Genomic DNA, 72,089 nt, shown 5'->3' with positions numbered 1-72,089 from the left:
ACATTAAAATAAATCTATAATAAAAAAAAAAACAATGATCATGCCATCTGCAAAAAAGGACAAAGCGCACCACTATGTAGTTACAGTCAAAGAACAAGAGCAAACTCCAGTTAACACACCAATCTCACGTGCATGAGCTACATCACAGGAGGAGGTGAGGTACTGTCTAAGGAAATGAATAGATGCTGTGGCAGGGTTCGAATTACACACTGGCTTTCAGGGTAGCCCTCAGGGTAGCCAAGTCACATGCACGCACATTCATATACAGTAAATGCACCACAGCATGGTCAATACCAGACCGAAGAACATTCTACTATTAGGCTACTACTGCATATATGTGTGTGTGTGTGTGCATATATATATATATATATATATATATATATATATATATATATATATATATATATATATTCAAATTTTATTTGTCACATACACAGTCATACACAGTACGATATGCAGTGAAATGCTTGTTCGTTCCCCGGTGACCTTAAAAAGAAAATAAAAACTATATATAAGGTATTACTAAAAAATTACTATATATTTAGATATTACTAAAAAAAAATGAAATACAAAAGAAAATAAATGTAACTAGTAACATAAACAAACTGTACAAATAAGGGCATAATAAAAATTACAAATTATACAAATTTATAGAAATATAGGAATATAGGGGTATATATATATATATATATATATATATATATATATATATATATATATAATTTTAATATGTTTTAAAGTGGCAAAGTGTCATGTATTCAATAACATTTAATAACATTTTTGAAAACACAATAACAACAACATAAGAATCATAATAGTGATAATATCTCTTTAATGATTAATGACTTGCACTCTGATTAAATACAGTACACATCAGGTGATAATGAGTTTAAGTGGCTACGTACATTTAGTGATTTAAGTGCAGCTCTGCCACGCATGGAGGGCCAGAGCAGGAAAGTACAGAAAAATGTGTTAATTAGTGGAGATTGATGTCCAGAAAAAAAAATGCATTATTTAATTACAAACACAACAATGATGTATTTATAATAATTTCATTTCCTTAACTTAAAGAAAATAAAATATAACTTATAACACAAAAATGGCAATTATTTGCGATTTGATTAAAAGTCTGAGATAAGGATTTCAAGGGAGCTCGTGTCCTTTTCAGGGAAGCCAAATGCCCCTTGGATCCGCAGTAATTCCTACCCTCCATGCCATTTAGTAAAGCAAAAAGGATTCTTAAAAAATGCTAAGAAAATCTGAATATTTCAAGAATTCTACATTTCACATAGGTTCTCAACCAGTCAACATTTAGCATCCCCAGTATACTAATCACCGGCCTGATCATCTGTCATCATCTGCACCTGTTTCTCACTGGTTCATGCATTAAGTTAGATGGGATTTTATGCTTGAATGGTCGTAGGTTACTGTGTGGCTTAATAGCCTAAACAACATTCCTCTGAAGCTGCTGAAAATGAGAGACAAAAAAAAAAGTCCTTCAGGAAGTCAGGAGAACTATTCCTCACAAGAAAGTCTGATGCAAACTATAAAGAAATGTTGGTCATCTTGCAATTAGTAAGAGATACTGTAGCTTGCACGATATACTGTATGATCCTAACATTTAGGACACAAGTACATTTGTAGAAACCAACTAGGATGTCATTAATGAGAAATAGTGAGAATAAACATCAAACTGCTGGTATGATTAATTGAATGGAATGAAGATAAAGATACACACACACACACACACACACACACACACACACACACACACACACACTTTTCCTGAAGTGTGTACAAGAAACCGAAAAAGTGGCACCAGTTGAGTAATTAAACCTCTAAACATGATAGTACGTCTGACCTTCTCTACTTTTTTTTTTCTTTTTTTTTAATTAAGAAAATCAAATTACAACATACCAAGCCTCAGGTCTACACCGATTCGTGAGGGTTGTTGTGGTAAGCTTTGTCGTGTTGCTGTGGCAGCCGCATTGGAAAGCCCTGCCCTCTATGGTTTCAGCTGAAATCAAAAGACACACATTACTGAAGAAACGTGTTTAATCTTCAAACTGACATATTGTCAGATAATTGCAAATGATTAAGACCAGAGCTGTGCCCTTTGAGTGGGAAACTCTGCATGCACACAGTACACCGTAGAAGTACTTATTTAGTCTTGTGTTGGTTTTGGATAAGCACAACTTTCACAAGACCAGGCGAGTACAAGGTCTGATCGCCTGCAGTGTCTGGCTCTCAGATGTCACTCGGAAATGATATTTCGTTATTCAAGAGCACAACAAGATGGTAAAGAGCATTAAACAATGAAAAACAGCTCTCTGGCTGCCAGACGCACGACAAGCTGTGGCAGCTACCTCACTTGAGATGATGGACCTCACGTGAGATAAAGTGCAATAATGAACTACTGTATAAAAGTAATCAGCATTGAGGATGAATTCATTTATTGCATCTGAGAAACCTAATGCTATTTTGTAATAACTTGGCTTTAGCATTTTTTTCCCCCCAAAGTGAGGATTGGACACAAATCAGTAGTGGGGTTAAAATGTTTAATTATTATATTTGATATCTTAATTGACTTTTTTTTCTTATTATTATTTTACACGATTTCAATACATAGTGTGAACTTGTCTTTCATGTTCACTGGCAGTAATAATCTTAAAAAGAAAAAAAAGTATATAAAAAAAAAAAGCTCCATAATTTGTCTTTGATAATCTGACAAATATTGTACATATTTAAATACTGTTCATTTAATAAATCCGTATTGAGGAGGTCTAAAGAGCTGTTGAGATCCCTGGTTAGAAAATGCCTTAACACTTAATTTAAATGCATTTATTTTTTATTATAATTTTTTTTACTTATCCCAGTTTAGGAAGTTGGGACCAGAGCACAGCATGCGCCAGAATACATCACCCCTGGAGCAGAGTGGGTAAAGGGCCTTGAGCAAGGGCTCAACAGTGGCTTCATAGCAGTACTGAGGTGCGAATCTCCAACCATCCCATCAGCAACCCGGAGCCTTAACCGTTTACATCGGCTATATGTTTTTGTACAGTCCTCATATACAGGAATACATATCTCAGTAATGACTTGACATGTGATGTATAATAAATATTTTAGCTCTCCTTCTCCTTATAGGAAGGAATAAACATATTAATGCCCATACTCTTATAAATTTATGTCCATTATAGCTTAAAACAATACATCTATATGTCACTGATATTGAGATACAGTATTTAATGATATACAGATGTGTTTTTTTCTTAGAATTTCCTTTCTTTTTTTTATTATATATAAAATGAACTAAAAAATAATTACATGAGAGAATAAATCAACATTTTATCTATTAGGGGAAAAACGATACAGTATATTTATTTCTTGATTTAAGCTAGAAATCACATTTTATAGTTTTAGTTTATTAATTTATATTAGCCTTTTCTTTAAGTGTGCTCTCTTGCAGTAAAGGACTTTCTTAGAGTCACACAAAGTTTCTAGATTGATTAAGATTTCATTCTTATCAGTTTGATTAATATGGCAAATATTGTGATTCGACTGTAATAATGATTATGGACCTTGTGAACCTGATTATAATAATAAAACTTTGGACGTTCTCTCTCCTGCTGCCTCCAACCCTAATCATAAAAAATACCTTTGCCAGGCAGTGTGATATCCACCACTGACCACAATGCACACCAATTCAGAACTGATTACTTTTTAGATATTATGAATGTTATGGGGGTGCGAGTATAGCTTAGTGGACCACTGCTTATAAGGTCCGAGGTTCCAACTAACTACCAGCATCACCAAGGTCCCTTGAGTATCCACTATAAGACCCTTAACCCCCAACTGCTCAGACGCGAGTGTCACAAAGTGGAACGAAAATGGAAAAAACACAGATTGCAAGTGTCTCTTATTGCATTTAGAGATAGTTGACATCGTTTTTAGAAACCTGTAAAAGCTACAAAAATCAAACATGTCATAAGCCTCGCGTTTTATTTCATTCATTTAATGCAATACTTAATGATCCCCAAATTGTTTAGACAGCTCTAATGCAGTGTGTGAAAACTTTTTTCAGTTTTTTAGTAATAAGGTTTCTTCCACAAGGGCTCTTATTACATCTTCTGCATGTGATCCATCTATCTCCATTTGTATCTTTAGCTCTGCTGTTTTTAACCAGTCCATTTCTCTTTCTTTTCTGTTAAAGGTTATTAATATTATGAAGCCTGTAGGTTCTCCTTTTGGTCCTATTCCTCTACATCTTCTGTTACTCAGAAATTTTAAACATGCTGTTTGTGCAGCATTTGTTAAAAAACCTAATCTTCATCCGTCTGTGTTTTCTAATTACAGACCAATCTCTAAGCTACCATTTCTGTTTAAGATTCTGGAGAAAGTGGTATATAACCAACTAATAAGTTATCCTAATGAGCATGAAATTCTTGAGGTCTGGTTTTAAGGCTCTTCACAGTACTGAGAAAGCTCTGTTAAGAGTCTTAAATGACATTTATCGTATTCCTGATTCTGGTGATTCTGTGATTCTTCTGCTCCTTGACTTAACATCTGCCTTTGATACAGTAGACCATGACATCCTTCTGTCACGCTTAGAACACTGTGTGGGAATTAGAGGGACAGCTCGAGACTGGTTTAGGTCCTATTTTATTGATAGAAAATTTTCTGTTAGTCTTGGAGATCTTGAATCCTAATCAGCTCCTTTGACATATGGGGTCCCACAGGGGTCTATTCTTGGACCCCTTCTTTTCTCTTTGTATTTGTTGCCACTTGGCATAACATCTTTCACTGCTATGCAGATGATAGTCAGATTTATCTCCCGGTAAAACAGAGGAAAAAGCTACTCTGTCAAGCCTCTGTTAACATGTTTAGATGACATAAAGATATGGTTAGCCCAAAATTTTTTTAATTGTAATGATAAAAAGACAGAGGTTTTGGTATTTGGTCCTGGTGCCAGGGGTAGAGTTCCACCTCTAGATTTAGGAGCCTTGGAGCAGTATGTTAAACCCACAGTGTCAAATTTGGGTGTTATTTTTGACCATGGCCTTAAATTTGATAAATAGATTAGTGGTGTTTGGTCCAGTGTCTTTCAACTAAGACAATTGGCAAAACTTAAGCATGTTTTTTCCTTTAAACATTTTAAAATCGCGTTCCAAGCCTTTATCACCACTCCCTTTGATTACTGTAATACTTTGTATTTCAGGGTTTCCCAGGCTGCTCGACTCTTAATGTCTACCCATAAAAGAGAACATATCTCTCCAGTTCTGGCTTCCCTTCATTGGCTCCCGGTACAGTATCGAATTAATTTTAAAATTCTTTTAATCATGTTTAAATGTTTACATGACCTTGCCCCGCCCTACCTCTCGCATCTGCTTCGGCCCTATGCCCCACCCCGGTCACTCAGATCATCAGATTAACTTTTTCTGACTGTTCCTAAAACCCAATTCAAGCTTAGGGGTAATCAGGCATTCTCTGGAGTGGCGCCCAAATTGTGAAATGACCTACTCTTGACTACATTTACATTTACATTTAGGCATTTGGCAGACGCTCTTATCCAGAGCGACTTACATTTTTATCTCATTACACATCTGAGCAGTTGAGGGTTAAGGGCCTTGCTCAAGGGCCCAACAGTGGCAACTTGGTGGTTGTGGGGTTTGAACCTGGGATCTTCTGAACCGTAGTCCAATGCCTTAACCACTGAGCTACCCCTGGCCCTGGACTATTTGTAAGGCCACACCACTGAGGGTGTTTAAGTCCCATATTAAAACTCACATGTTTTCTCTGGTGTTTAAACCAACATGAGATGTTGATGTTATATACTCTATTTGATAAGATATGTGTGTGATGTTATTTTAATTATGTATTTTTATATTTTTATATTATTTTATTATTTGTCTTTTTATTATTTTATTATTTATGTAAATTACTTTGGTGCATACTTTTTGTTAACGTGCTATACAAATTAAGTTAAGTTGAGTATAATGAGATAAAAATGTAAGTCTGTCTGGATACGAGTGTCTGCTAAAATTCCTGAAATGTAAATCTGAGTTCCCGTTTCAGATTATAACATTAGATTAACATTACATATGATGCAAGTCCTTCATCTTATTCACATCCAATCATACCTAGAGGCAGTTTAGAATGTCCAATCAAATTATCTCCATATTTAGAAGGTGAGAAGAATTCAGAGAACCCAAGAGGAACCCAATAGATTAAGTACATGCAGAAACACCCCACATAGATGGTAATTCAAGCTCAGGGTTGAACATAGGAACTTAAAGCCATAAGTCAGCAATGCTTACCAGTTCACCATTTAGCCTGCTAGGAATCCAATATCTATCTAATCTGTATCTGTGTATCTGGATTAGAGTAGAGGGAGTGGGATCCCACAGAAAACAACACAAAAAATGTGCACAAGTGGGCGTTTGCTTAGTAAAAAAGATTATTATGTCTGTTGTTTCTACTAGACAACAACAAAATCAGAGGCATCTTCTTTCTCTTTCCTTTCAGTAAAGCTGTTCAAAAAGTGCCGCTCTGTACTCACACAGAAGATTTTAGTCAAATTCATTCAACCCAGCATATTACAATAATACTTATAGACAGTAGTAAGGACGTTTAAGTCAAACCGGGACTTTTGACTGTGCAGAATAACAGAACACCGTTATTAGAGTGAAATCTCACATTATTTTTATATACAGGGTGGGCGGAAATTAATTAGGCAATGTTAAATGTCTATGGAACTTGTAGTGTCACTTATTATAGACAATAATAAATAGGATTTAATATTTAGAACAGCATTTTCCAGGAAAATGCACAGACTTCACAAGTGGCCTTCAAGAAGTCCAGCTCTCACTTATTTATTTATTTATTTATTTTGTGGGGCTACACGAAGAAGGATGTGTACAGGACATACTGGAGGACTTGGGGGCACGGATTCCCAAACGACTTCCTTCAGACTTCCTTTATTCAATCCCCAGCCATTAATTTAAGCCAAAATTTGCCTATGTATTAAAGTACACGTACAATTTGTTTCAATAAATTTTTATTAGAAATATGGACTTTACTACCAATTCTTAATGCCTAGTTACTCTTCACGCACCCTACAGTATATAAACAGCGTCTGAAATGCTGGCCTCCCAGGAACTCCTTTAATGGTGCAAACATGTGAAAATAGCTTGGAGCAATGTCAGGACTGTACAACGGATGTGGCAGTAACTTCCAGTCGAGTTCCTGTGATGTGCAAGTGGTGTTGGTGAATGTGTGTACAGTTCCCACAGATCTTGCAAGCTAGCGACTAGTTGATTTTCAAGGATCAGGCATTCCACTTACTAAATGTTACAGAAAAGACTGATTAAAAAGGACTGATTACTGACACACCAAGGACTGATTACTGACACACTTGTTTGTAACCAAGAAATCACTTAAATAGGATCTGCCTGACAAAGTGAAGTAGAAGAAGATCCTTATAAGCTAGACATTATGCTAAGATGCAAAGAAATTCAAAAACAAATGAAAAAGAAAATATTTAGGATCTATCAGTCTGGATAAGGTTATAAAGCCATTTTTAAAGCTTTGGGACTGCAGCAAACAACAGTGAGAGCCATTATCTACAAATCGCAAAAACATGGAACAGTGGAGAACCTTCCCAGGAGTAGCCGGCTAACCAAAATTTCTCCAATAGTGCAAGACTTTGCAACTGGTACTTCTACTGATTTCAAACCTCCAACTCCTGATAATATTTCTGAGTTACTCAGTAAAACCAATCCTTCTTTCTGTCATCTTGATCCTGCCCCTACGTCTCTGCTCAAATACTCTGCACCTGTTATTTCACTGCCTATTTTACTTCTTATTTCTAAAATTCTGAGCACTGGTGGTGTTTCTCTTGAATTAAAAACTGCAGCTGTCACACTAGTCTTAAAGAAGCCCGGCCTTGACCCTACGGTTCGGAAGATCCCAGGTTCAAAGCCCAAAACCACCAAGTTGCCACTGTTGGGCCCTTGAGCAAGGCCCTTAACCCTCAACTGCTCAGATGTATAATAAGATAAAAAATTTAAAAAAAATCCGTTTTCAATCCGGTTTTCGCTCTCACCACAGCACCGAGACAGCACTTCTTAAGGTTGTTAATGACCTTCTTATGGCCACTGATGCTGTCTCTGTTAGAATTTTGATTCTTTTAGATTTTTTAGATCTCTCTTTGACACTATCTCTCACAGTATTCTCATTTCATGACTCACTGCTCTTGGTATTTCTGAAATTGCCTTAGCCTGGATCACTTCTTAACTGTCTGACCGTCAACATTATATTACTACCTGCCAGGCTAAATCCTCTACTGCTCCTGTTTCTTATGGTGTTCCTCAGGGTTCTGTTCTTGGCCCCCTACTCTTCATCATCTATATGTTTCCTAGGTAAAATCATCCGCCGTCATGATTTCAATTTCCACTGCTATGCAGACGACACTCAACTCTATATCAGCTTTCGACACTATAATCCCTTTCCCACTAACTCCATTTCAGCTTGTATTGACGACATAAATGCTTCGATGACCAGTAACTGTCCCAAACTCAATACTGTACTGACAAAACAGATGTTCTACTTGTTGGTTCACCAAAAAACATTGCTCTTTTCTGTTCCGACACTTTTAACTTTCTGGGACGTTAGACCTTCCACCACTGTTAAAAATCTGGGAATAACTTTTGACTCCTTTGTCTCTTTCCTACCTCACATTTCATCACTTACTAAATCTGCCTTCTATCACCTCCACAATATAGCTCGTTTACGTCCCTTTGTAAACATTGAGGATGCTAAAACACTGGTTCACGCTTTCATTACTTTTGACTTGACTACTGTAATTCTCTTTTTTTTTTCATGGCCTACCAAACACAAAATTAAATAAGCTCCAATACATCCAGAACTCTGCTGCTAGGGTCCACACTTATTCAAAGAAATCCTCACGCATTCCTACCATCCTTCCCAGACTTCATTGGCTACCTGTTCCCTCCCGCATCCAATGCAAGATTCTCCTCATCACCTTCAAAGCACTTCATGGTCTTGCCCCCCCCCCCCCCCACTATACTTCATGGTTTTGCCCCCCCCCGCCATATATTTCTGATCTTATTATTATTATTATTGTTATTATCATCATTTTTATTATTATTATTATTAATAATAATAATAATAATAATAATATTACGTGTATTATCTTTGACTGATATTTAAATTTGTTGCTGATCTGAAACATTAAAAGGTGAAAAACATGCAAAAAATAAATCAGTATGAGAGAAACACTTTTTCACACCACTGCTTACATGTTAAGAATATCCTTAATCAATGTTTGCATTTGGGGAAAACTTAGCTGCAAAAACAACTGCAGCTTTTCAGCCAAGACAAATAATCAGTGAACAGACTACAAAAAAATTCCTTTATGCATTTCCTAGGTAACGTAGTGGAGGTGTGTTTGTCTTGTGATTACGAAACAGTGTGGTAAAATTCTTTCTTGTTAAGAATGACCCTTTCCTCTCTTTTTTCTCCTTTCATCTCTGACAGCTCCTTTTTGTTTATGTTGATTTTTCTTAGGTATTTTGAAGGAGAACAATTCTGATGAAGTTTTCCACCTAAATGGACTGAAAGTGAAAATCCCCCTTAAATCTTTTGAGATAAGAAAGTTAAAACTTGAAGCAAATACATTGCTTTTTGACTTTCAAGTGGATGTGAGCAAGCTGCTAGATATGAAGCTTGTAAGACAAACAAAACCGCTTTTACATCAATTATAGCGGTTTGGTGGGACTTCATCTTGATTTAAGAGAAAACACTTCAATTCAATTGAATTTCTATTTTATTTCTATAGCGCTTTTAACATTGTCATTGTCGTAAACCAGCTTTACACAATCAAAAGAATTAATAAAGTTTGTATGTAATGTGAAAATGTATGAAACTAAATGATAAGATAGTCCCTGATGAGCAAGCTAAGGACGACAGCGACAGTGGCAAGGAAAAACTCCCTGAGATGGTAATCTGCATCATACTGTGTGAGACTGGAAGTTCAGTATAACAGGGGATGTATTTAAGTTAAAATTGAGTCCAGTTCATTATTGGAGGCTTGGGTAGACTGTGGGAAACTCCAGTACTGAACTATCGAGTGACTAAAGTCACAAGTACTCAGAGAATAGTTGTCTACATCAGCTGAGGACAGGACCGTCTTCGTGCAAAAGTGGAACCGCTTCTCAGTCACCACATGCATCCCAGGCAGACCACACAGGGCATCCATGCGATGAGATCTCCAAACAGAAGCAGGACACCAGGACATGTCAGACAGCTCCAGGGGGCAGAGGGGGTCTGGATCACTGGCAACTCAGGAGGGACAATGTATAAGGTGAATGTATATTTCGTGCAGAGTGCAAGCAGGGACTCCGGCAGGACTAACTATGACAGCATAACTAAAAGGGAGAGCCAGAAGGAAACACAGACATGAGGGCTCCCTGAGTTGTAAAGCGACCAATGACTTTATCGTCAACAAACCTAAGTGATCAGTGAGAGTGGGGAAGACAGCATCTAAACATACCAGTTCACCATAATACTCTACATCCATGAGTCTGCTCCTTTACCTAAGACAAATCTATTTATAAAAATGTTTAGCTAAATAAATAGGTTTTTAGCCTCAAACTAAGACTGTGTCTGAGTCCTGAACATTAATTGGAAGACTATTCCATAACTTTGGGGCTTTGTAAGAAAAAGCTCTGCCCCCTGCTGTAGTTTTCATAATACGCGGTACTGAAAAGCAGCCTGCATCCTTTGATCGAAGTAGGCGTGGCGGATCTTAAGACACAAGCAGTTCACCCAGATACTGCAGCATGAGACCATTTAATGCTTTATACATCAAGAGTAGTATTTTAAAATCAATGCAAAATTTCACAGGGAGCTAATGCAGTGTGGATAAGAGAGGTGTGATGTGCTCGTATCTTCTGGTTCCAGTGAGGACTCTTGCTGCTGCATTCTGGACTAGCTGAAGCTAGTTTATAAACCTAGTTGAACAACCAGACAGTAAGACATCACAATAGTCCAACCTAGAGGTGATAAAAGCATGAACTAGTTTTTCTGCATCGTTTAGTGACAATATATTTCTTATCTTGGCAATATGTCTGAGGTGAAAGAATGCTATCCTGGTAATATTATCTGCATGTGCTTCTACATGGGCTGGGATCTACAATCACACCAAGGTCTTTCACTGTTGCACTTGATAGAACAGAAAGGCCATTTAATGTTACAGTTTGATTAGAAAGCTTGCTTCTAGCTGCTTCTGGTGTGGTCCTATGACTAGAACTTCTGTCTTATGAGGATTAACCAGAAAGAAGTTAATTAACATCCAAACTCTTATGTCCTGCACACATTGCTCAACTTTAGTAAGCTGTTTTTTCTCATCTGCTTTTGCTGACACATATAAATGTGTATCATCAGCATAACAATGAAAATTAATACCATGCTTACAAATTATGTTGCCCAGAGAAAGCATGTAAAGAAAAAAAAGCAGTGGGCCTAAAACTGAACCCTGTGGAACACCAAACTCCACTTTAGAACATGCAGAATGGTCACCATTTAAATCTACAAACTGCTAAATATTCATCACTATTTATCATAGTTATTTACAATAATTATCTGTCTATCGTACAAAAACACAGACTCAAATTTAATGCAAATTTAAGTTCTATATAGTAACATAAAAAGTGTAGCTACAAATATAATGTCAGCTCAGTTGATCCCACTAATTCTCATTTACAGACCTCCATACTGGACTCAGTAGGAGTAAATCAGTGTGTAGTAGGACCTATTCATAAAGCAGGTCACACTTTAGATTCAATATGATTCTTCAGATTATGTATAAGAAATATAACCACAATCACACAGTCTGTTATCTCAGAAGTTATCTCAGATCACTGTCTTGTCTCAATTAAAGTGTGTCATAGTAATAATGTACGCACAGCGCCATGCTACCACATAAAACGTACATTTACATCAACTACCACACAGAGCTTTATCAATAATATCCGACCTCATCCACACTCTGTTTTTACACACAGGGCGGTTGACTTTTGTATTAATTTTTAACACAATGTAAAGGAAATTATTAAAGTAAATAAATAAAAGGAATGGCTGGAATAAACAGACTTTTAAAAATTATTTATTGGGATAGTTTGCCAGTTAAACCGTCTATGCATTAAAAAAAGAAATAAAATGAAATAAATAAAATGTCAAATCCATTTCCGTGGAAAATGAAAACTGAATTAACTGCAACAAAAACAAAACTGTTAAAATAACCAACAGCAACATATTTTTATATTCTATATTTTCCTCTCATGTTAGAAATTATACGCATTACCGATGTTTGTGGTCTGAGGATGTACCTGGTGCAAAACAACTTACTGAAGAGCATAAACAGAAGCGTTTGGATATCTGCAAACTAAACTTGAACGGATACTCTTGGGAAGTTTTTTTAAAGAGAATCATTACTGATGATGAGACACGGATTCATCATGAGTATAAACGGCAGCGTATGGAACGGAAACATCCTCAATGACTGAACGAGAAAAAGTTAAAAAGTCAACTATTAGCTGCGAAAATTCCTCAATTCTTACAGTTTTCTGGGATTCTCGAAGGCCAGTATTGGAACATTATCAGGGAAAAGGTTCAACAATTAACAGTGCTCGTTACAGTGAGACTTTTATTAAAAAGCTGAAGCCTAAACTTCAGATTAAATGCAGAGGACAGCTATCCGAGGGCGCTGTGATCTTGCATGACGATGCACATCTGGACACTTCTGCCCAGACTGTCGTCACTTTAAAACAGATGTTAAAGCATCTGCCCTATAGATCTTGTTCTATCAGACTTTCACCCGTTGCATCACTCGGTGATTTAAAAAAAAAAAAAAACATTTTTTATGGGGCGTACTAAAGCTTATTTTGAATCAAGTGTAATATATAAACAGAAATCTATATAGAAATATATAAATAAAATATATAAATACATAAACAGAAATCTTGATCCAAATTTGTTGAGCCAAATTTACAAAAATATAACACAAAAGAATACAAATATGACACAAAAGGACATATAAAGAATTCAGGTGAATAGTATGTTAAATAATAAGTACAAAAGTATGTACTAATTTTATTTTTTATTTGTTCTTGACTGGAATTCTATTCAATTCTATTCATATTCAATTCTACCTGGAAATTGATATCTTTTTCTCCTTAATAATGGACGCATGCTGAAAACCTATTAATTAGTCATGTTTGTCATACCTTTCAGAAATCTTCTGTACTGTATGAGCTACACCTTCTGTGACACTGAGGCATTTTCAGTGTTATTTTGACAGTATGTGATGTATCTCCTTTCTTGTCATGTCATCAACAGCTATTAATTTCCAGCGTAAACAGGTGGACCCAACGGTTTTCTCCTTGAAAAGAAACTATGGTGGGTATTGTGACTCACTGGGAGTTTCATGGTAATTCCCATTTCAACAACAGAACTCTTGAGTCATGTATCCTGATTGTAAGCCCTAATGTTTTTGTATTTTGTGCTTTTTTTTCCAATTGTCAGTTGGCTTAGATTACTTTCTCCAGGTGTGTACATATTTCTTTGCTAAAACACCTAGCACGGGCAGATCGTTTATAGTTTGGTTTGCTGAGACTGAGAGCTTATTGGTCCCAGCAGGACTGGTCTTGTGAATGTTGAACCCCTTTACATGTGGGGTAGTTAAGTGGTTAAGCCATTGGACTATGTCTTGGAAGGACCCAGGTTCAAACAACCACCCTGTTGGCCCTTAACCCTCAACTGCTCAGCTGTATACTAAGACAAAAATGTAAATGTAGAAAAAGAGGCTGATTTTGAAGGAATGGACCAGTTATAGTTGGCCTTACACCCACATGATCTGCAAATAAACCCTGGATTTCTTTGTCCATCATGGCACATCAGGTGACGAGTACTCCCCACCCTGGAGATATATCTGCCAGTTTTTCAAGGAGCAGTTTTTTCCAGCATGGTTAAGAGTGCTTTGATTAAGGACCTTGGTCAAGAGCCAATCAGTGGCAGCTCAGTGGTGCAGGGGCTAAAACCTAAGATCTCCTGATCATCTTATCCACTGAGCTATCCCTGCCCCAACAGGTGACAAGAAACATGTAGCAGTTTCATGAAAAAAATCATGATATCTTGAGTTTTTATCAGAATACCTGGTTTGTGAGGTATGCATGGAAACAACTGAAGGGGTTAAATTTGAAGAAAGGAATTTTAATCCTTAACCTGAGCAATGACATCTAATTAGACTCCTGTGCAATCCATCACTCTTTCTTTTCACTCAAGAAAGAGTGATTATTTTTGCAATTGTTGCATCAGACACAGAGGCAACTGTTTCCACTACTCTGGACCTGTCAACTGATTAACAGTTAAACCCAGGGAAGCCTTCCATATTGCTTAGTAGCATCTTATAGAAAGTTTGTTGAGAGATTAATTCAACTCCCACCCTCCAAAGGAATGCAAGATGTCATGGGGTAACCCTAGAATGCCTGAGTACTGTCACCATGGTGACAGTAGTTGGAGATTCTATGACTATAAGGACTTGGGAAACTGGTGTGTTGGGTGGGTTTGGTGAAGACCTAAAAGATTGTCAATGTTGTGCTACAAAAATAAAGTATGTGGGTAACTACTGTATGCAGTCCTTTATCTTTATGAGCATGGACATTGGTTTGACCATGTTTTTGGTCATAAATTGAAACCATTAAGGTTTCTATCAAGGGTGTGTGTTATCGCCACTCCTGCTTGTGGTTTACGTAGGAAGAAATTCAAGATGAAGTCATGGTTGGAGTGGTTTCCAAAATGGGAGTCAGAAGCAATGTCCCTGGTGTTTGCAGATTATGTTCTTTTGCCTTATGTTCTGACGTAACGCATTGTTAAAACCTTGTTTGCTGAGTGTGAAGCTGCTGGGATAAAAATAGGTACTCTTAAGTTTAAGCCTAAAGTTTACTTCCAGAAAATGAGTGAGATGTTCTTCTGAATTGAGGAGGACCAGAATATGTGGCTCTGGAATAATACAGGGAATTGAATATCTAGGGATCCCCTAAGAAGTGCAGGGATCTAAGGTTGAGTCAGGTCTCACCTCCTCGGCCTGCGGCCACTACGTACAGAAAACACCTAAAGTCAAGGGATTGCCTTTCCACACCTTCCACACCTGACGAATAGCAACACCTACACTCACCTGCATGTCATCACATGCATCATCACTGCTTTGCTGGTTTATATTACATAGCTGAACATTATACGTTCTATGCAGTTGAATATTAAAATACAAATTTGATAAATGCTTGTTATGGACTTCCATTTTGGCGCAATTCGGCCTTATTAATCTGACTATAGGAAGAATTAACACTCAGATGTATTTAAATCCATTTGTTCTAGTGTTCTAGACACAATATTTTGTATCGAATACCAAGAACATTACCTTCACGGAAAAGTAAAAAAAAAAAAAAAAGGACATATCAACAAAGACCAGTGTGATAGCTAAGTGTACAAGTAATAAAACTTTGAAAGTGAGACAGTGACTGCAATATTTTATAACAAGCATGCTTACACAGACTTTCTTTGTCTGGGTGTCTGGGCTTGTGCGTTCATTCGAGCAAGAAGTTAAAAGGTCATGCAAAGCAAAGAACAAATAAGACTCATGCTGAAAAATATATTGTGTATTCATGTGTTAAATTAGAAAGCAGTAACCTTACAACAATAACCCATGAAGAATGGTTTAACAACAAATGGACATACTGTATACTGTAGAGACTGATTAAAAATACAAGCATAAATCATAAATATATTCATCAAAAATATAAACAGACATCACAAATTAGACACAGAGGTGAAATATAAACCAACAGGAAGCAAGAGGGGCTCTACACCATGTTGTTCTCTCTGGAATAACAGGTGTGGCTATACTGGCAAGGGGTATAAGGACAAAGATCTGGGCTCGTATTCACAAACCTTCTTAAGCCTAAAAGTTGCTTCTAGTGATAAAATAAAAAATTCTTAGAATTTCGTCTTAAATTTAGGACTAAATCTTAGTAAAGATAAAAATGATCCAGGAAACATCCTAGCCCTAAAAATAGCTCCTAAGGTAAAAAAGTGTTAAGAGTAAGAGGCTTAAGAGTTTCTTTACTGTAGCAGAGGACAACATGGCGGAAAGAAGAAATATTCTCCAGACAGTGAACATAAAGCTAAAAGTAAAGACTGCTATTCTGCCCAATTTTTTTCCAATTTTTTTCCCTCCATTTCTCTTGGATTGTTGACTACATACCATCCAAAAGTGCAACCTACTGTAAATAAACTGTCCTGCAATCATGTAAATTGGTAAAAGCTGAGCTATTATGCTTCCATCAATCTGAAATGGATTACAAGTAATAAAATCAAAAAGGTAAATAAATGTAAGAACTTAAGTATAGTAACTACTGTTGTTTCAAAAGTTGACACATTTACAACATTTGGTTTGTTTTAATTAACTTTAAGATATTTAGCCTATAACGGAAACTTTGCATAAAGTAACCTGCATGCAACCTTCATGATTATACAATTTCTTTATACATACAAACATTATGATTCTATTATCATATATTTTATTTTCACAAAGAGCACATTTTAAGACTTTTACAGATATTTTTATCAACCAATCACAGTCCTTGAATTGCTGCGCCATCCCTAGCAAAGGGGTCAACCACACACTCCTCACTAAGATAAAGGTTTTTGTGCTTTCTCTGTTCAGAGTTGCTCTGAGAATTTTTCTAAATCACTTTTAGTCTAGGACTCCCAGCTAGGACTTTTTAGGCTTTTAGCTCTCGAAGATAATTCTAAGAAGCTTTGTGAATACGGGCCCTGATCTTTAACTGCATTCGGGAAATGTTGTGGTAGAGACAGTGTCGAGAGCCACAAAGAATTATAACTGCTTTGAAAGCTAGAGGTATTGGCTTTGTGATATGTGGACCTATGGTATGGCTTACTCTATTAATAGCCAAGCTATGGCATGTAAGGAGCATTTAGAAATACTTTATAGAGACATGGTTCCAAGCTCAGGACATACTAGACAGGAAATCTAACTAATTAGCACAAGTAGTTAGTGGGACTAGGAAAATTAGGACTGCAGAAAGAACAGAACCAATTAGGTACTGAAATCAATAAATCAGCCTTGGTTTAAAGCAGAACATGCAGACATCATCATGGTAGATGGGATTTGGAATCCAGTACATCTGACGAGAAAGACAAGCCATAACATAACAATTGCTGTTCTTAGAAAAAAATGGATCATGGAAAGCTCTCTCCAAAAGTGATGACCCTTAAACTGGAGTAGGAAGAAACTTTTTTGGTTTCCTTGAACTAAGAAGTTTCCAAGTATTCTATATATTGACTGAGGGATGATATAAGCACATTCCAGTCCACAAACCCATAAACTTTCAGTCTAAATTTAACTTTAAAGCTAAAATAAATATAAATTAATTACCTACAGTTCATACAAAGTAATAACAGTAAATGGGGGAAGGAGAAAGTGGCAAAGGTTGTGCCGCAACACGATAAGCCTAACAGGAAACTTTTAAGACAGGGTGAAAGCAGGAATGTTTCCAAAGTAAAATGATGTTTTAAATAGACATGGACATAGACGTGACATCAGGATAATCTGGAAATACCCAAACATATTGCTCAGGACAATGACAGTGATGATGAAATTGTATTGGTATGCGAAATTTTACGAGAATAAAAGAGGCTGACTGACGGGGTGAAAAAAAAAAACTAAGAAAATAGGTGAAATGATCATTAAAAAAAAAAAAAACTTTCGCATGTAGGAGCACAACCGCATTTGTAGAACCACATTTTGCTGAAATCACTGATGGACATCTTCTGGAAGATTAGGTAAAGCCCGTTGGTGAGCGACAACTTTCAAGTCCACAGCTTATTATTATTATTATTATTGCCATAAATTTGGCTTTTTCAATCCTGCCCTCAATCATAACTAATTTCCCGAAGCCTTCTGAGAAAAGGTATCCTCATCACCGTGTTACAGCTTGGCAGTGGTTTCTGTCAAAAATAGCACACCGTGCCAAGGTTTAAAAGTTCAGTCATGAATCATGATCTCAGCATACCATAACAACAACAACAAAAACATCAGTAATGGTTGAAAAATCACCACTCCTATGTATATAAAACCCAGCAATTTTATTTATTTTTTTTTTTTAAGTTGACCCTCTTGTCTCCTTGACCATTGCACCAAACCTGGTCAGTGATATTTGGTGGAAGCCACAGAGAGATAAGGCTGTGCAATGTTTTTTTAGTAATGGATTTTATGATGCTTTTGTGACATGTTTTATAACCAAACCACATACGATACCTTCCTAAAACTTTGTCCCAGACTTGTTTTGATAGCTCCTTGGACTTCACAATGTTGTTTGTTTAAGTATGTTCTTTAAAAAGCTCTTTGGCCTTCCAGGAAGGGGTGTAGTTATATTGAGATTACACTTTAACTGCACACAAATATGTGCAAAGCATTACAGGATATTAATGTTGTATATTTTACGACCAGTTTCATGAGAATATGAACGCTGACAGCTATTGCTCTTTTCACCTTCTACAACATCTTCCTTATATAATATTAAATGTATAATAAACATAATAATAAATTAAACTATCATTTTATGTTAGATTTCAAATCCATTACGTCAATGACTTCATGACATCTGGAACCCATAGACATCACAAGATGCCTGGTTTCTTCCTCTGTGATGCTCTGTCTCGCATTTCCTACAGGTGTCTTCAGTTCCTGCTTATTTTTGGGATGTTTGGCCTTTTGGATTCAAGTTTTTGCAAAAACATTCCACTTCTTTGCCTTAAAAAATATTTAGCTTGGTTTTAAAAAAAGATGTTTTAAAGCATTTCCCTGAATCTTAGCAGGTAATACAACCCTACAGGTACCCTTCAGGATCAATCCTGCTGCTTGTTAGCCGTGACATCATAAATAAATCCAAGGGAACTTCCATTTGTAGTCATAAATGCCAGTGGCATTAGATGAAGTGTTTTGCTTCAGAGGTATGCGGTGGTATGCGGTTCCTATTCTTTTACATGCCTTTGCCTTCCCATCATTGTGGTGGAAGTGGATTGTTGTCCCATCAGTCTCATTCAGCTGTCTAGAAATTAGAGATCCTTTTGTTTCATATTAAGAACTACAGCCAAAAGCAGCTAATCCAAATGCAAATGCCACAGTATATAAACTGATCAGCCAAAACAGCAAAAGTGCTGAGACATTAAGTGAATGCAGACTTTTAAAGGGCCACATTGTGATGGCTAGAAAGCTGGTTTGGAGCATCTCCAAAAAAGGCAGATCTTCCTGGGTGCTCCTGGTTTGCAGTACTCAGTACCTACCAAAATGACTTAGGACAACCGGTGAACTGGTGACAGAGTCATGGATGGGTGTCCAAGGCTCATTAATCTGAAGAGGAAGCAAAGGCTAGCCTGTTTAGGCCAATTCCAGAGAAGAGCTACTGTAGAACAATTCGCTGAAAAAAAAGTTATTTCTGGCTATGATAGGAATGCGTCAAAACTCACGGTCCATTATAGCTTGCTGTGTCTGTGGTATGTGGCTAATCAGAGTGTCCATGTTGACCCCTGGTCACTACTGTAAGATCCTACTGTACAATGGGCAAGTGAGCATCAGAACTAGGACAGGGAGCAATGGAAGAAAGTGGCACTATGGGAAGAAGGCATGCTGCGAAGTCTGTGTGATACCCTGGCCAATGTTCTACTGAAAAACCCTGAGTCCTGGCATTGATGTAGATCTAAGTTCGACCTACCAAAAATTGCATTCCCTGTAGGCAGATCATCAAATCATTTAGAAATTACTTAAGGAACGGGAGAAAGGGTTCAAGGTGTCGATTTACCCTGGCAATCTGATTGAGTATGTGTGGGATGTGATGGACCAACAAGTCTAATAGATAAAGGCAACCTACAGGACTTAAAGGATCTGCTGCTAACACCTTGGTTTCAGCACACCTTCTGAGGTCTTAAGGAGCCCAGGATGAGATAATGGGTCAGAGTAGTTTTGGTAACCCCCTAGGTCTGGAGGCAACATGAAAAATGGTTCACACACCCAGCTTGAGGCAAACCCCCAACCCTGAACGTAGGACAAATTCTAAACACATATGTCATGCATACTGTACAGTATGTCTGGTCAGGTCAAATGTCTTTTACTAGTCAGGGTCACCGTAAATCCAGTAAGTGAGCTTATCCCATTTAGACACTCTACCACACTAATTGATAGCATCGTAGGTTGACTAAACATTATATACTGTACAAATGTAAAGGTACACAGATCAGGATGCATTAAGTTGTTAGACTAATGGAGTATTAGTTAAGGCAAGAATAACCAGTGGTTTTCTGACAGCCACACAGCTGTTTAGTCCCACTCATGTGAGTTCTCATCACTCTGCATGTGTTACTGTTGTTATTTTATTTTTATTATTTACAATGCAACTTCATCAAGTGTTTAGGTGATCTCTATCCATGATTTTTTTTTTTTATGTTCTATATTCTATACTTCTTCCACAAAGTTTATGGTTCAAAGCGACCTTCCCAGGTTTTCACAATATGTTGAAGGGTTCTTAACCCGGTTCCAAAAAATTTAAATCTCCTTAGTTGTTGCTTGATGCAGCCCCATCATTTAACCCTTCTGCAGTGGTGGCCTTTTTTGGCCAGGCAGCGTATACCGCTTCTTATCTAATTAAAAATCCCATGTGTGCAAACAGGACATGGTTGAGATGACTGAAGACGTGAGTCAGAGGAGGGTGACCTCTGGCCACCAGGAGGCTAAATTTTGGGGCATGTAATCATGTTGGGTAGGAGAGCAGGCATGTCCCTCATTGTTGTTATGCACTTTTGGGTGGAGAGACTTTAGGCACTGAGCCTAGGGATCAGTCTGGATCTGTCTCTGCTTTCTATATCTGACAGTAAGGTGATAATTCAGCCAATTCATATTATTATTATATTACACAGCCTATAAATAGAGGACTGAAATCTGCCAGTCAGATATTTGGTTTGGCTTTGTTTGATGACATACTCGGTATTTATATTGGCGTGTTCTCGTCTGGGATCTTGATTTGTTTTAATAGAAGAATTAATTCAGGGTTCAGTTCACGGGTCTGCGATACTATAAAAATCTTTTAGCGCATGAAGAATTTCTGGATAGTGGAAATTAATCAAATTCTCCCTTGCATGAACATGTTGGATTTTTAAACACTTTAAACACTAAGAATTCTTCCTGCTGTATTTTTTTTTTGGATGCTTGTCCTGTCTAATGTACTTGTGGTGAACCTTATACTTTTTTATACAGCGTAGCTGGGCTACGCTACAAACAAAGTGCACAAGATCAGCATGGAATGGGTATGTCACTATAATACAATCTGAAGATTTTATGAAAGTTGAACACAGTCAAATATTTTAGTCAAATATTACGGAATCTGTAGGCGAAAAATTCCTGTTCTGTTCTGAGAACGACAATTTCTAACACTGGGAAAAAAAATCTGCCAATAAAACGGTACATTTTTGCTTAAAATTTTAGTAAGATTACATTTCAAATAAGCTTAATAATCGCAGATTAGTTTTGCTGTAATGATATTTTAAGAAACTGTAGATGAATGTAACAATATTCCTGTTTGTTTTTTTTTTCACTTGCTATGACATCAATGTTTGCAGTGTTGGGTTGTTAATGAGGGTAAAGCTTGCATGGTTAATGGAAGAAGTGGCAGGGCAGGTACAATAGGGGCAATTGATTGTGTGTGAGATGCGTTACTCAAGAGACCAGTTTGTGAGGTGACAAATGAAACAATAAATGCACTCCTTTTTGCTTCACTTTGGGAGTGGCTAGGATGACTTGTAAGAGAGGTATGCATATCTTAATTGAAGGGGAAAATATTTTTGGTCGCCAGCAGAAAGCAGCAATGAAAACATGGCATTTCTGTCGGAACATGCACGAGAAATTGTCGTGTTGTTCGTCACAGAAAAATGCTATCATATGGGCCTCACAGGAGTTTGCATGTATTCATTGTGTCGAAATGCCTGCTTTGCATAAAGGGATAAAGTGGAATGGGAAGGTCGAGGTCGTGAAAAAAAAAGATAAAAAATATGCGTAGGGCATTTAAACCAGTAAATATATATTTTACAAATGTTTTTTTTTTTTCTATAAAAATGTCATATGTTGTTGACATGTATGTTGTTTGAATATTGTTTATAACTAAAGCCTATATCATAAACAGAACTGTACACCATGTCAACTAAATTATTATGTAAAAAAACATTCAATAATTATAAACATAACAAACATGTAAAAAATAATAATAATTACATTAAAACAAAAGATTCTCCAGCACACTCAGTAAAACCTGACAGCTGTTGCGAAAGTCTTAGGCACATATAAAAAATACCATGAGCAAAGATGCTGTTTGAAAAAATTGTACATAAAAGAAACTTCTATAAAGATCAATAAAAAGTAATAAAACAAACACTTTTATTATTTTATGTGAAATCTTATTGTTTTAAAATAATCAGTAGTATAAGATACAGTTTTATGCAGTTTTATAAGTAAAACATTTTTTTTAACAGATAATGCTGGAGAATATGAGTTTATCTGATAACTTCATTTCTCTCTGAAAACTGTTTTTTTTTTTCTCACTAACAAAAGCATGGGCAAAAAGGGAGTTGATTTACAGGGAAAAAAGCCTGGATCTCTTAAGGTTCTGTACTACAGTCACTAGTGTTAGTCACTTACACTATTATTATTATTATTATTATTATTATTATTATTATTATTATTATTATTATTGTTATTATTATTATTATTATTGCTGTTGTTGTTGTTGTTGTTGTAAGTACTAATACTTATCCTCATCCATCATAATCATCATTATAAGGATTTTATTTGAAAAAAAAAGTATAAAAATGCTTTGAAAAGAAAAAGAAATAAAAACTAAATAAAAATCTCCTCTTATGCTTGAGGCTCTTGGGTGATGAGTGAGTACTACTTGATGGGTCAATACTGACATCTAGAGCACAAAAAAGTATTTGTTTCTTCCTTTTCTATGTATTTTTATTATTTATTTATTATTATTTATTTAGTATTATTATTATTATTATTATTATTATTATTCATTTTCAGGTGAAAATGCAAAAGTATATTGACAAGTTAAATGGTTATGGTTATTTGAGAATTACCTTGTGTATGGATATACTATATATATATATATATATATATATATATATATATATATATATATATATATATATATATACCAATTAGCATTTAAACATTAAAACCCAAAACATTAAGCCCAGTATTGTGTTAAATCCCCTTGTGCCATCTGGGAAGCTCTGACCCCTTGGAGCATGACTCCACAGGACCTCAGTGTGTGTGCGCTGGCATTGGATCCTTTGGGTATTGATGGTTGCTGATCTGGTGGGAATTGCGGAGACCAGGTCAGCATCATTCACCTGTTAAGCCCCAAATATTCAGGATGGGATGCAATGCGTGCTCTGATATCATTCTATCTTGGGCAACGCTGCCTTTTTCTTTTTTTCAGCAGTTTGTGCTGCAGTGGTTTTTCTGTTGGATCAGACCAGACAGGATGGCCTTTGGTCCCCATAGGCATAGATAGGAATATGGTCTTGGATTCCCATGATCTTGTCACCAGTTCAGTATTGGTAGCTCATGATGTTCAGTTCACCTCACGGTGACGTTACTGTGGTGTGGGCTAATCAGTGTATATACACTACCATCACTAGGCGGCGACCTCGCGCAGCTAATCATGATGCACCTGTTAAGGCCTCTTTTTCTAACTGGATATGGAATATCGATATCGGCATGCGCCAACCACCAAACTTTGGGATCGGGTACTATGAGCATTATTTGATAGGCATATTTGTTTATCAGAATATGCTACCTCAATTTTTTTCAATAAACTTGTAAAAAATAAAGTGTGTGTGTGTGTGTGTAGATTTTGTAAGAGTAATTTGAAGCTTCATTTTTAATTAACATATATCTATATTGAAAAAAAAACATCAATAACATTAATAAGAAGCTAAAAAAAAGTATTTTTAACATGGAAAAAATATACATATATAAAATATATGTATTGCTTTGACAGTTTCCTCATAACGCAATAAGCGGCAAAAGCGTTCAAGTCAAACCAGGACTTTTGATTGTGCAGAATAACAGAACAGTATAAGATTAAAAACTCCCTTTATTTCTCTAATGTAGGTCTATATAATCCCCTGCTACTCCAATATACTTATCCCAGTGCTTAGATACCATCAAGATACAAAGTTTTCTCACTACACCGGAGCCATGATCGGACTGCCTGCTTTATGTCTGACAAGCTGGCCTCCCAGGAACTCCTGTCATTACTTCTTATTATCGTATCATGCTTGAAGTGTTGTATAAATGTCATCGTTTGTATTGATTTATTCTCAAGAACTTTCATCACGAGTCCTGGTTTGACTCGAACGGCGCCCCGTACATGGCTCAGTGGTGACATCTGGAGCACGAAGAAGGACAAACACCCAGAGTTTGTTCATTCTCGTATATATATATATATATTTTTATTTCATTTTGAGTAATAATGGAATATTGAACATTTCAGACAGTACCCAATTGAATACATATTTTCGATCTGCTTTTATTGCTTACCAATTTTGCCGTCAATGCTGCTCTTTATAGACACCAAATATTTCATTCAGGCTATAGCTACATGATGTTTAATTGAGGAAAAAAAAAGCTATAAAGATATTGTTTTTTTATTTAAACATCAATAAACCATGTGTACTCTAAACAATTCTCAAGAAGAGACTATTAAAAAATAATAATAATAATAATAATAATAATAATAATAATTAAAACATAATTAAGCGAAGCTTACTGTCAGTCTGGTGCCAGTGTGTGTTTACGTACGTAACAGAAGCTACTTTAAACTGCAGGTATTTTGAACAGTTCTTCATTGAGGCACTCACTGGTGCTATATATTTCACACAACACCGTCAGAAAAAAAAAAAAAAAGAAGAAGAAGAAAGTAGTCGTCCAGTTAAAGTTAGAGTTAATCTCTGCCTAAATACAATCATAGCTCTGCTGACAATAAGAAACATGTTAGATGATACATTATCTGCATATTTTCTCTAATCTAATAATAATAATAATAATAATAATAAAAGAATGAAAAACACAGCAGACAATATATCCATGCTTTAAGCTTTAACTATTTATAATATATGCGTATAATCTTATTACTTCTTTTCATCTTACTAAAAGCTTTTCTGCCATTGATCGACTGATTAACAGAATACATGGGAAAGAACTTTCCATATCCAAATACTGCACAATAAGAAAATACTATACAGACCTCTTCTCATATGTAATCTAGCAACACTACTAATTGCATAAATTAAAAATAATAATTATTTTTAAAAAATGAAAAAAAAAAAAAAAAAGTAGATATACTGACAACGTGAGTGGTTTTTGGTTATTTGAGAAATACCATGTGTATGGAGTCTATCTACCGTGCTTATGATGTATATCAAAAATGTTGGATGGACACAACCGTTCAGCGAAGTTTCATATTCTAGTGAGAAATTGCATTTAGAAATGATACAAACACATAAAGTACAAACTCCAAAGCCATTACAAGGTCATATATAAATCAATATAAACCATATATATATATTTTACAGTGTATATAAATTATAGATAGAAATGAGTCTAGAATACAGCTCGAGAACAATATACATACAGATATCAGATATATCTTGCATCTACAGTACATATCTACACTATTACATTGATTTTCTTTTTTCATTTATTTCTTTTCTAAACGCTCATCTTTTTTCTTGTTTTAAAAGACAATTCGGTTCATCATCCATTGGTTGTTTTTGATCTGGAATCTAGTGTCTCCTCTCTGCTAGAGTTCTCTCCGATACTCTGGACGCCTTTTCCTTCCAAGTGCTCTTGGGTGTCGCGTCACTATCTGTAAACGTCTGCGTGGTATGCTTGATTGTAACGCTTTTGTGGACGTGTGTCGGATCTTTGTCCGAGCGCTTTCTCCCCTTTCTTTGAGATATACACTTCCAGGTTGTCAAGGGTGCGCTCGGGGTATCGCCTTTTTTATCATCGGTTTCCTGGTTTTGTCTTCCAGGAGCAGACCCGTATTGTATTAAGTCGCTTGAGGAACTTGTTTTTTCCTCCTCGCCCGGCTCGGCTACCGCTGTCTGGGTCATGCAGGGGTTGAGTTTTGACCGGTGCACGTGCAGACCGGAGTTGATTGTAGGAATCTGGACCATCTGGATTCCCCCTATGGGGATCATGAGGCTGAGGCTGGAGCTCGGAGTCTGAGGTTGGGAATGTAGAGGCAGGTGGCTGAGCACTCCTTGGCCTTCCCTGGCCTGCCCGTGCCTGAAGGAGAGCAACTCGGTCTGATGCTCTCTTCTCTGAGCTCTGCTCGTCTTCTCCTGGAAGGCAAACAGAAGGCCGTTTGTGAGCCAAAAACGCTATATCAAGCGGGTATCGCTTCACCGATGCTATTTCTAAAGACCTGAAAACAGCTGCTGTTTTTATTTCAGGTAAGGAGAACGTTATTTATAAGCAGAAAGACAAATTAAGTAATGCCGCCAATTTTAATCTTAGAAACACAAGTACACCCCAAGTCCAAAGCCACATTGTGATACTACCAGAGGCTAAACATACAGGTGTCTGGGTTTGGCATTAATTATATGTAAAGAGCGATGGCCTGCTTTCTTAATAAAGGCATAAGTCCAAAATAACAGGCTGTGTACTTTTGGCATCAGTATATTGGTTTTGGAATGTTTGGTCTGGATAGATTTGGCTACGTGGCCCAGAAATTGCTGCGTGCACAAATAAAAACCTGCCGTACTATATGGGGAGTAAAATAAACTCAGCCAAAGTAGGAATCGTTGACATCTCTTTATCCATGAACTCTTCCTGACTAAATGCAATATTGAGCAAAGTAACATAACTTAAATAAAATATTAACTAAATTATGTACTGTTGGTCAAATTTGCATGGAAGTGCATGCGTAAATGTACGGTATTTCAGTTGTATATGCATTATACTGCAGTACGCAATGAGATTAAATAATATTTCTCCTGGACCCGAGGTGCAAAGACATAAATGAGACATGACAAGGGACGAAAGACAAATGAATGGCAAAAACACAACAACCTAAAGTATCTCAGTGATGTGTTCAACGACTAGAGCTGCTCTTAGATCCGTATGGTGCTCTCTCAGAATCGTATAATATTTCATTTTGTGTTTACTACAGCAAATAAACTAATCGTTTTCACTAATCAATAAATTACTAATCATACAGTATATACTGTAAACCGTATATCTCTCGGTCGAGTTCAGCACACACGTGGGGAAGACTGCTGACTTAACAGTTGTATAGAAAACCATTATCATATAATAACACCCTGCACAAGGAGGGTAAGCCAAAGAAGGTCATGGCTGGCAAACAGTGCTGTATCTAAGAATATTTATGGAAATTTGACTGAAAGGGAATTTGTGGCAGGACAAGGTGAACAATCAACAGGGACGACCTTTGAAAGAGCTTGACGAAGAGTGCCGTGAGGCTGGAGTCGGTGTTTTAAGAGCCACCATGCACAGCTATCTTCTGGAAATATTTAACTCGAATGAATGAATCTAGAATATTAATATCTTTAACTCGACCAAAGGGACATTCATTGCTAATTAGCGACCTCAACATGAGTCCAACTGTGCTCTCTGGATAAATGTCACATGCTGTCTTGGTTAAGAAGGAAATCAAGCAGAAATAAAACTCACCGGCTTGCCCTTGAAATTGACTGTACTGTTTGAAGACTTGGTTAACTCTCGATGGTTGTAAACCCTCTGTTGGACAGTCAAGCTGGCCCCAAAACTGGAGCTTTGTGGGCTGCTTGGAGACATGGGACATATGGGAGAAATAGCTCGAACTGGGGATAGGTGTCTTAGTGAGAAAGGTGAGACGGGTCGGGTGGATGGGGAAAGAGAGGACTGGCAGGGAGAAGGAGAGAGACTCAGCCGGGGAGAGAGACAGCGCAAAGGGGATGCATCCCGTCGTGGGGAGCCTGGATGCCCAGGGGATACAGTAAGGCCAGGAGAAAGACTGCATATGGGGGAAGAAGACATGGCTGCAGTGGTGGTCTCTACATATGAAGATGTGCTTGGACTCGGCTGCCTGGACTCATTTGTCTTCACCAAGGCTGTTGGACCTGAACATCCTGGAACTTCACTACAGACAGATATCCTCACAGATGAAGCAGAGGATTGGGATGTCTCCTCATCAGCTTCCTCATTGTCGTCATCTTCCTCATCCGTGTCCTCGGCATCTGAAAACTGGTGCTCCTCTGCGACTTCTGGTGCTGTGAAACTCTCCTCAGGACCATCTACAGGAAGGAATTTCATTTAGGCTTTGTACATTTTGATATGATAATTTGAAAGATAGTGGTTTTGCAAGCACCTGCTTCTTCTGTGTCTGGCTCACTCAGCACAGGTCCAGGAGCGGTCCCCTCTGGACAACGTTTCCCATGAGCCTTTGACTTCATATGTTTGGTGAGATTCCCTATGGATTACACAGCAAAAAATAATACATAATGTTAGATTGCTAGAAGCTACAACGATCCATAAATTCAGTCATGATACTCATTTCCATCCATCCTTCTAGGAACCTCTATATTCTAACTAGGCGAATAGTGAGGCATTGTATTTATTCCCATTTTTACAACCATGGTAGGACCTCCAGTCAACATTCACACACCCAATCACACACTACAGGTAACTTTGGGAAGACAATTAGTCTTAAGACAGAAGACCTGGAGAAAACCCACCAATTATAGAGAGAATATGCAAACTCTATGCACACAGACCCCGAGACGGGAATCAAACCCGGACCCTGGCGGTGCAAGGCGACAGTGCTAACCACTAAATTAATAATAATTTATGTAAATAGAAGCTTTAAAAAAAGTGATATAATAAAAGTAATTTTTTGCTTATATTTTGTCATTTTAATTTGCACAGTGGTGCAACCTCCAGGGTCCGGGTTCAATTTCCAGCTGGGCTCGATTCCCGTCTCTAAGTTTGCGTGTTCTCCCCGTGCTTTGTGGGTTTGCTCCAGGTACTCAGGTTTCCTCCCACAGTCCAAAGACATGCAGATTAGACTAACTGGCATTCCCTAATTCCCAGTAGTGTGTGAGTGTGTGTATGTGTGTGTGCCCTGTGATGGATTGGCACCCTGTCCAGGGTGTACCCCGCCTCGTGCCCTAAGTCCCCAGGGATAGGCTCCAGGCCCCACACGACCCTGAATACAGGATAAAGTAGTATAGACAATAAGTGAGAGTGAATGAATAATTAAAATAATGAATCATGATCATGATTATAACTACATGCTGTATTTTATTTATATGGAAAGAAATAAGTTTAAGTGAATAAATGTTTATGCAATAAATTTCGTCCATGTCTAGATTTCCTCATCCTCCATGTGCTTGGCTACAATGCATAAGATGAGACATACAGAGGTATTAGCAACCAAATTACTGCCCCAGGCACAACAAATATACAGTAATGCAATGCAATGGAGCAGAAGCTAGACAGTAATCTAATGGTATAAACTTCAATAGATTGCCTTTGGTTTTGAAAGCGAAGTTGCAGTGCTGGCAGACGTAGGGCCGAGCATCAGTGTGCAGTCTGATGTGTTTCCGCAGCATGCTGGGCTTCTTGCAGCGGATCCCACACTCCTCACACACGTAACGGCCTCTCCCCCGTCCCCGCACGTACACATACTCCTCACTCGACCTGTAACTGAAAGAACGTCTCATTCAACACCTGATTCATTCAAAAACAAGACAAGAAATCAAATAAATTAAATTATACAACACAAACTTTACTAGAAAGATAATTATTTGATATATATTAAAATTGAAAGGGATGTTCAAGTCAAACCGGGACTTTTGTGTGCACAATAACAGAACACAGTTTTCTCTTTTATTTCTCTATATAATCTCTTGCTACACTAATACACTAATAACCCAGTGTGTCAATAGTGCTTGGACAACATCAAGGTAAAAAGAGTTTTCAGTCCGCCAGAGCCATGCTTTACGTCTGAAACGCTGGCCTCCCAGGAACTCCTTTAATGGCCCAAATAGGCAGAAATGGCTTGGAGCGAGGTCAGGACCTGTATGAAGGATGCGTCAATAACTCCCATTTAACTCGCATTTAATTCGCTGAATGTTCACTGGAAAGTCTGCAGTTGGCTCTCAGTCACCTTCAAAGACGCACGATCTTCTTTAAAATCATTCTTATTCCCATATGACTGCAGCTACTGTAAGAGTCTCATCGAACCAGTACACATTATGGCACGATCACAAATCTTGAAAGGTGATTATCAATGATTTAAAATATTTCAGTGATAGATAATATCATCCATTTTATTCTGACAATCTGATCTGAACAACACACTGGATCTGTGTAAAACATTCCCAGAGAAGCAAATCTCATCATGGCATTCCTTTTTACAATATTAAACTTTTAAAACTGTACTGAGTAAGGACTAAATGGAAAGTAATATTGTGAGAAAAAGAACACTACCAGCATGGACAGCATAATAAATGGATTATACATTGTGCAAGACATTCTATGTATACTTTTTTTCTCTTTTTTTTTAACATCTCCAGATCTAAAGCACCTGCACAGACCGCTTTAAAAAAAAAACCTCTTTATTAAAAGAAAACCAGTATATTTGGCCAAGACCTTCCTCCTAAATGTACACAGACACGACGGACACATGGACACTAACTCGGACTGGGTGTCCACCCATGGGTGTGTTCAGAGAGTCCCAAAATGGGGCCTCCACTTTACCTCAAACAGAGAACCATTTATAATGTCAAGGATCCGAGCCCCCCCTCATTCCAAGCCCTTCACCACCCACACGTCCCAGCTTAAACATGGGGTGCCAGGACTGTTTCCCAAAGTCTACATAGTGCATGCATGCCAACACAAACAACTAAGAGGGAGGGAAACCCTGCCTCAAACCAGCTGCTCTGAAAATATTACCAATTGCTGGACAAGACCTCTACACCACCTTTCTCATTAATAACAATGATAACAGTGTGCAAACTAAAAAGCTTTTAGCTTTATGTCATTCTGCTATTTACTTAGTGGTTTAAGGCCCTGAAAAGTACATCAATGTTTACCATGTAGTAAAGCTGAAAAGACTAGGCAAAGTCACTGGTGTACAAATGAGCTACAGTTTCAGTTTCAATATTCCAAAGGGGCCAAAACATTAACGAAGGAGGAATAGGGGGAAAACTGGGGGGGAAGGCCCTGGAAAAATTAAGTCCCATATGACCCAAGGCTTAGGCTGAACCTGGGGCTAATGCAATTCCACTGTCTGTACCTGTATCGGTTTTAGTATCTGACTTTGGTTTGTTAATTTAACATTAACAAACCAAAAAAAAACTAAGTACTATAAATCCATTCATTCATCCCTTATCCTATGTAGGGATGTCGGTACCTGGAGCGTATCCAAGAGAAATCAGGGCAGAAAGGCCTAATACTCCCTGGATGTTGTGCCAACCCATGGCATGGCACAAGGGCATACACTCATACACCCGATCAAACACAGTGCCAATGCCTTTAGACTCTGGGGGGAAACTACAGATGTTGATACCCACCAAGCACGGGGAGAACATGCAAATCTCCAGGCACATGGATAGGAAGTGTGATTCTAACCCCCAACCCTGGAGGTGCGAGGAGACTCCGCAAATCATTAGGCTACCCTGTTGGCAACTGAAATAAGGTTTATCAGATATATTTAGTTCAGGCAAGGACAAGCAATAAGGTTATTAATTAAGAAAGATTAATAGAAATAAATGAATTAAATGATAGATTTTAATTAAGATTACATCATTCTGCTCTACAGTAAGTTGAAGTCATTCTGTACTTAATTAGCCGTACAGTATTGGGAACCTGCAAGACTTAAAATCACTTTTGTTGTATACTAGTACACGCATTAGCCTAAGGGCATGCCTTGATAGGGGATTCTTAATCATGAAGTATATTCCACACTCACTCACTCACTCACCCCAGGGTCATGGGGTTCCTGCAGCCTATCCCAGGAGACTTAGGGCATGAGGTTGGGTACACCCTGGACGGGCTGCCAATCCATCGCAGAGTACACATATACAGTACACACTCACATGCTGATTCATACTGTATATTATAGGCAATTTGGGAACTCCAGTTAAGCTAATCTGCATGTCTTTGGAGTGTGGGAGGAAACCGGAGTACGAGGAGGGAACCCAACAAGCATTGGGAGAACATGCAAACCCAAGGCGGGAATCGAACCCGGACCCTGGAGGTCATGAAGAGTATTGATGAAAAATAACAGACTTAATTAGTGGTTCTTATGTAATTTCTTTTCGTCATTCATTATTTTAATACTGGCTACAAATACCATTTAGCACTAACTACCTACCTAACTACTATCCTAAAAAAAAAAAAAACATAAAATAAAAAATAAAACCTCTTCAAACAGTTACAGGGTTTATTAGATTGTACAGTAGGAAGCTTAGAGACGTGCACTAAAAACATTCTATCAGAATTTACTTCAGAAATAGGACACAGTGCTGCTGCTAGTCCAAATGAAGTTCATTAAGCAGCGCACATTACAATGCCGCTACCATTTTTTTTTTCAAGAAGATTATCATTAAGCGAGGAAAGAGAATGAAAAACAAAAAACAAAAGCAAATGCAATCTTCTCATCCTGTGGCAGCTTTGTGCTAGAACCATGGTCTGATTTCAGAGCTGAGGAACGGACTGTTTAAGCCAGACTACTGGACCAAACCACCAGCAAAATCTACAGTCCACCTCCCACACATATCTTTTTTTAACACACATTCTCTGTTCATTCGGAATAATGCATTTCTATTTGATTACTTTCCTACGAGGCACTCGGTTATGTGTGTCCCGGGAGAAAGAAGTACCGAACCTTCATTATCTTATTCTGCGCATCTAATATCATTTGCTGAAGTCTAAAGCAGCACAACGGCCCATGCCAGAAGACCTCCTCGTCGCACTGAGCGAAATATATATTAGGCCGTTAAAAATGTTTTTATGACCTCGAGAAAACAACGAGCAGACTGCTGCTTGTCTGATTGATGAGTCAACCTCGCAGCGTCTGCATTAATTGTGAGATCAAGTCACTGTGGAGAATATTTCGTGCAAGCGCTCACTGTGAGGGAAAGGAAAGACACAGATGGCTGCTTTCATACACAGACATGACAATTTGTCTGTGAAACTCGTGAACCTCAAGGGCGCTGTCACGAACACCTACATCGTGGGACAGCTTTCGAGCAGCAAAATGGGGAGCGGCATAAATGACCGTTTGCATATCCTGTGAATAAAGGCGATAGCAGGAGTGATCAGTAGATTCACTAGTACTCATCAATGTCTTCCATCTATATTGTTATTTCTACATAACTACGTAACTAGCATGTTATCAAAAAATACAGCTGTGCCCATCTCTCTCTCTTTCTCTCTCTCCCCTTTTCCAGAGCTGAATGACCAAATTCATTTATGCAATTTGGCATCAGCCAGGCTCTGCGGGGTTTGCAGGAGAGAGGAAGCAAACGCCAGGCTAGGTAGTTTCCTGGCTCAAACCACGTAACAGAAGGTCTGTGTTGGCTCTGACAGCTAAACAATCTCCTGCAGCAGAAGGGGCAAGAAAAGTGCATGGAAATTCTGGCGACACATGTACGAACATGACCAAGGAACACCGTGCAGGCACTATAAAAGATGGAAGAACACACTAAAAAAAGACATAAAAGTACTGTACTATAAATAGATGGTATACTACTTAAGGAATGTTAGACCAAAACACTTGATCTTAGCTATTCAAAGGATTTAATTCCAACGCCTCCACACGATATTCAATCTTAGTGATATCAGAAAAAAAATCTGAATCACTAAATTAAAAAATAACGGTTTAAAAACCTAGCAAAACTTGATGGGACCTCGACCACCATGAAGACTGGTCCTTTCAGAGGTTAGTCCTTGATGTGACCTTGATCCTCTTTGGTCTAGTTCCAAACTCTAATTAGTGTATCTGCTTGTTTCTATGATAATTCAATAAAATTATCGTTAAACGGTAAAATTATTAAAAATACAAGTGTAACTTACCCTCCTTCGCAGATTTGTACCCGGAGGATCTCATTGTATTTGGAGGTAGACTGTGCTTCCTCTTCTCCCTCTTCCTTTGGTGTCTTCTCGGACTTTCTCAGCTCAGCTTTCTGGATCTCTGTGGGGTCTTTGGGCTGTATGGCAAGTACCTATACTCGAGAGAGACACGGGCAAGTTCACCAACCCTGTTCCGGGTGCCCAGGGAGACAGAGATGAGGGAATTCACTTTCAACATTTTGCAGAAAGTATTATAAGTGATTTTGACTCTACAGAGTCAGGTGAGTCACTTCTAAAAACAGACTAAACTCTACCTTTCCTTGTCCTTGGCGCTTACACACAACCAGCCATAACATCAAAAACATTAACATTAAAACCACCTAGATTTTAGGTTCCCCTACTGCCACAGGGGTGGCTCTGGGGCATTGCTCCATGGGACCTCTGGTTGTGTGCTGTGGTGTCTGGAGCAAAGATGTTACGGGCGGACCCTTTGGGTACTGTAGGATGCAAGATGGGGCCTCCATAGATCGGGCTTGTTTGTCCCACTCATCACATCGCTTAATCACATTGGGGTCAGGGGAATTTTAAGGCCAGATCAACAACCTTTGGCTCTTTGGCTGCTAATCCCTGTGCGTGGAAAGTGTTCTGATATCTTTTTTTTTATTGTGGTCAGCATTGATTTCTTTTGCATGAGCTTTTCTTTGGAATTGGGCCTTTGGTCCGAGTAGGCATGGAAAGATCTTGGGTGTCCATGATCCTGTCGCCAGTTTACTGGTCTATAATTTATAATCAATTTTATTCAATTTATTTGGTGGTAGATTAATGTTATGGCTGATCAGTGGATATACATACTGTATAGTGTGTGTGTGTGTGTGTGTGTGTGTGTGTATATATATATATATATATATATATATATATATATATATATATATATATATATATATACTGTACGTATTGTTTTCAGGTGGAAGTTACATACTAAAGGTACAAAAGATTTACCCCTGAGGGTACAACTTTGTAAACATGGAAAGTCTGTTAGACAGGAAAGACCTATACGATGTTTTTAAACAAGCCATCAAGGTCATATCATAGAAAATATGGCCACACGTTTGCGGACACTTGACTATTGCACCCATATGTAGACTTAAGTCTTTCCCCAACACCCCTTAAATTTTCCTTTGAGTCCTGACCTCAACCCCACTGAATGCCTTTGGGATGAATTGGAATGCTGGCTATGCCCCAGGGTTCTTCATCCAACATCAGCACCTGACATCTAATGATCTTGTGGTTGACTAAACACAACTCTCTACAGTCATGTTTCAAAATCTAAAGAAAAGCTTTCCCAGGAGAGTGAAGGTTATTATAACAGCAAACAGGGAACTAACTCTGGACTGGGAAGTTCAACAAGCACATATGGCTATTAAAGTTATGTGTCCACAAACCTTTGGTCATAAAATGCATATGAAAAAATACTTTTTATAATTTACCCATAATTCTCATAAATATTTTCCATCCAGAAATTTGTACATTTACCTCAGCCTCCTTGCAATCCCTTGTGTCAGGTGCTGCAGGTTTTGCTGCTGTGGAGGGAGACATCGCTGCTGTAGTGTAGGTAAAAGAAGTATCTCTTTGCTTGCAGTACACTAGAGAGAGTACATCTTTGCTTGTTAGCCCTGGAGGGTTTGGATTCCGATTACTAATGGACCAAGTAGAATAGACTGAGTTCTGGTTGTCATCCTGAGCAGATGGATTGGGTTTGACATAGTTTAAATAGCACCAGCTAATTGCGAGATTTGTGTCAAGAGATGTGTACGACGGCTCTTCTTTTTTGATGGGAATCACAATACTATTAGTACACAGCTGGAGTTCATCTTTCTTGCTGGAAATTAAACTACTTATATTGCTCTTTGAAAGGTCGGTGTCCTCTTCCTCTTCCTTCACACGTTTCTGTTGTTGGCTATCAGGAGTGAGCTCCACGCTGCTTGTTGGCGACAGTACTCGTTTATTTCCTCCTGCATTGGAGGATTTGGACCCCTCGGCTACTGGGGGTTGATCTTTAAAATCAAACCTAGAAACTGTAGATTCAAATTTTGAACCAGAGCAGCCAGGATCCTGAGATGTTGCAACAATTGACTGTGACAGCGTAGTGTAAACAGATTTGGCATGGAATGTTAGGTCTGAACAAAGTCGAACAGGCACTCTCTGCATTCCAGGAGGCCTCAAAAGCTCTTGGCATGGAGTAATATCAAGTAGGGAATGGTAGTGATGATAAGCAGCAGTTGACTGTCCAACATCTTCCTTTATGGGGATTTCAAGCTTTAGACCGGAAGAGACTGAATAGTAATGAGCTCTTGCAGCACCTGACAGGCAGTGCAGATTTTCCATAACTGTATGATCATCTGTATGAGTCACTGCAGTTAAAGAAGTAACAGTTTTATGAGAGAATGAGGGGCATACTGTATTGCTTAAAGACACATTACAGACTGAAGAAGGTACAAAAGAATGAGACGTGTCCGGACTTTGCCTAGGAGAAATGCTTGCACTTGGAGATGGGGGATTAACACTAAGAACTGGCCTTGGTGGTGGACCCTCTTCATCTGGCTCTCTTACAACAGAATGCTTCATTAGGAGGCATTTGCGCCTTTCCCTCCAACCTGCAGGTGTTCGATCAGGGGATAGACAGCTGTAATCAAAGGATTTACTTCTGCTCTCAACAATGGGGTTAGTCTGCTGAGGTATATGTGGTGCTTGCTCAGATGCAGACCGTTGCATTTCTCTATGAGGGTGGTGAGTACTCGAGACTGTTAATGTATGAGGAGCTCTTGATCTTCTAGATATTGTTTCAACATCACATTTGACAGATTCCTCAGGTGATGTGGAATGACTAAATCGGTGAGTATCTTGACTTGGACTGTGAGGAACAGATAGTGATTCAAAACTTGAGTCTCCAGAGGACTGGGTTGCCTCTGCAAGACGCAATCTTTTCTTTTTTGGGGGCAACTTTTCAATGGGAAGCTGGGCCAGTGATGGACTTCTCTGGGGCCACTGGAAGTTTTCAACCTTTTTTGGCTCTTTAGTTTCAGACCCATCTGGATGGAGTGGCACTGTTGCATTGGTATTTGTTTCTTCTGTTACTCGAATTTCTGGTATTTGAACATTGTGTTGGCGAACAAGCTTACGGAAATTTGGCTTTATTGTCTGTTCCTTTAAGTAAGTGTGAGGCAATGGTTCTTGTTTGTTAAATAAACTAGTATGTTGTATCACCGATACTCCTTTCAGAGTGTTCTCTTTCTCATGAGTTTGCATTGACCAAACAGATTCTATGATAGGCTCTACAGACATTGCAATATACCCTTGTGATGTAGCAAAAGTAGAGGACAAGGCAGCTGATGGTAAGGCAGGATCATCAAGTTCTAGACTCTCCTCCTTTCTCCTTTTGCGCAACGCTAGACCACCAATTCGAGTTTTCTGAATTGTCCCATGCTCTTCAGATGGACATGTTGGAATTTCAAGTTGGTGAGACAGCTGGGCAGGGCAGTTATGGTTCTTGTGTGTTTTATATGTTTCCCAGTTGTTGCAAGCAAGTCCACATGCTTCACACTCAAATGGTTCTGCTTTTTTTTCCTTGCAGTCAGACACCATGGAAACTGAGGGATGAAATGGTGAGCTGGAACAGGGCTGTTCCTCAATAGTAATTTCAGCACCAATAGGTAATTCAATTGCAGGTTGGCGCCTTAGCATACCATGCCTCCTGTTCTGAGCTGGTTGTTCATCAAATGATTGGCTTTGACGAAAGTTTTGTGGGGCGGCAGTGACTTCTGTGTTTGCATCTGATGGTAATGAGTGACTTCTTAAAAGGGGACCAGATGACAGAGATGGTTGGCTGACACTGATGGAGTGGTGTTGAAATTTCTCACAAGGGACACCTAGAGTGATAGACCCACTGCTTTTTGAACTAATGTCTATCTCTTTAGCTCTACAAAGAATTGTATCTTTTGAAAGAGACGACTCAATGCTGCTTCTCCTGGAAAGTGAAAACCTTCTGGGTTTGACGCTATCAATCTTGCTTGTGTCTACGACTGCTTCATTAATGGTGATGAGTTTGGTGATGTGATCGATTACTTGCTTTTTAGGCACTGAGAATGGGATGCTCCTCCCCTCAAGTTCTGCAGAGTGTTCATCTTGTTGACGAGCTGTTCTCTGCAAATGGCCAAGACGACCAAATTTTCCAAGAATAACTTCTGCATAAGTTTTGGCACTTGTGTTTGGCAGGTTGTCTTGAGAGACATCGGTGCTTTCAGAACGAGAGAAATAGCCTGATTCTGTGCTGCCTTTGCTGCCGATCCCAAATGATGAGGAGGTCTCATCAGATGAGCCGATAGGAGCTCGTCTTCCTTTGCTAAGCCTCATAGCTAGTCTCTTTTTGACAGCATGAGAATATTCTAATCCCTGTGGTTGGCCTTCATTGGATACCTCTGCGCAAGAATCTCTTTGAGAAGATGCCATTTCTTGATTTTTAAGCGTAAGAGATGACTGACCAGTGTCTTCATCTGATTCTGTAACTGGATCATCATGACAACTCAGGCCAGACACCTGTCTACCTGAGGCCATGCCAGCTTTTACCTTATGTGTGTGTGATTTACGGTGCTTGTAAAGATTACTTTTAGTCTTAAAGGAAAAACCACATGGTGCACAAGGGTAGGGCCTTTCTCCTGTGTGGGATCGTATGTGTTTCTGTAGTACGCTGGGCTTGGCACATGCACGACCACAATAGGTGCATACATACTTTCCTGGCTTTTGAGGTTTACGCTCACGTTTTTGTTTTTGTGTGCTCTCCTGCATCTCCATGGAAGGTTGCTTTGACACTGATGAAGCTGAAGTCTCAGGGCATTTATCAGAAACGTCCATATCTTCAGAGCTTCTAGAAGCCCATTCTGTCTTCCCCCCTTCAAGAGTATCTGCTTCCTGTACATTTCTTTTCTGAAGCCGGAGACGCTTTCTCTCATGACGTCTTTTTGTTTGTTTCGGATGGGATGGTCCATGCTGCTGCTGGGAGCCAGTTGCGGTTGGTTCCGGGTTGTCAAGACAAGACTCATATTGAGTTTCATGAAGGTGTTCTTGACCTCCTGACTGCTCCCCAGTGCTCAGCTGCTTATTTGAGACCTCCATAAAATGTGGAAAAAGCCTCTGGTAGAATGTCACACCCGAAGACTACCTCACAAACCGTTGATCAAATGTACTCATTATGGACATAACATTGCCAAAGGAGTAGTTAGTTTTCTGGGACCTCTAAGCACTAGGTATAAAAAATTAAGTGGTCCTGGAATTTAAACTTTAATTCAGGATGAAATTCATGCTGTGGCACACAACTTGGTTTTCAATCATGCTTGTGAAAGCTGATAGTTTTTTTTTTTAACTTCGAAGGTGGAATATCAACATATCTCCTTTACAGATGTTTTTCTTGACACTCGTGTAATAAAAGCTTTTCTTCATGCAAATGGTGTCACTTTAGAAGTTCTGAAATAAAAATAAAAATAGAAAAAAAATAAGATGCTCTATGAGCACAAGAAATGCTAATAAATAAATTTACAAATGCATACACACAGAGTTTCGCTTATATGGGTGCGCCAACCTCGTAGTTAAACTGTAGGTTTTCAGGGACCCGTTTATAGGGACATTTTGTAGGTCAAACGTTGACTGATTCTAAGCCTTCTTTTGTGATTTGTAACTATTTTTCAATGCATCATTTGTGTCATCCTCTCTCATCCTTCTCATCAGGATGGTGGAGTACAGTATCGAGCAGCACATTTTTTATAGTGCTCACCTATTGGGTCACCAATAGGAAAAAATATGGTGTTTCTGGTGTCCCCTTAAAGAGTATTATTCAGAGGATGGTACGGAAACATGGAGCACGCCGTCGAAATTTCTCTGCCAAAAAAAATAGAGATCACTTCCAGCATCATAGATAATGCAATCAATTACACATATGTCAACGTGTGTATCATGTTTTTTTGTTTTTTTCAAATTGCCTTGTGAGAGTGAGAGTTATTACAGAATGTTCAGGGCCTCTTTCGAGTGAATCACCGATATTTTCAGCAGTGCTGCAGCATTTGATGCACTCCCATCATCCATTCAAGTGGCCACCACTCTAATAGTAACTGGTCAGCAAACGTCCTTTGGTGGTCTTTAATCAGTGATGGAATCACAAAATTCAGTAAATGCATACCCATTGACTTTTCTAAGAAAATCTAAATGACACATTTCGGCATCCTGAAATTTTTTTATTGTTGTAATTTCCTCAAAACTCTGCTGGCATCTTAACTGTTTATAACTATAGGTTTATACTTGTAAACCATTCATCCCATTAAAAGCAGATTTCTTAATGTAATTTTACAGATGTTCCTAAAGAAGAAGATCAGACATTAGACAAATTAATGTTTTCTTACTATTGACATTTTAATATACATGGAATCCAAGCATTCTCCCTCACTAACCAGCTGGCACTAGTGCCCACGCTTTGCTGCAGGGGTGGAAAGGTGTGGAACCATATGGGATCCCGCTGGTAATGCAAATCTTTGCCAGTAGTGCATTCCAGACTTGTTATGCTGTGAGTGTAAGAAAATCTAATGCTGAAAAATGTATCTGTATTCACAGCTTTTGTTTGCTAGCAGGCTTTTTTCACTCAGTTGCATATGATTTATTTGTTATTACTGTTATTTAAAAAAAGACAAAAGGTATGAAAATTTGATCATGTAAATACTGTACACTATATGGACAAAAGTAAGTGACAGCCTGACCATGACCCCTCCATATGGCACAAAGTTCAAGGAATGTTTAGAATGTCTTTGTATGCTGTTGCATTACAATTCCCCTTCGCTGGGAGACCCAGTTATGTTCAGATGAAAGCAGCACAAAGTGAGGTCCATGAACACTTAGTTGGCCCAGGTTGGTTTGGAAGCGCACGTAGACTACACCCCACTGAACACTTTTGTGATGAGTTTTTCCGCCAACTGCACCCCAGGCTTCCTCACCCAACATCAGTGCCAAAATCACAAATGGTAGTATTTGGGTAGTCCTAAAGAGATTACTGTCCCTCATGACATTGTTGGTATATTCTATCCAGATGATTCAGCGGTAAAATATAAAGATTTTCACAAATTAATCAAATTATCGACTTCTTGCACCTGGCATCATGAAGTCTGTCCAGCATGGTTCCACCCATTTCTGGACAGCAAAAGGGATGTAACTTACAGATGCCAGTGCCAAGACCCCCATTCAAAACCAGCAAGAAAAAACATCTGATAATGTTAGGTCATCTTAATCAACACTTTATCTCCAGAGTAATTTCTTCTGAGTCGTTCCGAATTGCCTCTGAACCATCTGAGTTGTCTCGAACCAAGGAACTGTACAACCTACTAGATTTTCATTTGATGCTGTTTGAGATTCAAACCCAGAACAGTTAGTTGGTGATTAATTAGAAAGCTTGAAATGTCAGTATTAGTTAACGTTATCTCACACCATCACAATCTTATAAAGTGTAAAGTGCAGCATATTCCTTAGCACCGCTTTCTTTGCAACATTAGCAAGTGCAGGAGGAATTCCATATTTGTTAACCATCTGAGTTCCTTTATGATAATGTTTTCACACTATAACAAACATCTGCAAATTCATATCTTAATTAGGTTCTGCTTCCATTTTCACATACTTGTTTCTCTATTAAATAAGTTGCGAGGTTCAACACAAAAGAACAGAACTATCTCAGAATAGAAGCTATTGATTCCTACGTTACTCTTTTATCTGCGCAACAAAGCGTCAGGTAATCTGGTAAACAATCATCAGGTAATCTCTCTGTTATTTTTATTTTTTATTTATTTAATTCAATTTTTGGGGGTTCCGAAATACACCTCAAACATAATTATCATCAACAACAGACATTAGCCTAATAACGGTGCTTCAGCCGCCCACTGTTGAGACTGACTTCATGGTAGTCACGTGACTGCAAAAGGTCTGTAGCCTGCATTTGTTATAAAATCATTCAAGTTCAGTAAATTTACATGGAAAGAAAAACAGTACCAGCATATAATGATATAGATTTAGAAAAAAAAAAAATCAATAATACATAATACATGACAATAATACATAATACAGAGCTCTTAGCTGTTGACTATCAACATATGTTCATTTCATAAAATGAGAATCATTTGAAGTGTTTACATGATGTTTTTAAAGCAATCAATTACAAATTAGGGAATATACAGTACATCACTATAATCTAGAGACTTACCAGAATAAAATAAACTGGGTGGCAACAGATGTCTGTCTGAGCTTTTTCAGGGAGTTTGTCCTTCATTTCCAGCCTAGCAATTAATAATAAAAAAAACAAACCAAAAAAAATCTCATCAGAATTCACATTAAACATCTGGGCGAATTTAGTTAGCAACACACTTGGAGAGCTAATCCTAGCTAAATAAGAAGGCCGATTCACAGGAGTTCCTCGTTGCCTTAGGTAGATTTAAATCCCTTGCTGGATGTTTTATCTTATACCACAAGGTGGCGCCACTGAGGCTTAGTGGTTAGCACTGTGGGCTTGCACCTCCGCAATCTGGGTTCGATTCCTGCCTTGGGGTCTGTATGCATGAAGTTTACATGTTCTCCCCGTGCTTTGTGGGTTTCCTTGGGGTACTCCGGTTTCCTCCCACAGCCCAAAGACATGCAGAATAGGTTAGGTGGCATTCCCAAATTGCCTGTAGTGTGTGATTAAGTATGAATATTGACCATAGATTCTACCACGGTCATAAAAATGAGAACGGTCACCATTGACCTCCACAGTCCCTAGTTGGGCTACAAAGGTTCCTAGATGGATGGATACCACAAGGCAGTCGAAAATCTGGAACCTGGTTAACAAGAAGGCCACACGGCCCAGGCACTACTTCCCGCTGTAACATGAACACCAGCATTATATTAATTTATGTGTTCTGATATGTTATTATTTCTATAGTTTTATACACAGGGACTTCTTCAGTGGATGCTCTACATTATTTATAAAAATGGATTTGTTTATAAAAACATTTAAAAAGCGGCTGGTGTGAGAACAACTGCTTATAATATCTATAACTTCTGTGAACACAGTGACTATCTTGATTTGTGACTGTTTCACAACATTAAATCTGACTATAAAGCATTATGCACGACTTGTCAATCATTGAATATATAATAAATTAAACATCGTCATCATCATTGCAAATCACTGTAGTCATTTAATTTAAGAATAAAACACTTCAAACCATGATGTACAGTAACACACCACTGTGGCATGGATTTCTGCACAAACTGCGTATTATTCCTTACTAATCTTGTGTAATGTGATCTCGAGCTTATGTGGCGGAATTGACTAAGATGTGGGTTATGTGGTTTGTTTGCATTTAACCAGGTTTGATTTCTGTAGGACTATTGTACAGTATGTTGCAGTTAAATGACAATAAAAATTATAAAACAAAATAAATTAATTAATTAAAAATTAGGGATTTTACATGCTTACATCAGCTACCTAATTTAACTTCGACTGTCCTAACTTGAAGATAATCTACAATACAATCTCATTATAATCAGTCTATTGTTTTTCCAATAGGGAGAACTGGTAGCACTGAAATGCATAAATTGCACTTTCACTTTGCTTTGTTGCTTGCCATGAGTGTGATGAAATCATGACAAACGTGATCAAAATGTTCCGTCTTCTCATTCCTGTCCCCTATTAATATTTAACTCCCGCTGTCATGTAATTGTTTACATTGCCAGTGAGACACCACTGAATTGCTCTCAAAACTATTGGGTTGCAAATTACTCTCAAAACACGTGCAGAACAAAAGCATCCTCGTGTGGGGAGCATGCAAGGACATTTCCCGTTGCACATTTTGGGAGTCACCTCAAACTATTCCAGAACAGCGTTTGTACTGTAGTGTGGCAGAGCGGATAATGCTGCTGAAAAAAGGCCAGAAGGAATACCATTGCTGTAAAGGGATGTACAGTATGTGTCTGAGGGGTTATGGTCAGGTAGGGAGAACATGCCAAAGTAATAACTACCTGAATGTCAAGACCCAAAAGGCATCACACTTCCTCTTCCTGCTTGCCTTCTTCCCATAATCTAGCTACCATCTCTTCCATAGATAAGCGTGAACAGATAAACACACACCTGGGCCATCCACAGTACATGATGTAAAAGAAAATGAGCTTCATCAGACCAGGTCACCCTCCATGGTCGAGTTTTGATGCCCACTTTAACACTGTAAATGTTTTCAATGATGAAATGGGATCAGTATGGACTGCTTTAAAGATTTTTTCAGGATTTCGTGCTCCAGTAGCTTTTTTTTGTGGGATCCGACCAGATGGGCCAGCCTTATAACCCCGTCACCTGTTGTCCTACCTTGGAACACTTTTTTATCAGGGACTAACCAATGAGAACAGGGACGATCCCAAAGACCTACTGTTTTGGAGATGTCCTGACCCAGTGGTCTTGGTATAACAATTTGAAAGTTTTAGTTTTTCAGATCTTTAAGCCAATTTTTCCTACATTAACATTAAGAACCTACTGTACTAATAGGCCTACTGTATATCTCACTTCCTGAGAGCTGCCATTGTAATGTTATTCACTTCACCTGTCAGTGGCTGACCAATAGGAATGGGAATCACCAATCACAACCTGATACGATATTATCATGATCAGTGCCGATTTGATTAAAATTGCTCACGATTTTATTTATATCCCAATTCGATATTGCATTTCTTCCCCTCGATTTTAACAGCTTTAAACCTTTAGAAAAAGTTTAATGAGTAAATAAATCCCGTTCCTTAAGAAAACATTCGTTTTCTCACTTTTAAAAAAACAAGTGCAGTATTTAACCCGTACAAATTAACTTTAAATACAAGGGTTCACCATTGAATTAAGTTAATCAAAAAATAGATTTTAACCAAGCAGCATGTATCTCAAAAGATAAAGTTCATTCACCCAAATTGATATTTCTCAAACAAATAAACTCCTAAATAATTCACCCGTATCACACGGGATAAACATGTGTAAATAGTTCAGAGTGCACCACATGTAGAATTATAGCTGTAGGTTTTGTGACTTGTGCAGGCGTGTGTACTGCGTGGGTTTGAGACTAATTTGCTCATAGAGTGTGGGGAAAAGGTCCGGTTAGGGGCTTTTAATGCATGAGGTTTTTAATACTGTATCTCCATCGCATTGTGTTTCTGTTGCGTTACTTGGAAGCTTCTGCGCTCTGTACAGAATCGTTTATATATCTGAGGCTGATTGCTAATCAAAGTAAAAACCAACCAAATTTTGGTCACTGGCTAATTAACCGGTTCAACTCTACTGTATTATAAATGTAACTTTTTTAATTGACTTTTTTCTTTGATTTTGGAGTCAGTGTGGCGATATGTGAATCACCACACAAAAGAATCTCAATTTATAACCGAGTCGATTTCCCCCATCTCTACTGAACAGTGTTGGACGAAAATGACCTTCTCATAATACTAGCTGAAAAAAGCAGACGTACATTTAAATGATATGACATAATAATATGCCATAATTAATATGGCATATTTGTATAGCCATATCTTCTATATTTTGTACAGCTTCTGTACATATTTTGTAAAGTTTTTAAAATATTTTGTATATTTTATATTTCGTTCCCATCCTCTATATTTCCTACAGTTAAAGTTTACTATATTTTATTCTTATTTTATTTTATTATTTATTTCTTATTATTAATCTTGTTTTTAAGGTCACAGGGGGTCATATGAGCGTTTCACTGCATTTCTTACTGTGTTAACTGTGTACTGTATGTGACAAATAAAATTGTAATTCGATTTGATTTGTAAAAAAAAAAAAAAAAGTTTGTTGGTAGCCCAAAAAAAGGAGCCGTCATAATTTAATGCATGCATACAATGTCTGTGTGCTATTTGAATTGCTCTGGTAAATGGATATTTAAGGGCTGGTCTGTTTTTTGCGCAGGTGGAAAGTTGGAGGCAAAACAGAAGGCAGGACTGTTCTTCACACATGTTCCTGATTAGGAGGCAGAACGATCACCTGACTCGAAATGTGTTATGAAGCCTCACAGTGGAAACAGATGAAAATCTTCATAGGTAGTCTGCTCGGCACAGGCTTGAGGTCTTCCTGGAATACTTTAGGTGGTGTAAGGACAGGCGGATAGAGATCACGGGTTGACGGTTTGTTCTGGGTAGAAAAGCTGTTTTGGGACGAAATGCTAAGTCTGAATGTAAAAAAAAAAAAAAAGAAAGAAAGAAAACTCACACATTCAATAGTCACTAAGCAAAGGACCTAGCAAGGTCAAGGCTAAAAAAATTGCACAGCAGAAATAAATAGAGCTATATCAATATGGTGAATCAATAATATAAAAAGAGTAGTTAAAAAAGTGATGATGATGATAATAATAATAATAATAATAAAATAAATATGGTCCTTAAATGTTTTTTTTTTTTTTTTGGAAATCTCATCAATCTCTCCCCCTCTCTAGTTCACTAATGGGCACCCAATGGTTGTTCCTATGGCAACGGCCCTAAACCATGCGGCGGCAGATGGAAGCAGAGCTGGAGGGCTAAATTTATCTCACAGCATCCTCACTGACTACACAGAGCGAATGTAGCACCCTCCATCACCACCAGCACCATCGCCACCATCACCACCACCATCACCGCCACCCCTCTTCCACTCCTCTCACCATAACATGATGTACAGTATAGTACAGTACAGTACAAAAAAAAGTGTTGATCCAAAATGACAATGCTGGAGAAAAAATAATAAAGAAGAAAAGAAAAAAATATATATTTCTTATATTGTTTATGTAGTTTTGTGAATACAGTATTGTTGTGTAGTGTTTGGTGTATAAGGCATCCTCTAGCAAATGCAAATGAAAAAGAAGTGTGTGTTACACAATGTGAAAACGCCTCGCTGTTAACAAACAATGCAGCTCCCAGGCTGCGCTGCTTTTACTGATGTCATTCCCGAAGAAACGGAACCAAATCCTGCCTTCTGCATTGCAGACTGCCGTCCTCTCATTCTGTCTGAGGCTGATCGCAAATACAACATTAAACAAGGCATCGACTTGAGAGCTTCAATTCCTCGGGAGACAAAAAAAAAAAAAAAAAAAACCGTGCTGACATTAATCAGTATCTAAACGTGCGCACACACACATACACACACACACATGCGCAGCGGACAAACCTCAAGCCGCCCCAGGACTCATTCAGCAAACGGGAGTGTGAGGAGAGCAGGAAAGAGGGAGAGACTGAGTGAACCAGACAGTCAGTCCATTCATCTTTTCTCTCTCTCTCTCTCTCGCTCGCGCCACATGTGACAACAAAAATCGGCGGCTTCGCATGCACAAGCACAAAACGTACCGTGACTCAGTAGAGCGAGCGGACAGTCACGCGCCGCGCGGGTCAACATAACGTTATCCTTCAGCCTAACAAAGAGTGATGCAGCACCAGCCTCAATGAGCTCATGCACAGAGCCAGGTGAGCTGCAGACGGCTCCGGGTTATCGATAGTTATCAAGATTATTAAAGCAAGTCTTCTTTCCAGCCTCAGTGAGGTTTTGAATGAGCAGGAGAGAGAACAAGAGTAATAGAGAGTAAGAGAGAAAGAGAGAGAGAGAGAGAGAGAGAGAAAGAGAGGGAGGGGGGGTTCAGAGTGAGAGCGAGAGAAAATGTATGAATGAGCCAGTGCGGCTACGAGGCAGAAAGAAGGTGAGGTTTCAGTCTGCGTTCACAGGTGACACCATATCCCGCAGGTTCCCCGCTCGTTATTGATCCACACGACTTAAATCACATTCATGATATCGGATTTCCTACCTCGTTGCATCTCATTAGTGTGCACGACGTATGTGTATGAGTTCAACCGCACAGCAGGTTCATTCACAAAAAAAGCAACCAAAAAAAAAAAGAAAAGAAAGCTGCAGTACTTTTTTCCGTAGTGATGACATATTCGAATGTACAGTAGTTTTCTCTATGCAGCTTTCATCAGAGCTTGGATAGAGAGGCAGGATGGAAAGAATCAGGTCGCAGGTGGAAAAAAAAAAGAAAGAAAGGAAAAAAAAAAAGGAGCTGGTTAGAGTGGCTCTGGAGAACGTCCACATTTCGCTGCCCGGCTTTCCAGACGTGCCATGCTCCAGCTGCGAGGAGCCCGAACACTGTGACATCACTCGGCGTGTTTTTTTCCGTCCGCAACTTTTTGAAGTGCATGTGCATGTGCATGAGATGGGGCGAACCGAACTGGCGGCTTAGTAACGATTGCCTCGGTTTTACTCAGCCTCTTCCTTCCTTCAGATGAATCACTACAACAAAGCGAGTTACCGAATAGGTCCAAATCTATTAGATTAGTGGATAATCCTGAAGACAGACGTTCTAGTCATAGGACCGCATGCAGCTGGAGGCAAGATTTTAGATCGCACTGTAACTTTAGATTTAATTTAATTCAATTCAGTTTCATTTGTATAGCGCTTTCAACAATTTACAATGTCACAAAGCAGCTTTACACAATCAAAAGAATTAAGTTTGTATGAAATGTGATTGTGTATGAATCAAAATTATATGATTGTCCCTGATGAGCAAGCCTAGGACGACGGCGACAGTGGCAAGGAAAAACTCCCTGAGATGGTAATAGGAAGAAACCTTGAGAGGAACCAGACTCAACAGGGAACCCATCCTCATCTGGGTGAAAACAGATAGCAGGGATTGATGTGCATAATATTATGCACATCATAAAAATTTTTATTATAAAAATAAAAAATTTTATTATAAAAATAAAAAATTTTTTCATTCTTCCTCTTCTATTCGCCGCCCATTCTGTACAGGGTTAGAGAGGGCCTTGAGCCTATCCCATTTAGATTTTGGGTATGAGACACCCTGGACAAAGTGCCAATCCATCGTAGGGAACACATAATACACTACAAGCAATTTGGGAACGCCAGTTAGCCTAATCTGCATGTCTATAGACTTTACGAGTGACCCAGAGTACCCGGGAGAACCCACCAAGCACCAAACAAATCACCAAATTAAGGTGCAAAGAAGTAGAACAGGGCTTGATTATATATATATATATATATATATATATATATATATATATATATATATATAAGTTTTCCGTCTCTGCACACCAACCTTGAAGTTTGTCACCCAGAACGCAAGTAGAATGGAAGTAATAGGAAAGCCCTTGTTTCATGTAAAAATGCATTCCAAAGTTCAGCTGAGACTTAAATGAAGCTTCTGCAGTCCCACTGAGCTAAATTAAGTTCCCCAGGGTCTAGTTGTATGATGAATCAGAACCTGTCGTATGATAAATCAGGTAAGTACTAGTCATATGGTGAACCAGAACTAGTCCTAAGATGAACCAGGACTAGCCGTATGGTGAATTAGAATTAGCGGTATGGTGTACCAGGACTAGCCGTATGATAAATCAGAACTAGCAGTATGTTAAAAAAGTACTAGTCATATGGTGAATCAGAATTATCTATATGGTGAACCAGGACTAGCGGTATGGTGAATCAGAACTAGTCGTATGATGAATCAGAACCAGGACTAGCCGAATGGTGAACCAGGACTAGCTGTATGGTAAATTATAACTAGCAGTATGATGAAACAAGACTAGCCGTTTGATGAACGAAGACTAGCCGTATGGTGAATCAGAACTAGCGGTATGGTGAACCAGAACTAGCCGTATGATAAATCATAACTAGTGGTATGGTGGACCAGGACTGGTCATCTGGTGACCCAGGACAAGCTGTATGGTCAACCAGGACTAGCCGTATGATGAATCAGAACTAACTGTATGATGATTTAGAACTAGCGCTATGGTGAACCAGGACTAGCGCTATGGTGAACCAGGACTAGCGCTATGGTGAACCAGGACTTAGCCATAGAATGAATTAGAACTAATGACATTGTGAACCAGGACTAGCGGTATGATGAACTCAGACTAGTGGTATGGTGAACCACGACTAGCCATATGGTGAATCAGAACAAGTGGTACGGTGAACCAGAACTAGCCGTACGGTAAACCAGGACTAGTCGTATGGTGAACTCGGATTAGCCATATGGTGAACGAGGGCTAGCTGTAAGATGAATCAGAACTACTGTAGCTGTATGACGATTTAGAACCAGCGCTATGGTGAATCAGAACTAGCAATATGGTAACCCAGGGCTAGCCGTATGGTCAACCAGGACTAGCCATATGGTGAACCAGAACTAGCTGTATGATGATTTAGAACTAGCGCTATGGTGAATCATAACTAGTCATATGGTGAACCAGGACTAGCGGTATGGTGGACCAGGACTTAGCCTTATAACAAATTAGAACTAATGACATTGTGAACCAGGACTAGCGGTATGATAAACCTAGACTAGCAGTATGGTAAACCACGACTAGCCGTATGGTGAATCAGAACAAGTGGTACTGTGAACCAGAACCAGCCGTATGGTGAACCAGGGCTAGCCGTATGGTAAACCAAAGCTAGTCGTATGGTGAACCAGAACTAGTCATATGGTGAATCAGAACTGATGGTATGGTAAACCAGGACTATCCGTTTGACTATTTCCAGGCAAAGTAAAATTTGTACTAAACACCCCATAAACACCACATTGTCCTCACATCCTGGGTGACAAACCTCATGGTCGGTGTGCAGAGCAGGAAACTTTTGGTAAGGCTTTGGTAATATACTTGGCACCTTAATGTTGATTTACAGTAAGACAGACTTTATTATTATCCTTCTTACGACACAAACTCTGGTGTTGGGTCCCTTGTAATTTCTTGTTACTGTTTCGGTTTATTAGCACTGGATAAACTTCTCCAAACAGATGCTTACAGTTGACTAGTGTTGTTGTGACTGACAGGAAAAACGCAGAAGCATATGGCCAATTGTAAGTAATATTTGAAAACCAGTCTACACCTCTCACTCATTCTCTATACCACTTTTCCTGTACAGGGTCACTGGAGGCCTGCTGCCTTTGAATCCAGGGGACTCAGAAAGAACCTGTCTCTTTCTTATGTTTAACTTAAAAACATCTCAAGTAAGTTTTACTTGAGGAAAAATATGTTCCACAGACTTTTTTGTCAAATAAATAAATAAATAAATACATTTCAAGTGGGTCATTGAGGCTCATCCAGAACATAATACTTAAACGATGTCCTTTCATGCCACTTTCTCACACTATTACATAGGTGCATGGTTCCTCGAATTGGTGTCTAAGTTGTGTTTGGAAGCCTGCTGGTTTTTCTTGGTTTCCAGGAAATACAGGACGAGGCGAATATCAATATCGATACACATCGAGCAAGATGACACTGGCTCCTGTGAGTGTGTGTTCGGATAACAGTTGATGTATGTGTGTGTGTGTATTCGTGAGAGAGAGAGAGAAAGAGAGATGTTTGGTGAAAGAGGGTCTTTCATTTCGCTGTGAGCATCCAGACAGGCCACTGAAGCGGGTAAAAATAACCACCTGCTGTCTAGTGGGGAGCGACGCTACACCCAAATCTATCGGAACTGCACATACTGTATACCTGACCTCAAAAACATAAACACTTGAATCTGAGACACACACACACACACTTAAATCTATACCTGGGGTACACCTAAATCTAACCCTAACCTTGGTAAACAAAATGATGATGATGATGATGATGATGATTATTATTATTATTATTATTTTTAGCTTTTATATTTTAATTATTATAAAAAAGCAGTCCCTAGTGTACCATAGTGTGTATATATATATATATATATATATATATATATATATATATATATACACAGTGGTGTGAAAAACTATTTGCCCCCTTCCTGATTTCTTATTCTTTTGCATGTTTGTCACAATTAAATGTTTCTGCTCATCAAAAACCGTTAACTATTAGTCAAAGATAACATAATTGAACACAAAATGCAGTTTTTAAATGATGGTTTTTATTATTAAGGGAGAAAAAAAATCCAAACCTACATGGCCCTGTGTGAAAAAGTGATTGCCCCCCTTGTTAAAAAATCACTTAACTGTGGTTTATCACACCTGAGTTCAATTTCTGTAGTCACCCCCAGGCCTGATTACTGCCACACCTGTTTCAATCAAGAAATCACTTAAATAGGAGCTACCTGACACAGAGAAGTAGACCAAAAGCACCTCAAAAGCTAGACATCATGCCAAGATCCAAAGAAATTCAGGAACAAATGAGAACAAAAGTAATTGAGATCTATCAGTCTGGTAAAGGTTATAAAGCCATTTCTAAAGCTTTGGGACTCCAGCGAACCACAGTGAGAGCCATTATCCACAAATGGCAAAAACATGGAACAGTGGTGAACCTTCCCAGGAGTGGCCGGCCGACCAAAATTACCCCAAGAGTGCAGAGACAACTCATCCGAGAGGCCACAAAAGACCCCAGGACAACATCTAAAGAACTGCATCTAATGTTGTGGCATGACCTTAAAAAGGCGGTTTATGCTAGAAAACCCTCAAATAAAGCTGAATTACAACAATTCTGCAAAGATGAGTGGGCCAAAATTCCTCCAGAGCGCTGTAAAAGACTCGTTGCAAGTTATCGCAAACGCTTGATTGCAGTTATTGCTGCTAAGGGTGGCCCAACCAGTTATTAGGTTCAGGGGGCAATTACTTTTTCACACAGGGCCATGTAGGTTTGGATTTTTTTTCTCCCTAAATAATAAAAACCATCATTTAAAAACTGCATTTTGTGTTTACTTGTGTTATCTTTGACTAATAGTTCAATGTGTTTGATGAGCAGAAACATTTTGTGTGACAAACATGCAAAAGAATAAGAAATCAGGAAGGGGGCAAATAGTTTTTCTCACCACTGTGTGTATATATATATATATATATATATATATATATATATATATATATATATATATTTTTTTTTTTTTTTTTTTTTAACTGCATTTAAAAATAGAATTTAAGTTTATTCTTCATTCTTAAGGTTTTTAAACAATAATAGACACGACTGAATATAGTATTAGTTATACAGTACAGGCCAAATGTTTGGACACACCTTCTCATCTATCTGTCAATGCGTTTTTTCTTTATTTTCATGACCATTTACATTGGTAGATTCTCACTGAAGGCATCAAAACTATAAATGAACACATGTGGAGTTATGTACTTAACAAAAAAAGGTCACCGGACCCGAACCCAATCGAGATGGTTTGGGGTGAGCTGGACCACAGAGTGAAGGCAAAGGGGCCAACAAGTGCTAAACACCTCTGGGAACTCCTTCAAGACTGTTGCAAAACCATTTCAGGTGACTATCTCTTGAAGCTCATCGAGAGAATGCCAAGAGTGTGCAAAGCAGTAATCAGAGCAAAGGGTGGCTATTGTGACGAAACTAGAATATAAAACATGTTTTCAGTTATTTCACATTTCTTTTGTTACATAACTCCACATGTGTTCATTCATGGTTTTGATGCCTTCAGTGAGAATCTACCAATGTAAATGGTCATGAAAATAAAGAAAACACTGAATGAGTGAAGGTGTATCCAAACAGGCATACATGCATGCATGGGGAGAACCCTGAGGCGGAAATCGGCACGATGCTGCCGGCTTGTTATCGTCATTATTATAATAATAATAATAATAATTAATTAACATTAATTATTGTTTACAAACAAATAAACAAAAACAAAGATTACTTGTCTAGCAGTAGTTCTTTTTACATCTCACATATACATAAAGTATATTCTTACATATACTTTCACCCATCTTGGGAAAAAAAGACACACACACACACACACACACACACACGAGTTGGCATGATTCCCTCTGTAGTCAGGGTTTTCTGGTAAACCTGTTATTAACTGCTCACACAACATTGTCTTAAGATAGTAAACAACACGGTCTGCGTTTGTTGAGTCACAACCGAACATTATGTTTGTTTCTATCCTTGGCCCTGGTGTGTTATTGTGACAGTTCATGTAGGGGGTGACCACAGGGAGACCACAGGTCTGGATTAAATCAAAATTCCATCACTAACAAAGTCGGTGCTTGGAAGCTGGAGTTCAGGAAAACTCAATCCTACACTCCTTCAACAAACTTTCATATTCAGCGTGAGTCATTTTAGTTCCAGTAAAACTGTAACTGGTACAGCGGCCCTCGTTCCTCTTTTCAATTACCAAACATAGCCTTACTGTCACTCAGCGAGCTTCGGGGAAAACATATGATCTTCTTGGTGCTGAAACAAGTACAACTGGGAAAAGGAGGAGTTCTGTACAAAAGTTAGAGGAGTTTTTTTTTTTTTTTTTTTTTTTAGAAACAGATTCCATAGCCTCATGCTGGAGAATCTCTTTGAACCAAATATAACTCATAAACATAACTACTCTTTATATGAACCCAGGATTTTAAAACACGTTGAAGGAATGTGACAGGAATACAAGTGAGAAAAGTTTGGAATAAATTTGTTTAGATACTTATTTATTGATGCACAAAACGTTTCAAAAAAATTTTTTTAAGCCATTTTCTGTACTTTTATATCCCAGGAAATATTAAGGAAAAATAGTATATTAATATTATTTTAAAATAATAAAAAATATTATAATATTAATAGTCTATGAAATAAAAGCTGGACAAAAAGAAAGCAACAGAAAAAATAACTATTGATGAGCTTCTTGTTGTCACTCTGCTATTTAACAGATTTAACAAGTTGCGTTCAAGTCAAACCGAGACTTTTGATTGTGCAAAATATGAGAGTAAAAACTCCCTTTATTTCACTATATAATCTCCTGCTACACTCATCCCAGTGTTTCACTAGTGCTTGGACACCATCAGGTAGAACGTTTTCTCAGTACACCTGATCCAGGATCAGACAGTTGTCATTTATTAATGTAATGATGTAATCATTATTATTATAATGATAATTATAAATACATGAAGATAATATTCCATACTGTATTTTAAGAGGAAATCTATTATGCCTTTATTATGCAGTCATTTTTAGACATTCAGATGTGTGTGTGTGTGTGTGTGTGTGTGTGTGTGTGTGTGTGTGTACTAATGAGACCTATACATTCCTTGCTTTTATGTCCTTTTTCCATGTTCGTATTTGCCGTATTTTTTCTCTCCCCCTAATATGACCTCATTTAAGGAAATCCTTTCCCCAGCTTGTTGCTCTGCTGTTCTCTGGCAAGCCTGGCTCATCAGTAGTTTACTTTGAAACGTTATGATAACTTAGATAAATATTGAAATGGAATGTTTGGAGGAGGAGTGGAACAGAAAGAGTGGACAGTGAGAAATAAAATATCGAAATACGAAAAATGAGGACTCGTGAGACCTTAACCATGTTAAAGAAATACTGAAATATGGGACTTTTGATAGTTTCTCTCTCTCTCTCTCTCTCTCTCTCTCTCTCTCTCTATATATATATATATATATATATATATATATATATATATATATATATATATATATATATAATGTTATACATTGTGGTGATTTAAGTCTCCTTTTGCACGTCCACATGTACACCCACATGCTGTAGCTGTGACATGGTTGCTCTCCCAGTCTGTGAATAGTAGCATAAACATAACTCTCGAACACAGCTTCATTTTGCTATACTATTACATGAATGTGCGTTATATAAGATAGAATGTGCAGCAGTGCAGTTAACATAATCAACAAACACCCAAGTGGTATACTGATGACCATCACAAGTTTTATTACCTGAAGCATTTGTTTTTCTATTATATTAAACAACAAGTTGCAAACAATAACATTTACAGTAAAAAAAAAAAAGAAAAAAAAGAATGAAGAATCTTTTATGACTCAGAAGAACGAGTAGTCTCGGAGAGTGATTCGGTAATTTTTTACTGCGCAAATCATCGCGAAACCTCCGTAGGTTATGTACAGGAAACAGAATCGAGCGATTCTTTCTCAATGACTCTTCTACTCCGAGTCGTTCGTTCTTTTGTCACGTGACTCCCATAGACGCTACACACTGCAGTACACAGGAAACAGAATTGAACGGTTGTCAACGAGTCTTCGATCTTCGCTCTTTTTTCACGTGACTCCCATAGACGCTATAAAGTGCAATGGATTCAAAAGAACGAACGACTCGGACCAGAAGATATAAGAGGTGAGCTACTCATTCTGTTTATCATAATATGTCCTTAGCTGCATTGTCATATTTTTATAACTGGAACTATAGGCAAAGTTTGTATGTGTAGACGTATTGGGGGTCTGTTTATTGAAAATGCAACATTTTATTTTATTTCTGATCAAAAGAATGAAATGAACGAAATGACTCCAAAAAAAAGATTCGTTCATTTTGATGAACGAGATTTAAAGAACCGAGTCACTAAAATGATTTAAACTTTTCTTCACTAGTGCCAATCAAACCGCCGGGCACATATACAGTATACCCACACTGCAAGCAATCTGGGAACGCCAATCAGCCTAACATGCATGTCGAGAAGAAACTGGAGTACCCTGAGGAAACCCACCAAGCACGGGAAGAACATGCAAACTCATGAACATGCACACAGACCCGGAGGCGGGAATCGAACCTGGAGCCTGGAGGTGCAAGCCGACCGTGCTAATCACTGAGCCACAATTCTACATTAGTTCTCTGTTTATTATTAGGCTTAAATGATGAAGGTGTTTTTGCTGTACAGGTCCGTATGCACACAATATTGTATTATAAAGTGTTCTTTAGGTGTTCCGCGGACTGAAGAACGAGTACGGATTGCCTAGGTTAAGAAACACTGATCTATCGTTCAGTGCAGTTCATCCATTAACCACTTTCTGAATCATCTCCTGAATTTAAGTCTGAAGTTCATTCTGTATATCTAAAAGTAAAAGGTTTAAGGTTTTTTTTAAAAAAAACTACAGGAATCAAATAATTTTCTGTTTTCCCAGCAGTACAGCTGTAAAGGCAGATCATGCTGCTTGATAGCAAGATGATGTAATGCAGAAGGGCGCCAGACATATGTTCGCTGATTCCACGAACAGTGAATAAACAGAAATAATGAGAAACTCCACGAAATACCTCCACCTGCAATCAATAGCGCTCAACTCTAAGAAAGTGTAATGGCTAATTTGCAACGGCTTATGCTTTTCACAGAAATTTCTCATCAGCATTTCTCAGAGGAAAACAATATTCTCGACCAGCTGTGTTAACCGCATGTCAAAACCAGACTTGTTTTTGTTGTTGTTGTTTGTTTGGTTGTTGTTGTTCTTTATTTAATAGCACGTTAAACCTAAAACCTGACAACATTATCTGTATTATCTATCTGTACACCATGCAGGATGTGCAATAAATAAAAGTTTGCATGCACGTTCTTCAAATACTCTCTCATTGTCTATACCGCTTTATCCTGTACAGGGTCGCTGGGGGCCTTGAGCCTAACTATCCCGAAGTTTAAGTACTGTACATCGTCACACTGTAATAGTCAGCTACATCAACCATCAGGGCAGCATGATGCTGCACAGCTCTTTTCAGCTTGTTCGGAGTCACCTGAGGTGGGCCTAGCCATAGTTAGCCTAACTGAGGGTGACTAATCTGCCAGGGCTGTGACACAGTAGCCTACTGGCACATCGTGCACTGGCCCATGACTGGTCTTAGTATCTACTCTACTCTTTTTCCTACTCAATCACTGCTTTTTGCCCCACATTGTAAAGATTGAGAAGGTCTTGGTGACTCTTGGATGGCTAGCTGGCTGGCTGGCATGTTTCCACCTCTGCTTCCTCTACTGAACAGATCTGCCGTCTTAAATGGACAGGGAGATTTGGCACCCTCAGCCAGGTCACCCATGCCTCGGTATAAATGAACAACTGATGACTGTGACCTACTGTAGAAGTCTGGGAAACACTCTGGAATGCAATAGCCCCTACTACACAGGTATAGTGTGCCAATGTAAGTTGTTCCTGGAAGGGTGTGCACCCACAGGAACAGCTGAGGTTTTTTCAGGTACCCTCACCTGCCACATTTCCGTACGAGCCTGGTGTGATTTCTTTTCCCAATTCGGAAGTCCCTCAGGGTCCCTCCAGTTCAGTGAACTGCGTGATCTGATGATAAATCCTTTCCATGCTTTGGTGGATTCTTACATAATCTTGTGGTTGTCTGTTGCAGCAATCTAATTTGGCTAATCATTCGATGGCAGTTTTCAACAAAAACAAACGTTCCTTTTTTTTTTTTTTTTTTTGCTGAAACACACTATGGTGATATTTACCCTCGAGGGCGTCCATCTCATCATAGAACCAACTCATCTTCTGTGGAAAGACCACAGCTTATAGACAGGCTGCACACTGAGTTCCTGGAACCACCAATCTTGAAATGCCATTTTACCAGGCGCTACCCTACCAATCTTCTCATCTTGGCTATCATTTAGAGCTCAGTATCTACAAGGGCTGAGTGCATTTACTATCTCTAATTTTCCTTTTGGATTAGTCAGTCTGATTCCTCATGAAACCATATGTTCCTGTATGTTATCCACCCAAGGGGGGTTACTTGGGGTGATGTGGATCATCGCTAGCGATCCATTTCATTCAGTACCAGCACTACTTTTTGCAAATACTGCAATGACGTTGTTTTCACACAAATAACAAGGTATCCAGGTGACTCACACTGCATCTGGCTCCTATTAAGGATAACCACAGTTTCACAGGCACATCTGTAACCAATGCTTGATCATACTGTTGGGACAATCTGCTGATATGGCTACCGCAGTCCCAAATGAATGAAGTATGCACTGCTTTGTCAGGGTTTTAACACCAGGTGCAATTTGAATGTAGTTTGCTATTGCTGCCCCAGTCCACTATCATGTTAGCCAGTGGTGGACTGGTAATCTGGCATACGGTAGCATTTTCCGATGGGCAGATGCACCTTGGATAACACCTATCATTTATTGATTTTTGTCTACTGACCAGGCCGTAAAGCAGTACCAGCGGCCTATTGGTTTATTCTTTTATACTGACACTGGGCTAGCCTGATCACATCTCTTACTAGGTCACACTTTTTACACTATCTGTTCTCACTGTTTTATATTGTGGTGTTGCAAAAGGTGGAACTTTAAGGAGGACAGGTTGTTGAACATGGCCACTTCCAGTTAGAGGAGCCTGCAGAGAAGCTGGTATCTGATTGGGAAGCTAAGGAGTAACAGAGAGTCTCATGATGACAAAACTGATGACGATGATGATGATGATGGGCCAGGGGTAGCTCAGTGGTTAAGGCATTGGACTACGGTTCGGAAGATCCCAGGTTCAAACCCCACAACCGCCAAGTTGCCATTGTTGGGCCCCTGAGCAAGGCCCTTAACCCTCAACTGCTCAGATGTGTAATGAGATTAAAATGTAAGTCGCTCTGGATAAGAGCGTCTGCCAAATGCGTAAATGTAAATGATGATTAAACCATTTAATATCCATGGTAATAAGATCTCAATGCAGCATGACCAACTTGGAATCCTTTCTCTAGCTAGCATAGTTCTGCAGTCGCAACTTCAGGTGACTATTCTAACATTAACTAGTTAACATGTTAGTATTTACAGAAAACTTCAAGCACAGTACAATGATGAGACCCTTGTGCAACTGTTTAAGGATCCTAGCAGACGACTCCAGCCGTACTTGTGAACATTCAGCGAGTAGAACACGTAATACTTAAAACTTGGTGAATAACTTGTTGCCAATTTGCAGAAGACACACCTGTCCTTAAGAACTGTACGCACAATCATTCACAAACACCACTTGCACGTTACAGGAAATCAGATGGAAGTCATTGCCACATCCCAAATACGGTCCTGACCTCCTTTCAAGCCATTTCCCCATGTTTGGGGAGTTCCATCGTTTCAGACGTGAAGCAGGCAGTCCGATCATGGCTCGCGTGTACTAAGAAAGCATGAACTGAAAAGAAACTGAAGAAACTAGATCAAATGAACGGATCCATCTATTAAACTACCAACATATATATTTTTTGCTCATTACCGGTAATGTACTGTACTGTTTAATTGGTACAGCTTTTATCATTGTCTGGAAATTTCAATAATGCTTGACATGAATTTATAATCATGTTAAAGGTAAACACAAACTTTTTTTTTTTTTAAAGAGATTGTTCCAGTGGACACAGGGTGAACTTTGAAAAGCCTTCAGGATCACAATTACTTAAGACCTACAGTATTGGGGCTGTCTTCAGGATCCAGGATGTTTTTCAAGCCTTTGAGCCTTATTTAGTCTTGATGACCTAAAGATCTTTTAGAGTTTTAAACACCAACTATCAGACACCCTTGAGGCTAGTCTGAATGCCCACTGAACATCATAGCAACTTCTAAACAGACATGGATGGTCCCAGTCCATCGCCGATGCTAGTTCACTCTCTGGATCGATTGGAAACTCTGTGTTCTTGACCAAGATTACAAGACAAGAGTTCAGCTCTTGACCAAGGCTCTTAACACTGCCTGCTCCAGCAGCGTTGTATAAACGCTGACCCTGCCCTTTTAGCCCAGAGCAACAAAGCTGGGATATGCAAAGAATAAACAGTAATGTATATGTGATGAATAAAGACCCTGTATCCTGCATGACCCTGACCAGGATAAAGCATTTACTGAAGGTAAATGAATAGAGGAATCTCTTGTTTCTATTGTCTGCCATCATGAATGTTGGAACGCAAAGAAGGATGAGAGTCGAGATTTGAAAGAAAGCAATGTTGTTGTTGTTGGTGCTGGTGGTGGTGGTGGTGGTGTTCCTGTTCTGTTTCATTTATTACTACTACTCCAATTACAGCCATGTACCGAAAAATCTGTTGTCTTACTCGGCTGCATTATACCTGGACTGGAAACCTAAACCGGACCAGCTGTAAAATCTGGAAAGAGTTCTAAGCTTGTGCAAAGTCACAGCCTGTAATTCATCATGGAGCTTTCCTGATGCGTCATGATCTCAGAGCTCCAGTACCATTCTAAATTGGGCCAAAGAAACCAAGCAAATTTGGACCTGAAAGGTAAAACGCTCTTATTTATTGGCACGGGACGGATTTAATTCCCACGGAGTTGTGCTCGTATTACTCATATTAAGTGTGGAGAAATCAAACTCCGTCCTGGCTCTGATGACACTCAATCAGAGTGCCGTTTGGGCTCGGGGCCTATCAGTTTTACAATCAAGGCTTTATTCCCCTGGGCTAACGGCAACGACTTTAAGGGTGATTACAGAAGGATTGTCTTAAGTACCTCAGAGCAAAAAGGCACTGTAAGTTAAATCATATCCTGGCAGAACTCTCTTAACAAGGAGGGGTGTCGGGTTACAGAGAGTTACGGGAATGACGGTTAAGGTGTGTCTAGTTTTGGATATTTGGGATTATTTGTCAGAGGTTCTAATAATGTACCAGAGCAGCAGTTGTACAGTAGGTTACATGTCTAAAAATAGATCCGGTACAAGAACACACTTCAGTCACTGAATATTTTAAAATCCGTGTCCATGAATCGGACACTTTTAACGATACAGTGCTGGCCAAAAACTAAACCATACACGGGTTTTTTTTTTTTTTTTTTTTTTTTAAAGAAAAGCTGTTTTGTAAAGAATCTTTTTCAAATCTGGACCCGAATTTTTTTCATGCACACCCTGTAAACCTCTCAGTTTTTAGTTTTTTCTCTGCACTGTCATTACATTCTACTGTATTATTTCCTTCACTGTGAAATATAAGGTGGAGGAGGGTGATTTGTTAATAACCACTTCCTGTGCTTCAACAGGCAATAATAAGTCATCAAGAGCTATGTAATATTTGTTAAAATAATAATAATGAAACCATGGCCACAACATTAGATAATACAGTGAGGCCACGTATAAGGAGAAAGCATTTGTAGGGATCCAACAGTGCAACAGGATCTATTCTCCTCGTGTTGGTGTGTCTGAAAAGACAATGTAATCTTGACGTTTCTAAAGATCATAAATTGACCGTGAGGTCCATCCAATTCCAAATTAAACACCTAAAGGGACCCTTTGCTATGCAAAATTCACTTCTTAATTTTAAGACATTTATCACCAGTTCGACAAAAAAGTGAAAATGTGCCTGCTTTGTTGTTTTCCTGGTTTTAATATGCCTATTATACAGTAATTGTCCCCTAATGTGACCTCATATAGGATGAATCCCCCACCTCTGATGTTGTATGGAGGGGCGTGGCTCAACAGTGCCTCATTTACATAGACACTGAAATAGAGCGCTCAAAGGAGGAGTGAAACAGAGGTGTGAAATCCTTTAGTAAAAACTTTAGTAAAATATGGGACCTTTAACATTGAAACAACAAAAGTGAAACATTTAATGCATTCTGGATGCTATCGATACATCTTCTGTATGTATATTTATAGAGAATCTACAGTACAGACCCATCCATCCATCTAGGAACGTCTGTAGTCCCACTGGGGAACGTGGAGGCCAATGGTGACCATTGGTTTTATTCCCATTTTACGTCCGTGGTAGGACCTCCAGTCAAGATTCACACACTAGAGGCAATCTGGGAATGCTAATTAGCCTAATCTGCATGTCTTTGGAAGAAAACAGGAGGAAACCTACCAAGAATGGGGAGAAGATGCTAAGTCCATGCACACAGATGGGAATCAAACCCAGACTCTAGAAAAATAGGATGACAGTCCAAACCACTAAGGGCCTGTCCACACGGAGACGCGTTTCGCTGTATACGTATAAATTTTTTATTGTACTGGCGTTGCGTCCACACGGATCCGGCGTTTTATACCGCTATTTTTTGAAACCGGGTCCCAAAGTGGATAAATCTGAAAACGACACCCTTGCGTCTTCGTGTGTACGGCCAATCCGTATATTTTGTGAAACGATGATGTCATCACATCACGTGTCGACTGCGTCACACGTAACAGCAACAACAGTAATGGCGGACTACATGATTGTGTTCGTGTTGCTACAAAGCCTGCTAGCTTTATTACAGCAAAATCTATTGCTTCTATGCAACTGTTATGAGCAACAAGCGATAATGGACAACACCATCTTGGTTTATATAAAGCGCGAAGGTTATGCGCATGCTCAAAGACTTCCTCTCTGTGTATAGTGTATCTCTATGGCAAAATTACAGCGCCCCATACTGGTCTGGCATATATACTACACCGTTTTCAGTGGTTTCGTGTGTACGCAAATGTTTTTAGAACGAGGGAAAAAAATGATCGGATAGGGAACGCAACGGCTTCGTGTGGACTAACCCTAAGTCACTGTGCCACTATGTTCCAAACCCACTTATATTGATTTTTTTAGCCAATCATGGCCATTTTGAAGCTCACACAAAAGAGTGTGTTATACCAGTTTGAAAAGGTATGGTCAGGGGCCTCAAGTGCATTGGACACGATTAAATTAGGGGAAACACTGGAACAAAAAAAAAAAAACAGTTATAGAAAAGGGAGTTAGACATTTTTGCAGAAAGTGCAAAAACAATACCAAATTTGGAACCATAAGAGCAAAACATAAATCCACACCCGCAAATTTGGATGTAAAAGACAGCAGCGAATCAAAAAAACGAAACCATACACCCAAAATCACACCAACAAAATTAGAAACATAACAGTAAAAAAAAAATAAACACTTGAAAACAAACTTAAAAAAAAGGATCTTTAATGAACATTGCACGCATATGTTCGTGCAGTATGGAGTCATTATTTTTCCTGAGTAACCCAAGTGCCTTTTGAAGTGTTTCAAATGTTTACATGCTCATATTAATGCCTTTGATGCGTATCTAAAGTAACATCAACTTAACGCCCTTAACAAAAAATGAGCAGGAAAGCATAAAGCATCAGTGGATTCATTCAGGCTCGTATTTCCCATTACTGTACACATGCTTTCCTCTTACTGTAAACATACTCTATTCATTTTCTCTCTCTCTCTTGCGTACACATGCAGTAACCAATCAGCAACAAGGACGTGACATTTAATAAAGGCAGACTCTTTTTGTTTGGAATGATAACATTTCTTTCTGCGTTAACTGTCATGTTTTAGGTTTGTTTTGTTAAGGTGTTGTGCATTTACTGTATGTAGAACACGTGAGGCAGAAATCATCTTTAAAAGACTCAGTGTGCACGAAGTGGGATTGATCGAGGGAAATACCTGAAAGGGCTTAAGTCAGGGAGTGGAAGTGTTTATTCAGGTGAGGTGTGGCATTTGCTTTTTTTTTTTTTCCCACCTGGACTTTCAACTAGCTTGTAAAATCATACGATTCCTGTAAGTGGTACCACAAACCAGCTTGACAGTCCACATTTCCCTTGCTTGACGGATGCAATAACAAGTCCCTGGATGTGAGGAGGTTCAACAGGAAGGTCTCTAACGAAACGACACGTCCAATGGATAACCCATTTCTCAAAATGTAAAAATCTTAATTTGGTCTAAGGAGTTTGGGGAGGGGATGTGTGCCCGCTTGGCACACATGGCAGGTCCAAAAACAAATCCCTAGCCGTGTTGGTGTGCCATGTTAAGCATGTGTTGAGCAAATCCGGAAAAAGGCTCGTATAGTGACTTGCAAAAAGAGGCTACTAGTGTGGATATACGGTATAGCGTGTGTTATTAGACAGCATGTGCATTAGATAATGCTATTAGAAGGGTGGGTCTGAGAACATCTGAAACAGGAATCTCCCATGTGAATGGCCACTGGGAGCTGCAGCCTTCTAAGGGCAGCTCATCATTACAGGGCAAATTCATATTAGATGCATTCGAACAGATTTATTCGTAAATTGTTCGTGCAAATATTTACACGAGATATATGGTACTTTGAGAAAAAAAAAAAAAAACTTATCCCATTTGTGATTCGGAGAATGTTTAATGTCATTTCATACTAATAGCGTTACCAAAAAAAAAAAAATCCCCACAAATATACATAAAGCCATAAATAAAGGCACATAAAAAAACAGATATTTTAATTATAAATGGGCTGCAATTAATCATTTGTTGCCCTTTGATCATGTTTTAATGCTGTGAATCAAACACTGTATTAGAGCCAGCACTAAGTGACTGATGATTGATCGATCCGGCCGGTCTCAAGTTGCATTGTGCCATATATTCCCAAGTGTGCTATATGTGACATATATGATACACATAGGGTGATATACTCGCCATGACATCCTACTGTACTGCCAATATACTGTATCATTAAGGAAAGACAAGTCAAACTCCTGTCAGCTAGGAACAGGAATCTCAGGCTACAGTTTGCATGGGGTCACCAAAACTTGACAACAGAAGCCTGGAAAAATGTTGCCAGGTCACGTTGAACATGACATTAGCAGGGTAGGGTCAGAATTTGGCATGAACAAAAAGTAAGCATGAAAGGATCCATCCTGTTTCCTATCAATGGTTCAGGTTGCTTTTGGCGGTGTGATGGTACTGTATAAGGAATATTTTCTTGGGCCACTTATTACCAATTTCGTTTAAATGCCACAGCTGACCATCCCGTTATGACCACAGGATAATAAGCCATGTCACAAAGCAAAAATTATCTCAAACATGACTTCACAGTCACCAAATCTCAATCCAACAGAGCACCTTTGGGATATGGTGGAACGGAAGATTCGCATCATGGATGTGCCGCAAGTGCGGGATACTTTCATGTCAATATGGACCAAAATCTCTGAATGTGCTTCTAGCACCTTGTTAAATCTATGCCATGAATAATTAAGGCAATTCTAAAGGCAAAGGGGGGTCCAACTCAATACTAGCAAAGTGTATCTACTGTAATAATGTGTATAATAAAAAATATAAACAAAATAATTATATTTTCCGTCTTTTCCTATAAAGGATCAGTGAGCTGCCAATCATGAAGTCATGAGCTCATCACCAAGTTGCACTGTTACCTATTCAATTGCTTACAGCAACAAACAGCAATAAAACTGTACTTTTTATTACATAAAAATATTTATTACATAAACTTTACTGTTCATAAAGATCAAGTTGAATGTATTTATTTTTTTGCTCATTCTAAAACCGGTTTCCTGTAATCCAGTAAAAACCAACATGGCTATATGGTAATACAAACCACCGTGCTGTAGAATGGAAAACCACACGCCTTAATCTGACACTGTGCTAATCATCACGGTCTGGAAACGAGAAATGTCAACCACATCCAGCCTGCTGTTTGCCTCTGCTAAGATTTCAGAACCGGTGGCTTATTTGTCCTGACTTGCCCTCCGTCTCGCTTTCCTTCTGGACGACAGCTTACACTCATCCTGGAAAACGAGGAAACACTTGGACCTGCCTTTGGCTCGTGTTATTTCTACAGTACACTCCCTTTCCATATCATTGAGGCAGCACTTTTAAGCGCGCACATTTTGTACCTTCAGTGTGCATCTTTTACCTTAAAAGGGGCGTGTAGTGTAAATTTAAAGCCTGAATCTTAAAACTAGTTTTAAAAAAAGAGTCCAAATTACAAATGCTAGCTCGGGTATAAGGGACACCATGGATGACAACGCATCGTGAAACTTCGCAAACACCTATCCAGATGCCAGTTGGCAAAACTGGTCAAACTGGTTGGCATCTTTGAGTGCTGGTAAATGGAAACAGTTTCTGGATAAACCACTACTAATGCAGTGAGGTAATTCGTCAATCTCAAACATGTATAAATCAATGTAGTGCCTGGAAAATCCATCAGAATTGTCTCATCTCATCATCTATACCGCTTCAATCTGTATACAAAGGCAATTTGGGCCAATTAGGGTTCCTGGAGCCTATTTCAGGAGGGTGTATGAGGCGGGGTACACATGGGGTGCCAATCCATAGCAGGGCACACATACACACACACTCACACACTATTTGGGCCAATTAGCACCAACTAACACCAAGTAGACTAATCAGCATGTCTTTGGACTTTGGGAGGAAACCGGAGCACTGGAAGGAAACCAACCAAGTGCGGGGGGAACACAATGCAAACACCATGCAAATTACACAATGTGGGACTCAAACCCGGACCCTTGAGGCACAAGGCAACAGTGCTAACCTTAAAGCCACCATGCTGCCCCATCAGCCAAAACATGGTATAGGTGCTAAAAATTGTCTCACCTACTGTACTGTCTGTGACGTTTTTGAATTTGAATCTTTCAAAGATCTCAACTAACACTGGCTGAATTAGATTTCACATGAAAATATGTAAACCTGAAAAAGTGTATTATTCTAATATGCTAAATTGTTAGGATATTGCCACATTAATTTGACATGGTTACGGACACTACAGATTTTTAAGCTTTTACCAAAAAACTATTTAAGCAACAATTTTTACGGCTCATATGCTTCTAGAAGCTTACACCAATCTAAGTATTAATACAATATAAATAATTTGCATTTTAAATTAATATTGTTTCAAGCAAGATTGAAAAAATGGCCATTTTTTGGTTTGTGTGTGTGTGTGTGTATAAAACAATCTCTCCAAAACGGCTAAGCAACTTGAAATTTTTAGGGAAGCAAAATTGCTCACTAACATGTTGCTTGAACTTCAGATGTAGCTTCTTTAAAACACAATATCTGTATTGGTGCTGATTTTATTATAATATTTTTATTAATAAATATTATGATAATAATAATAATCATAATAATAATAATAATAATAATGATGTACAACATAATAATAATAATTATTATTATTATGTTATACATTATTATTATTATTAACATTATGCTATATATTATTATTATTATTATTATTATTATTATTATTATGATATGATGATGATGATGATTATTATTATTATTATTATTATTATTATTATTATTATTATTATTAAATCAGCACCAATAATGTGTTTTGGCTGTGTGCATTGTTATTAATATTTTTTGTCCCAACCAATAGGGAGTTGTACAGTACAAATTAGGAATCACTGATATTGGACATCACACACACACACACACACACATCCATAACACTGAGAGACTCAAATTATTGATTGCACAAAAAAAGCAGAAGAAAGTGTGTCCAGTCTAACAAAGACGCTGCCAAATTAAACACACACACACACACACACACACACTAGCCTGGATGCGCGGCTTGACATAACCTTGATGCTTTTTGAGCGCTTATGTAACGCGCTATTGATCATTTCGGCTCGCAAGAACAATGCGGAGAGGATCCCCATGCACCTACCTGCAAGAAGAAAAAAAAAAAACGGCCCATCATCATCATCATCATCATCAAGAGCATGTTCCCCATCTCTTTGATGATGCACTGTTTAGTTCATTTAAACCCCTTTGATCGCGTGTCCTTTGTTTTCCAAACAACGCGCTTCAAAGCGTTGGGATATTATTCCCAAAGGAAAAAAAATTATATATATATATATATATATATATATATATATATATATATATATATATATACTGAGAATTAACCAAACTGATTAAGCTTCATTCATTCGTTCCGGAAGTTTCTGAACCCGATCGTCCGTTAATTCTTCACTTCACTCACTCGTGCACGCGCGCTGCATCTTCTCTCGATCTTTATACATTTGTGTATGAACGAGTCCGATCGATAGCTCCAGTACTATGCGGGACTGTCCGATCTGAACTATGCGCAGTACATTGTGTGATCCAGCGCTGACTGATACAAAAGCGGTACCTGAAAGCGGCCGCCGCCGCCGCGCTCGTCTCGGAGGAGGAGATGGAGATGGAGAGGGAGATGTCCTGGGCGCCTCGCAACGCCTCAGCGTGGTCGCTTTTATTAGGTCAAAGCCCGAGTCCGGAGAAGCGGATCGTCGGCCATGCCTCCCCAGCTCCTGTCTTCTGGGCTGCAATCTCACACTGCTCCAGCATGGGGAAACCACGCCCCCTCTGTGCACTGGCTGTCAGTGCCTCCACTGCCATGCTCTGTGTGTGTGTGTGTGTGTGTGTGAGGTCAAGCCAGTCCTCATTGTGTGTACTGTTTTGCTGCATGTTCATCTGCTACCATGTAGCTCTAAGATCATACAGTTAATGTACTTTGATGATCACACAGCTGTACATAAAAAAAAAAATGCTGGGTTGTTTCTGTAAACGCACTGTTGGTTTGTTCAAGCTGGCACAACTGGTTTATTCTTTATTCTCTGAAAAAAAAACAAAAATGTTTGAAATATTAGTTATTGTGTCACAAAGCCTAGTTTTAGGCGCTGTTTAAGCGAGAATGTGCTGTATGTGTGTACAGCTTAAAACATCGATCGGTTATTAAAGATGGCGTCTATTTAAAAAAAATGTCATAACGATTTCGGAGATTTGAGCCCCAGGCAGGTAATACAGGTATCATGTAGACGCCTCACCTCGGAAAAAAAACCGATTGCGAGCAGTGCGTTTTGCGAGTGTTCCGCAACACAAGCAAAGATTTTTAATAAATTTTGACTTGGAAAACAAACAAGTCTTGGTTTACGAGCAACAAGTATCATGTATCACGCATGCGCTTCTTGTTTTGACTCTGAGCGTCACATGATCACAACTGACCAACGTTTTTTCTCTCTCTTGTGTGGCGGAATTGTGGGTAATCGTCTCCCCTGCTGGGTCTTGGTGCGCGTCTCTTACTGGTATAATCAACATCCAGGTTAATTTGTTTTATTTTTACTTTACAGCAGTGAATCCATTAGTGTGTCGCTCAATCAAGTGTCATTAAAGAGATTTCTTGTTTATTTTTCCGATTAAACATTGTTTCTGTTGTGTTCATGCAGAGTGGGGAAAGGGTAACTGTGTAAGACGAGAAGGGGGAGTTTTTTTATGTACTTATTTTTCTGGGCTGTGGAACGAATAATTTGAGTTTTCATTATTTCTTATGGGAAAATCCGATTTGGTTTACGAGTCTTTTGGAATACGAATTCCAACGAATCATGCTCGATGCAACATGTCCTGTACGCTGTGTTCCATTTGCAATATACCCGGTGTCCTCAAACCCTCTAGTGTGCACTTCAAAGTCAAGTCCATTCTTTATGTTCTTGAAATTGAGACATGGCATGACAACTTTCTGTATTCGTCACTTCTGAAGCGAGGGGTACGCCACTTAAAGCTGGCAGTATTTTTAATATTTTGAAAAGGTAATATAAATTTTTACCTAAACTTTAAGGTTTGTAGTTGGAACAAGCTCATTTACATGTTTATTCGCTTGTCCACTTTAATATGAGGGTGTGTTGAGTTCATGTTTTTTATTCTGTGCCAATAGTCGGCTGGACTGTATTTTTTTGAGAAAAGTGGGTTTGTAGCACACACAAATAAAAAAACTAAATTTACGTATTAAGTAATTTTAAGTAATTTTAGGTAAATTACTAGTAATCTTCACTAAAGCTGTGTGTGGAAAGTCTGTTGACAAATTTTATAATATTTAATATTTAATAAAGTTAGGTGTAGTTTAAAACAAGCTTTTTTCATTCTTATGAAATATTTATTATAAGTTGTAAATTCATCACTTAAATATCGTATTCATCTAGGGTTTGTTGAGAATTTAAAAAGGGGTGAATGTCTCATATTAAATCCAGATGGAATGCCGTATCCTGTTATCCCTCACATGTTATATAGTAAGGTAAAATTAGTCAGAAGTAAACATTAAATTCATGTTCACGTTATGTATTTTTGTGTATTAATAAGAGAAAGAAACATTTTGCATTAAATCCATATGTAGTTGTATGTCCTTAACAAAAATGCTTGATGTAAATGTTAGTTATATTGCAACACTAAGTGATGGTGTGTAATCCACAGGTGGGGACCAACATGATGGGAATGATATCTGCAAAATATGGAGATGATTGGAGCATTGTTCCATGTTTTGTGCCTTGGGGATGAGACAAGAGGAACCTGACAGACCTTTCCCATTGTTGGAGGCAATGCTGTTGATACAGACTCCACTTTGGTGGAGGTCGTTGATGTTCGTTTGAAAGGTTTTTTGTTTTTTAAGTTAACTAGACAAAGCAGTGTCTTCTCACCTGCGAGTTTCTCCAGCATACTGTAGATCAGATTGATGGACACGAGTACTCATCTGTTAAGCTTCTGCAACAGTTTTTTCACCCCACATTTAATTAATAATGTTTTTAAAAGCTTTATCGTTTTAGTTTTTTAATGTCATTTTGAAGAAAATGAAATAGTAATAGTTAAATAACTAATAGTTAAAATATTAAGATGGGGAATGTTTGATGTCATGTGGGCATTATAAGATTCTTATAAAAAAATTATTATATAAAAAGTGTTGAAACATTGTATTAAATGCAAAAAAAAAAAGCCATTTAAATCAGATTTACCAGGGCCTCTTGTTTTTATTGTTTTAATTATTTAAGTGTTTATGTTACATTTATTTTATATTTAACAAATGGTCACTTTGGGATTATATGGTTTTGTCTGACATTTTTTGTCAAAATTTAGTTTTTCACATTTTTTTATTCTGTGACAATCTATTTACATTATGTGGAGTTGTATACATTTTGCGACTTTTTCGAAAATAAAAAGATCAAATGAAATGTGTCAACCCAGCAAGAGTGTTAATTTAACCCACTGGTTGGTTCAGATAAACAACTCAGAATTCTGGGTTAAATGGGTAAACCCTGCACTTGGGTCAAAGCAACCCAGCGCGTGTTCTATCCAATAGTGACCCAGCTGGGTTATGGTTGGGTTGTTTTTTAACCCAGCAGTTTTTAGAGTGTATGATCTCAGAGTAATGTTCTAGCAGATGATCACACGGCTGTATGTTAACTGTATGATCGTCACATTACATTGTAGCAGATGATCATACTGTAGTACATTAACTGTGTACATTAAATGTATGATCTTAGAGTTACATTCTAGTGGATAATTATACAGATATACATTAATTGTATGAGCTAAGAGT

At 38.5% G+C, this 72,089-nt stretch overlaps 1 protein-coding gene across 3 annotated transcripts; it reads right to left on the bottom strand.

The window, feature by feature from the left end:
- Window positions 1-24,687: 24,687 nt before the first annotated feature.
- hivep3a (HIVEP zinc finger 3a) lies at window positions 24,688-68,922 on the bottom strand. Of its 3 annotated transcripts, none has more exons than XM_053490347.1 (8): window positions 68,880-68,922; window positions 42,585-42,657; window positions 35,834-39,817; window positions 34,304-34,452; window positions 29,751-29,926; window positions 28,590-28,691; window positions 27,914-28,515; window positions 24,688-26,562 (listed from the first exon to the last, which is right to left on the bottom strand). In XM_053490347.1, exons 3-8 carry the CDS (start codon window positions 39,467-39,469, stop codon window positions 25,999-26,001), a joined length of 5,229 nt encoding a protein of 1,742 aa, XP_053346322.1. In that variant the 5' UTR covers window positions 39,470-39,817; window positions 42,585-42,657; window positions 68,880-68,922; the 3' UTR covers window positions 24,688-25,998. The 3 variants fall into 3 exon arrangements, with proteins under 3 accessions (XP_053346322.1, XP_053346324.1, XP_053346323.1); XM_053490349.1 differs by having other exon boundaries at window positions 29,751-29,920; XM_053490348.1 differs by lacking the exon at window positions 68,880-68,922 and adding an exon at window positions 47,720-47,783.
- Between the last annotated feature and the right edge of the window lie 3,167 nt (window positions 68,923-72,089).

Source organism: Clarias gariepinus, chromosome 28 (assembly GCF_024256425.1).
Source record: "Clarias gariepinus isolate MV-2021 ecotype Netherlands chromosome 28, CGAR_prim_01v2, whole genome shotgun sequence".
NCBI lineage: Eukaryota > Metazoa > Chordata > Actinopteri > Siluriformes > Clariidae > Clarias > Clarias gariepinus.
Note: the sequence above shows the minus strand (reverse complement) of the source record. Positions and strands in the feature narration are given on the sequence as shown.

Bases quoted from the DNA above. Each gene is read 5' to 3' on its own strand.
- hivep3a (XM_053490347.1), bottom strand. From the start codon at position 39,469: ATGGAGGTCTCAAATAAGCAGCTGAGCACTGGGGAGCAGTCAGGAGGT. The intron at 28,516-28,589 runs GTGCTTGCAAAA...TCCTTCCTGTAG, and splicing joins GCCAGACACAGAAGAAGCAG to ATGGTCCTGAGGAGAGTTTC. The intron at 26,563-27,913 runs GTGAGTTTTATT...TTTGCCTTCCAG, and splicing joins TCAATTTCAAGGGCAAGCCG to GAGAAGACGAGCAGAGCTCA.